Raw genomic sequence first — 72,089 nt, 5'->3', positions numbered from 1 at the left:
TCAGCTTTAGAATGAAAACCTAACGTCGATGTCGACTGCAATGATTAGGCTGACCTTTGTCCACAAGCTCAGAATCTGAGTGCGGATCTCTTTTTTTTTTAAGTCTACACAATGTCGGCGTTCTTCCATTTACAGGGTTCTTTTCGTAAATCGCTACAATAGAGCCATTGCTGAATTACCCAATCAGAAAGGATAATGCTTTTATTGTAGGTCTACTCGCCGCATCTGTTAGCGTCCGCAGTGGTAACTGCTCTAAAGCACAAAACTAAAACAAATGGCATCTTAAACGGGCGTTCGTCAACGCCTTCTTTTGCTTAATTAATTTGAATATTTCACATGGGAAAGGTGAGTACGTACTGCGTGTAAACCAATATTTTTATCATTCTCATAGCTCCTTGGGTAATTTAGCGAATTTAGCATCGAAGTGATATGCCGTTCTCGAAGGACGGATTCGGTGCGTGCTCCGAACCTTTCATCGGCTGGATGCAATTCCTGCGATGCTCTGGGGATTGTGGTTTTCGCTTTCACTGCAAGTGCATACAAATATGAGTACTTAATGAAGACTGGTTCCAGTACATACAAGTGTAAATCTTGCACAAAACGGAATGGCTCCGAGGGAGTGAGTGTTACCGGTGGGAACCGCCCCTCGGAACGTGACGACGCAGCAACGGCGAGCACTTCAAGTAGCTGCAGCGCGTGCGGCTGTGTGAACAACCTCCTTCAGGCACTGCACGACAAGTTTGATTCACTAATCAAAGAAGCGGTCTCTGTCAGGGCTGATAACGCGTCCCTGCACTTACATCTGCCCGGAATACGGAGCTACTACTTCGTTTCACCGCCCAAGCCCCCGATTACAACGCCGCTTCAAATGCCCAGCCTCGAACCGGCGAGCTTCGCGTGGGCCCTTGGCAGAGGCTTTCAGACCGACGGCGGCCAGGCGACACCTGGAAGCACTCGTTCTACCATCCAGAGGTCTTCGTCATATCTTGCCGTGATTGTGGTTTCCTCCGCACTGGCAGTCCAGGTGACGGGCGAGGTAGCGCCTAAAGACGCCGATAGATTTACTCTCGTCTAACGGAAAAAAAACACGTCAAGCCGTCATCTGGAACCTGTGCAAGCAGTAAGTTGTCGTCAGTCCCTCGACCACCAAGGCTTAAGGCACTTTTTTCCCCCGCTTTAGTTCGGACACCTCGTACGATGATGAAGGAGCAGCTCCCACTGTCTTTCTGCAAAAGAAACCTTTCACCTGCATCAAGTTGAAAACCAAACATGATAGCGACCTTTCTTTCCGCATAACTGTGAACGAGGAAGACTTCAACAAAATTAATGTGGCGGACGTCTGGCCAATGGTCTTTCTTTTCAGAACATTTTTGGAGTGGTACGGAATAATGATGATTGCGAAACAATTACGACAAATTAGATCACAGCATGAATTGTTCCTGGATGAAGAAAGAATAAACAATTAAAACAGGGACAACACTACCACAGATGTGGTAGTGTTGTCCCTGTTTTAATTGTTTATTCTTTCTTCATCCATGATCTAAACCAACACGCTCTTCTACCAAGCATGAATTGTTCACTCTTTTACCAAAATGTACGCAGGTTGCGCACAAGAAATAATATATTTTTTACCAAAGTCATTTTAAGTGCTTTTGATATTGTTTCACTAACCAAACATGATTGAACAGCTCCTTCGTAACAAATGATTACTTCCCCCCGAATACACAGCCTTCCGCCGGGAGAGAGAATCTGAAAATTTGACTGTAAACTTCGCTGGCGCCAGTCCTCATTGCAGTTAAAAATTACTTGGATGCGGTTCGCAGGTTTGGTCTTGAGTCAGAGTGCGAATACGTTTGGATTAAAATAACTCTCCGTGATAAAACTAGCCTTCTAATCGGCACGTTTTATTTTCCTCCTAACTTTAATGCATCTATACTTTCTGATCGGTTACACATAGTGGGAGATAAGTTAGATGTAAAACGACACAGTATACTCATACTTGGCAACCTCAACATTCCTGATATAAATTGGAGTCAAGAACACTCAGCTCTGCTCACTCGTAATGCCTCACACAAGGCAAATATCATTTTGTCTCTTGTTAACTTTTAGGGACTTATCCAATGGAATAGTCTTCAAAACCATGCAGAAAATGTCCTAGATCTTGCTCTATCTAACTTTCTCATCGACAGCCTAGTGTGTGTCCTTAACCCGTTGGTATCCCAAGATGTTTCGACCGTTCTATTTCTTGTCTTCCTTAAGCTTTTCGGTGGGAACGTGAAGCAAAAAAAAACAAATCCTGACTTGTTCTCTTTTTCAAAATTCGATTACTTTGGTCTATTTCAATATTTAGATAACGTAAACTGGGCAAATATATAAACATGACTGATGTAAACTGTGCGGTAGGAGCGTTTACTAAACATATTATAACTGCACTTGAGCGCTTCATTCCTAAGAAACGTCCTCAAACAACTCGTTATCCTCACTGGTATTCTTTCGAGCTGAGATAAGCTTTGAGATACAAATTGCATTATCATAGGAAATACAAGGCTTCTAACTCAGCGTTCGGGTCGTCAAATTTTTCGAATCACGTGCGCAGGCAAAGTTGTTGTTGCAGCACGATAAGAAAGAGCACCATGAGTCAGCAGAGCGCAGTTTATATCATGACCCATTGCAGTCATGGAGTTACGTCAAGAACCGTGCAGCCACAACTTTATCGACAGTAAACATCGCTAACTCCTCTGGAACTCCGATGAATGAACCCGAAGATGTAGCAAACGTTTTTGCTAGCTTTTTCGCCTCTGTGTATTCTTGCAGCCGAATGGTTTATCCGCGCCCGACGTTGCTGACAGTTGCAGCGATTGCCTATCAATTCCATCCTGTTAAAACGCTGACGTTAAATTTGCAATCCAAAAGCTAAAACCTAAGTTATCGGCAGCATTTGACGGTATCCCGAGTTTTATAGTCAAAGGATGCTCATTCATTTTCACACCCTTTCTAGCGCATATTTTTAACCTTTCATTATCGGCTTGTACAGTCTCCGGCGATATGAAAGACCCACTGGGAGCGCGTGGCCGAGGCCGTGGCTGGCGGGGGCGCTACGAGCGCTCCGGGGAATTCCATTCTGCTTCGAGGGGAGGACGCTCACTCGGGGCTCAGCACAAACTGATAAGCGCGCGCTTTAGCTGAGCCCCGAGTGAGCGTCCTCCCCTCGAAGCAGAACGGAACTGCCCGGAGCGCTTGCAGCGCCCCCGCCAGCCACCGCCTCGGCCACGCGCTCCCAGTGGGTCTTTCATATCGCCGGAGACTGTACTTTTCCTTCGATTGGGAAAAACGGGATAACCGTGCCGATACATAAGAAAGGAAGAACAGATAATAAAAACAAAATATTGACGCATTTCATTATTATATCCAATTGCAAAGGTTTACGAAGTAGTACTTTCGGAACATATTTCGAGCATTGTTAAACATAAGATCCTCCCCTCACAGCATGGTTTTGTGCGCGGAAGATCAGTGGAAGCACACTTTGTGTCTTTTCTTAATTTCGTTTCGTCTATTGTGTGTCAGCGGGGTCAGGTTGATAGGGATCTTTCAGCGGGCTCCTTTCGTTGGCGTAACGGTGACGTCTGCCGGCGTGTCAGCAGTTTGGAGCCGAAAACTTTGTGACGGGGCTTTAAGTCAAAAGTCAAGTGCATACTCCCCAGACCCCGTGTTAACTTGGAGGCTTCATTACATTTTGGTCTCGGGAGCTCATTTGCAGTAAAGCCACGATATTGAGGCTTCTAAATTCCCATTGTTTAGGTTCTCGTGAAATTTGTGGAGAAAGGTCTAGGGTTACCAAACTTAATAGGCCAAGCTTTGTTCACTTGAGGACGTTCGCTTGGTTTAGAATAATATTAAAAAAGAAATGTATGAAGGTAGACTACAGAATGTTAAATTTTTGTTCGTTTGTCGGACTACTCGTGCTTGTTTTGAAGTGTTTTTGTCATCTATTGTATATTACTGTGATGACGACAATGTATTTTCTTGTAATGTAAATAAAATAAATAACAATATATGTTTGTACTATTCATTACAACGCATTTCATTAAAATTCATACATTTATCGTAACTTTTTTTTTTTGAAATAGGCGCTGTTGGATGAAACTTCTGAAGTCATAAAAGACAGAAAACAAAAACGTGGACGTGATTGACATCCCTGTTACAAACAAGGCAATATCAAGCTAAAATGTGTGATATCTATATAAAGTTTCTGCTAACGAACATTCAGAAACTGCATCGATGTCTTCCTTTCGTTCTGACATGTCAACATTTGTTCTTGAGATGCGAATTCTTTTTATTTAGACGCAATGCACCAATAAAAAGGCGTATAGCTGTTTGTGTGGCACTGTAAATAAAGCAAATGAATAAATGAATGAATACCTGAAAGTTTCTGCTAAATTACTCAAGCATGAAGAATCATACCTTGAGTACCTACAGGATCTAGATGTGTGTTGGTGTTTTCAACAAAACTAATTCTGGATAAAACATATAGAAAAATAGAAAACTTTTTATTTTTATTTGTTACGTCATATTTGAGCAATTTGCTTTGAATCTTTCACATGGGCCATCTGTGTGGTCGTTTCCTATATTTGTTTACTGTTTTCATTTTATATTAGAACCCCATCTGATCTTCGCAACTTGAGGGTGATAATGCAAATGTGTTAGGGATTCGCGTCCTTTTTCAGTTCAATATTTCGAAATATAATTTGTACTTTTATTCCGATTTTAATATTGCAGATTTGCGTGATTTAGCGCCATTTGAGTTTTTTTACATTTTGTTCTTATATGGCATATATAGGGTTCCTCGCTTTTGGTTTTTATGTTTTAAAAATTCGCCTTACTTTTTGGTGCGTTTATTTTAAAATTAAATTTTCGTTTTTTTAATTTATTCCTAAAAATATTTAGCGTTTTTCTTTTTGGTGAATATGAAAGAAACACCATCCGACACCGGATCAGCTCATCCTTGTGGCTGGTAGATTTGTTATCACTCAAAGAATAACGACACATATACATACGTGGTCTTTGCCACAACTTCCCTCAGGACACACCTCAAATCGCAGAATTCGCTGTCATAATCCTCAGCGCGCTTCTTTTTCCTTCCCATTCTCACGACGTGACCGTCTGAGGTGATGACCGCACAAAAACCGACGGAATGGCAAAAAGAAACCAAAAAGCATTGTATTTATGTTTTTAACCACAGGGAAGTTTGAGAAAGGGTGTTAAGAATGGTATTAGCGGCTTTCCCCGATGTCCCCTGAAGCGCATGAAGTGAAAAAAAAAAACGTATACTAGCTCACATCCAAATTTTTTTTTTTTTTAAGACCGCGAACTTGACACGCAAAACCTGATCCCAGAAAGGACACAGATGTCCCGTGAAGGGCAATTAAGAGCTCTTTTATTCCATCTTGAACCTTGGAAGGGGCCAATCACGAATACGTCACACAATATCGAACCTTGCAAAGCCCTCTCTCTCTGTCCCCCCCCCCCCTCCCCCACCCACCTCGACCCGACCCTAAAAAACTGACCTCTTTCAGTTAAAACTCAATTTTAGAAAACGCATTAGACAAAATTTTATCGTTTTTTATCGGTTTAAACTAAGAGTGCCGAAACTACAAACTAACTTTTTTCGGTTAATACCGCAATTCCGAAAATGGATTCGGAGTACATTATCGGTTTTTATCGGGTTAAACCGAAAAACTCCGAACTCTAGATATACATATGTACTTTACATTAGCACTTTTTGAAGGATACCAGCATTCATGCAGGCATTGATGCCCTTTGTCCCTGATGATTGTCAACCGCCTTCCCCAGAGGCCCCCAAAGAAAAACGCCCAAATTAGTAATCGTTACAATTAGATTCCGGGGTTGCTAACGTTGGTAACTTCCAACTGTTCAATGAGAGCGTGACCAGAGATGAACCGATATAGTAACATCCTGGGCAGTCCGCAATACCAGAAATATTACCCGGACAGGATCACAATTTTACTCCTATAAATATTGAATGAACGAAATCATTCGAAATTTTACAGTTTACCGCTATAAATTAATAAAAGCAACTTTGGGTAAATAATCTTAAAAATATTATCTTTCATGTTATTCATTTTACGTTATAATAACTCTGGATGACAGTGGAATAGAATTCTATAATGGTTTACCAGAAAAGACAGCACAGATGTTTACTACAATGAAGTACGTATGTGTGCCAACTTATAAAACAGGCATTTTTTCTCCGCGAATTGTTCCTCTACGTAGCCAAACGGTTATAAAAAGTGAATGCGATTAAAACATTAATTAAAAAATCGCTATGGTAGTGGATCAATTACCCAGTCACATGTAAGACAAACAAGTGGGCCCGACAGCTTCCATCCGAGCAGGATGCCTAAGTTTTTCGTCATATCGTTACAGTTGCTGTCTACCGTCCTGGCACCGTCATGGTCACCACAATCTGGGAACGGCAATACCATCATCGGAGGCTACTTCACATCAGCGACATCTACAGATACAACTAAACTGCATCCGTCATCACCGGCCTATTCTTTGTGGATCGGTCTTCAGCACGTGTTTCCTGCGGTTCTGCCCCTGCTTGACCCCAACCAGTCACCATCAGCCACCTCCGCGAGCTCAGCGCCACTGGGTAGACAAGCGGCGGCATCACTCAACATCGCCAGTGGGCCCGACAGCTTCCATCCGAGCAGGATGCCTAAGTTTTTCGTCATATCGTTACAGTTGCTGTCTACCGTCCTGGCACCGTCATGGTCACCACAATCTGGGAACGGCGATACCATCATCGGAGGCAACTTCACATCAGCGACATCTACAGATACAACTAAACTGCATCCGTCATCACCGGCCTATTCTTTGTGGATCGGTCTTCAGCACGTGTTTCCTGCGGTTCTGCCCCTGCTTGACCCCAACCAGTCACCATCAGCCACCTCCGCGAGCTCAGCGCCACTGGGTAGACAAGCGGCGGCATCACTCAGCATCGCCAGTGGGCCCGACAGCTTCCATCCGAGCAGGATGCCTAAGTTTTTCGTCATATCGTTACAGGTCAGTAGTTTTAAACACCTTGGTTTAAAGAGCAACAATGTGTGTCTTTTTTTGCTGCCGGGCCCCAAGGCATGCTCAGTGTTGTACCTTGAATGTTGTGAACTGTATCGCGTTGGTAGTGCTTGTGTGGCTGCCTACGTAGAAAGTGCTAGATATATGTCACTTTTACTCCTCGGAGGGGACATTGAGACTAACCCTTATCCTATGACGAAAGCGCAAGAGGACCTACTTAACCAAGTTTTCACCATCGTCACGTCATTGCAGACTGGCCAGACTAGCATACTTCAGGAGGTTAGAGAGTTAAAAGAAAAACAGAGTAGTACTGATGAATCGTTGAATGCCCTCACCGCACGAGTTTGCCACTTAGAAAACGAACTTTCCACAATAAAAGAAGCAAGTGCAAGTAACTGCATAATATCGGATCCCCAGATAACATCGGCGGTTTCCGAGATATCAGAACTTAGGGCGCGCTGCGATGACACAGAAAGCAGAGCGCGCAGGTCGAATCTTCTTTTTTTTGGCCTCCCCGACGGGGAAAGGGAAACTTGGGCACAATCGGAAAAAGCTGTTCTGGACGTGTGTCGCGAAAAATTGGGCATCCAACTTTCAACAGCAGCTATCGAAAGAGCGCATCGTCTTGGCAGGTTCAGTCACCAAAAGCATCGCCCCATTATTGTAAAAATGGTCTATAAAGAAAAGGAGACGGTGCTTTCAAACGCTTTCAAGCTTAAGGGCACCCCTTTTTCCGTTAGTCAGGATTATATAGCGTCTGTCCGCCTTGCTAGGCGGAAACTGATAGAGTTCGCCAGGTCGCATGGGAAGCCCATCAAATTGCGTTTCGACAAACTACTCGTTGACAACAAATGTTACATCTACGCGCCTGGCACAGACTCCGTTCGCGAACTAAACCCACCTGAGAGGAACTTGGAGCCAGACGGGACTCCCTCCGGACTTCATGACCCCGTCATGGTGCTCGGAAGAACCGGCAGTTCTAACCTAGCACCTGCTCTGTCATAGCGTTCGGATGACATTAGTGAGTCACCCCTTGTAAATATTTCTGTTATATTTACTAACATTAGAAGCGTTATACGTAACCGCGATGACTTGTCGTCCATTGTGGACTCATCAGACGCGGATGTTGTTGTTCTCACCGAGACCTGGTTGTCAAGCAAAATACGTAACGATGAAATACTAATCTGTCATAAACGTTTCAATTTTTACCGTCATGACAGAGGCGAAAAAAATGGCGGTGGCGTATTGGTCGCGGTGGCGGAAAACGTATTATCATTTCAAATCAGTATTGTTTCTGAACTGGAGCTTCTATGGGTTTGTCTTCAGTTAAAAACAAAAAAATATATTTTAGGCGTTTGTTATCGTCCTCCTTCAAAAAGTGCCACTTTTGTTACAAGCCTACACGACGCCATTAACGGAGTCATGATGCGTTTTCCCAATACGCCAATAATGCTGCTGGGTGATTTTAACTACCCCGCCATAGTATGGTCAGATATGGGTGCTAGCCTCAGTCCCTTTTCTTCAGAGAGTAGTGAGTTTTTGAACTTGTGCTTGGACTTTAGCTTTGCACAAATTGTTACGAAACCGACGCGTATTACAACTACAACTGCCTCTGTTTTAGACCTTATATTAACAACATCGCCCGAGCTTATTACTTCATTGACTTACATGCCTGGTATTAGTGATCATTCCTTGTTGCATTTTTTATTAAACATTCCCAGTTCCCGCAAATCAAAACAAATAAAGCAAATACACGATTATGCTAGAGCGGACTTTGATGTGATTAACAATGAAATGAGTCTCTTTTTAGATCGGTATATGCACTGTTTTGCCGAGCGCTCAGTCGCAGACAACTGGCGTTTATTCAAAGATAAGGTGGTATCACTGATGAAGGCACATGTACCTCTTCGCAACATAACGTCGTCACCTGAATCGCCATGGTATACCGTGACTCTGAAAAGGCTCTCAAATAAAAAGAAGCGTTTGTTTCGTGCTGCCAAGCTGAAGGATGACGAACAGCATTGGGCAGCGTACCATCTAGCTGCGGGCGTGTACAAAAATGCTGTTGTAGAGGCTAAAAGCTCATTTTTTAATATTCTGTTACCATCTATGCTAATAAACAACCCCCGTCAATTTTGGAAAGTTGTTAACCCCACTGAAAGCTCCGATGTTGCGCTTAGAATGGCTGACGGAGTAGATGTACCAAATGATCAAAATTCTTTTGTTTTAAATGATGTTTTTGTCAAAGCGTTTTCGTGCCCTGTTACCTCCAACTTTACCGCAGCTCCAGTTTGTAACTTTTTGCCAATGTATCCTGTCATTATAGAATCTGAAGGGATTGCTAACATAATCGAAAATCTTAAAACCTCTTCGGCAGCCGGCATCGACAATGTAACTGTTAAGTTTCTAAAGAACACTAAAACGTATTCAAGCATTATTCTATCTGATCTTTTTTCCCAGTCTCTCGAACAAGGAATATTACCCAGTGACTGGAAGGTGGGGAAGGTGATTCCAATTCATAAAGGCGGCGATAAACATAATCCTAGTAATTTCCGCCCGATCTCTCTAACGAGCATCCCTTGCAAAATTCTTGAACACGTAATATATTCACATCTTGTTAATTTTCTTGACTCTAACTCTTTTTTCAACACAGCTCAACACGGTTTTCGAAAGTTTTATTCCTGTGATACCCAACTGCTAACATTAACTCATCATCTTCACCTCACTCTAGACCGGGGTTCTACGACTGACTGCATATTCCTGGATTTCTCAAAAGCTTTTGACAAGGTTTCTCACCAGCTACTTCTTCATAAACTTAGTAACCTTAATATAGATCCCAATGTCCTCACATGGATAAAATCATTCCTAACGAATCGCTTCCAATTTGTTCGAACTAATGACACTAATTCTTCGCCCTCACCTGTTAACTCCGGTGTCCCTCAGGGCTCCGTACTAGGACCACTCTTATTTCTTATTTATATCAATGACCTTCCTGTGCATGTTTCTTCCTCTATTAGTTTGTTCGCTGACGATTGTGTAATTTATAAATAGATAGTTAACGACTCTGACATTTCCGCCCTTCAGGTTGATATTAACAACACCTGCAAATGGTGCAAGGAATCGCTCATGGAGCTTAACATCACTAAATGTACATCTATGAGAGTATCTCGTCATAACAACACTTGTCCTTCCTACTCTATTAACAATTCTACTTTAGTTTCTGTGTCCTCCTAGAAATATCTCGGCATTCACATAACCAACGACCTCTCCTGGAATATCCACGTCCAATATGTCACTAACAACGCAAATAGGCTTTTGGGCTATCTCAAACGTAACTTTTCGCTTGCTCCTCTTTCGTTAAAACTTCTCCTCTATAAAACCCTGGTTCGTCCTAAACTGGAATATGCAGCTTCTATCTGGAGCCCCGGTATCACCCTTGCATCAGCTGTCGAATCTATTCAGAATCGTTCTGCCCGTTTCATACTTTCGAACTATCATCGTACAGCCAGTGTAACTTCCATGAAATCGTCCCTCTCCTTACCTGATCTCTCTCTCCGAAGAAAAATATCTCGTCCATGTTTATTTCACAAGATTTATTACTCTAACCCCGCTCTCCGTCAAGCATTGTTTTTAGAACCATCGTACATATCATCACGTGTAGACCATGACCTAAAGGTAGGGATTCCCCATTGTAGCACATCCACTTTTAATGCTTCTTTTCTACCCCAAACCTCTATTGATTGGAATCGCCTTCCCGCACATATAGTCTCAATAACTAACACTGTTTATTTTAAAAATGCTATTACCAACTTTTTAACAGATGATGCGTAGCGCGTGTTTTTGCTGTGTGTGTGTGTCTGTGTGTGTGTGTTTTTTGTTTTTTTTCTATTTTTGCCTTGTTCAACTATGTTATTTTTATCTGTCGACCGCCCACTCCCCTCTGTAATGCCTTCGGGCCCTGAGGGAATAATAAATGAAAAAAATGAAAATCACTAGTCTAGAGACACGGGCACCTCTGAATTACTTGTAAACACATGAAAATAGTTCTTCTCTGATATTCTGCTTGTCAAAACAACCTTTTTAAATTTCAAGGAAGACTCAATTCGCAGTGAGCGTCAAGGATCTTCCGGAATGAGCTCGGCCTCTGATCTCCACTATAGGGGGCTGGATGGCGCTTAGCTGCTCTCCGAGCCTGGCGGGAGAGAAGCCCGCGGAATTTCGACGCTTGTCCCGGAAGTCAGGCGTATTTTGGGCTTCCTACTGCATTGAGTCAATATTTGGTCCATGTTTTTTTTTTTTTTTTTTCGACTGCGTGATAATACTCCTGGTCAAAATTAAATCCTAAGACTAAGGAATTTGGACACGGGACATACGCACACCTGATCAACTAGAATCTGAATATTTTTTTTCCGTCCAATGGATTTCCAAGAGACTTTTCAGGTCCGCATGCTTTGTTACTCCGCAACAAGCAGGCTGTTTTGGGATGACAAGAAAAAATATAGCGTCCTGGACGCTGCTCAATCCAGCACTCGGAAGAGCTGAAGATCCTGTCAAGCACTTACTTTCGGGACAAGGTGCTTACTTCCGGTCGCTTTATAACTCTCGGCTCATTGCGGCATCCAGCCCCTATAGTCGAGACCAGTGGCTCGGCCGAAGGATCCAAAGATTCGGCCAGCAGAATATTTAGCGATACCCCCCCCCCCCCCCCCCCCCCCCCCCAAACGTAGCGCCGACAAATGGAGGGCACGAGAAACAGGATTAACAAACAAGCATGTCTCCTGAAAAGTCTAAACAAAAAAAGAAAGACTGCGGTTTAAAGATGAAGCAACCTCAAAGTTTCCTACAGAATGCCGCGAAGCTTGTTACTGCGCTCCTTCGCGTTCCGCCACGCAGGGCGCGACGGCCCTTGGGCAGCCCGTGCGAAAGGCGCCGGCAGCCAAAGCGACCTGAATAAGCGCCGCAGCAAGACGCCAGAAAGAACCACAACGGAAAAGGAGTGCCCGCGGGAAGGGGTGAGAGAATATATGACGTCAATAAGTGCGAGGTGCCCCGTTCCACTGCCCGCATTGAGTTACCAAGAAAAGGAGCGACGTTCGAACTTGCCGAATTCACTCCTCCATCTGAGCTAGAATTTCTTTTTTTTTTCGCGGGTTCCCTCACCCGAGGATTGATTGTTAAAATAATTAACACCATAATAAAAACATAAAAATATGTGAACAATCGGTGTACCAGAACAATCAGGCTTTTTTATCTTTATTCGTCTAAATCAGTCTTTGTTTTAATTTATGTTGTGTTTAGTGCATGAAAACAAATGGTCGAACGAGCTGCTCTTTAAGCATAAAAAAAAGAAATAACTCCGAAGTTAATCTGCAATATACGCCCAAACCGCTGTTCATAAAAATTGTATGCGCGTCACCATAAATTTATTACATTTTAATTATCGCCGTTTTTTAGATACATTAACAATTGTTCTGCATAATGCGATGTAAATTTGACTCCCTTTTAATACATCTCCTATTTGACCCATGTATGTAAATCCACAAGCATGTACGTACGTAAACCCGCCCAGAAACGGAGTTTGCCTGCTGACCTCAAATGTACAATTATAAATGAAAAATGTCTGGGCACTTCGAAATTATTTTTCATAGTTGGATTAGTGGCAGGCTTCGGTTGTGTCTTTCAGGGGGATTTAAAACCTCACTGAGATGGGGAATACGTAAATATGAACCATTTATTTCGTTGAAATATCTGAAGCAATTGCTGCAGCACATCTGTGGAACATACCGACCAGATACGATTGTGTGCGGCCACAGTGACATCGCCACCGTTTGTTTGAAGTATATCTTACCACTACGCAACAGAAAACGCCCGACATTGTGGCGTCTTTCTACAGGACGAAAATTAACGTTACAAATTTTGTTTTGCATCTACACAAATGCTGTTACATTTTGGCCCTAAAACAGCAAAGCATATGTCTACACACTCACACACAGACACACACGTATATATATATATATATATATATATATATATATATATATATATATATATATATATATATATATATATATATATATATATATATATATATATATATATATATATATATATATATATATATCGGAGTTGAAATGTTCAACTGGACGAATTCAAAGGACGACTGTCTTCGAAGCACCTCCTCTGTCTAGTCTTTATTTCCTCTTCTCCTGTCGCCATTTTGGGCTGGCGCGTGGCCTCCTAAAAAGGCCTGCCCTGCTGTTGGGCTCACCTCAGCCTATGTCGCCCATACATATATATATATATATATATATATATATATATATATAAACAACTGGCATGGTGGCGGGAGGCCGAAAGCGTGGGTATAAAACTGAGGAGAAAAAAAACCCTTAGTGAAAACAGCAACAGCGGACGATTTATTCTTCGACGTTTCGGCCGGAGTCCGGCCTTCGTCAGGAAGACTCTTCCTGACTCCGGCCGGACTCCGGCCGAAACGTCGAAGAATAAGTCGTCCGTTGTTGCTGTTTTCACTAAGGGTTTCTTCTTCTCAGTTTTATATATATATATATATACATAAATTAAAGATTGTGGAGGGATTATTATTGTCTACATCCTGATCACATGTCACTTTTTTACGCGTGGTCAAGCAGCTGAGATACACGTCACTTTACCAGTGTACTTAAATGAAGGACCCGCTGCGGTCATCTGTGATTACTCCCCTGTTGTAGGCAACACAAAATATGAAATAGCAAATACTATGAGCCGCACTTTAATGAAAAAATATATTAAAGGTGATTTGAGCACCTTCTATAATTACTTTTATTAAAACATTCAAAGCAAAGAATGTGAAACTTTATTACAGAAAAAAAAACAAAAAAACATTTTATGCATAATTATTTCCGGTTGGCTAAGTCATCGCACCGAGGGGTCGTCAAATTTACTCTGTTGATCGGACCTAAGAACCAACAATTTTTTACCTTTGTCTATCACGGGAAAACTTTCGCGCCGTCTCTCTTCAAATAAAATTGAGCAAAACCCTGTGAAAAATTTACCTTTAAACATGTGTTTGGCCGTTTGTCATAATACAATTTATATAATGGACCTCGTGAAAAAATATTATAGCCTGTCGTTCCTATGTCTTTCTTTGAGGTACCAGGCAGTACCGCGCGATGACCAGAATCACTATTTCAAATTGATTTGAAGAAGCTTCAAATGAGAATGATATAAATATCGTCGAGACCGCCTGCAAAGAAAGCCTGCGAGTTAACAGGGCTCGAGGAAATGAAAAATGGAACAAAATAGGGTGGGGATGGATGAAACGTTAACCGCCTTTAAAAAAAAATAAAAAAAAGAACGCCAAACGGTATTGCTATTTGGAAGTTAACTTCATGTACTGCGCTGCGCTCTTTCAGACGAAAAAAAAGACTTGAACCAAACTTGCAGGTGCACTTGAGTCTAGCTCGCTGTAGTATGATCCGGAATTGCGCAGTTGGTCGAGCGCGAGACCATCATGACGGCACTTTATTTAATTGATATCAACTCCAATAGACATTTGAAAGAAAATTTAGAAAAAACTCAACCAATACAAAGAAAACTATTTAATAATGTACATGGCTCTCAGAAGGATTTCGAGCAGCGAGAAGGAATTCTTTCTAACTTCAAAAATAGGCATATCCAAATTTATAACTGGGACTTGGATACTTATATTCATTGATGGATTTCCTGACTTCCTTTAGCGGTTAAACACACGTATTGAGAATAAAACATTACCTGATTTATCGGAAGGCGAATCAGTCATTTGCACAATGCTATTTACAATACTACACCTCTGATCAACAAAAAAGTAAAAAAGAGAGGCACCAGGCGGGAGCGGCACCAACTAAAAATCGAGGAAGTGTCCTACTTGCGTTACCAATTAATAATGAAAACTACGTTAACAGTTTTTTTTTTGTTTTTTTGCTTTTTGAGCTGCAACGCGTTCCCAGCGTGTCTTTAAAGCGGGGCACCCGTGGCCTCCACCCAAAGGTTGTGTTTTTAGGTCCCCCCAGTTGTTTTTTTTTGTGTTACGCAATAATATATATGGTGCAATTACGTTTTTCTGCTGGCTGATCCGGAGTCCTGTTCCGAATTCCGTGAATTTTTCGTGCTCACTTCCGCCGCTTGGCATTGGGCGCTCGCGTGTGCACAGACCGCTTCTCGTAAAAGGTCCAGTGTGCGTCATGACCAGGGTGTAAGATAGACAGCTGGGGAAACGGCCCATAGAATCCTACCGTAGTGCCGTGACCGGATTGTGTACTCGTCTGCTTGTGGGTACCCCCGATTGGTGACAGATGGCGCTGCGGCGAGAAGAAAAAAATTGGAATCGGATTTGCATGGAACTCTATGGAAGAGTGCGAAAAATAAACGGAGGACAGTCCTCCGTTGAAAATCCACGAGAAACCATCTGCGTCAGTTTAGCCGGTCGCCACCGGTCGCCCACCCGGAGTGAGAGTTCGCGGTGATCCACATAGATGGCGCCACAGAAAAAGAGAAAACCGAGGGGACACAATCCGGTCGCTCATTTGGCTCTCATTTCCCCAACTGTCTATCTTACACCCTGGTCATGACGCTCACCATACCCAGCAATCACGGACACGGTCCACTTGCGCCATCTATCTTTGGACGCCGGTACCTTGCAAAAATTTCAATGGGAAAATTCGTTTTCTGGCCATAAAATATAAATGAGCGCCCAGTTATCAAAGTTACACCGGACATGGGTTCTTGATGAGCGTTGACACCGCCTTGACAATAAAAAAAAAGAAAGAGAGAAAAACAGAGCAAAAGGTGGTTCCAATTACGATTAAATTTCTGGTCACTTTGTGTGGGAAATCTCTCTCGAGAGGCGAACTTTTCGGTGTTAAATAAGTCTAGGCAGACCCCTGAAAAATTAACCGTCGATTAAGAAGGCCGGGACTATGCGCGACGCCTTTAGCCAAATAGGTTCACGTTGGTCCAAGGTCCAACTCAGAAAAGTTTATGAAGGCAATTTGCATGACATACTTCCGGGAGCCGCGCCGGGTGACCGTACTCAAGGTCATAAGCAAGCTTTATGCCTACGAATATTTTTAAGTTTGGGGCGCAGCGGTCATCCCGCCGGGCTTGCATTGTTGCGGAGCGGGTTATCGCGCCTGGGCTCGAACCCACCCAAGACGGAGAAAAATTGATTTTTTTTTTCATGCTTTTATTATAGATATATATCGACCCCCACTCATCTATCATGCACCACACAATTTTCGGAGCTGAAACGGTTCACATACCGCTTTTTATATTAGCTCACAAGAAACAAAACTCTTTTTCTTACAGAGCTACAGACGGCGCACTGTCAAGCCGTCAATAAATAGGTGTCTTTTTACGGGTGTCTGATATTATGATTTGATACTTGCTGCGTTATTAATGTACAGAATGGGTGATTACTGATTTCTGAGGAATTAGTAAATATGCCAAATGAACCTCAAGAATAATACAAAAAAGTGAAGAATTATTTTTAAATTGAGGAATTCTAATTGTGTTTAATTGCCACCCGTGACGCACAATCCGCTGAGCTAAGAACGAGTAAAAGAAAAACGGCGAGCTTTTCTCTGCGTTTGCTCAAAGGCCTGTGAGCTTTTTTACGCATCTGTCGGTTTGGTGGTGAGCTTTTTTCGCGGTGAGCTTTTCTCTGCCACCTCCAAGAACGATCTAAGCTTGTTTGGAAGCAAATAGACGTCGGCTGTCACCGAAAAGAGGAAATATATGTAATCTTCCTACTTGCCACACTGACACACACTAAAACTGATCCTAGAATGTCTCTTAATTTACATATTTTTAACTGGTTTTCGCCTTCCCGGAAAGTGGGTTTTCGAGGAGAAAGTAGGTTTAACCCGGTTTTTATTATACTCGTTCTGGGTGCAAAAATCGGAAATATCGCATTTTACCCGAAAACAAAGAACCTGGGTATGATTCATGGTGTTTCTGCTGCCTGTCTACGGTAATATCATTTAAGAGCTATCTTAGGCTCAACTCAAATAAAAAATGAGTCAGCATGCTCTAGAGTTAAAAAAACAAATAAATGTACAAGCGCCACATTATTTTTTTGTTCTCTCGGCAAAGTTGACATTATAAACCGATGCGCGATTAGATAGGCGTCAGCTACATGTCTATATATGGCTTGCACAGGACGTCTGCGCTGCTGGTGTCAGAAGGCTGCCAGTAATGCAGTGGGAGGTGTGGTGTCGCGCGTCAACCAGCGTCTCGGGACATTTCACAATACACTAAAGTCTACGCTGTCACGCGTCCTGGCCACATTTCAACGGGTGTAAGTCAATATGGTCCCGGACACAATGGTCCAGGATAAAATGGCCCGTTACAATTTTGTCCCTAGTATAATCCTGGACAAGATTGTCCCAAGCAAATTTTTCGAAACTTTTGACGCACTATCTGAAATGTTGCAGTTCCATCTACTAACCAGACGCCAGCTACAACCGTGGCACCAAACTCGGCCGCACCGCAATTCACTGTCCCCAGACCAACACAACGCTTAGGCAAACATACACCGAAGCGCCTTCGGCAGACCTCCTGGAGACTCAGGCGCTATGCTCCGCCATCCACCATGCCATCACCAATCCCCACAAGGGACACACCTCCATCACTGTCCTGACAGATTCCCAAAAGGCAGTTCGCACATTTCAGTACAACCAACTCCCCAACTACATGTCGCGCGAGCTTCGAGCCGCCCTCAACACCACCCCCACCCTTCGCTTCTACATCACTTGGATCCCTGGCCACGCTTTAATCAAAGGAAATGAACGAGCACATTCACTTTCCCGAGCCACTTACACTCCGGAACCTGCAATTGACTGGCCTACGTCCTATGACCCCCAGCTCCACCGCAATGAATGCCATCAACAGCGCTCCGACAAACTCCGACAACTCCCCGAATCCAGACTCGCCCTCGTACCACCGCTTCCCACACTCTCCCGAAAACAGGCCAGCACTCTACGCCGAGCACAGACCCACACGCTATTTTCGCCACACTATACTCATCTCTTCCAAGGCGCTCAGGGCACAGCTAAATGTCCCTTCTGCACTGGCTGCCCAAACAACACGCACACCTACTGGCAATGCCTCCGTGCACAACCATCCATCCGCTCTACACTTTCCAAGCTCCCTCCCGGGCTTCGGCCCAAGGGATGGAAAGAGTGGCTCTCTCCCACAAATCATCAACACGTGCCCGCCATCTTCGACGCCCTTCTTCACCACATCTCAACGATCGAAGAAAAGCTGAAGGCATCGAAAGACACCACCAATCCCCCATGATCCACCTATCCTCACCCTTCTGAATGGCGTCCTCCTGGACACCACTTCGACATCCTGAACTGAGGATCAATAGAGATGTTTCTCTCTCTCTCTCTGTAGCGATTACTTTTAAGGTGTATGTGACTAATAGAAATGGAATTCGTCACATGTCGATTCGTCATAGGGGGAATAAATGCAATTTATCCTGCAGATATCGCATGTATCGATGCAATGTTAAGAAATAACAATGGAAATAAACATGCTTTTGAACACACGACATGTTTTATTTGTTCTAACAAAAGCTCCAGAATGTTGAAGCGACGCTTGGTGTGGGAACGTGTTAATATGGCCCACGCCCTTAAAAAGGTTATTCATGGTACCGCTTGCTTATACGTACTGTGTTCAGATTGTTAGCAGTCGCTATTCCATTTCTCTGTAGACTGGTTCAAACTGAAATTAAACGCATGAAATGAAGAAAGAATGGTGAAAATTATGCGCAAAAAAAATATAAACTCTAGATTGACAAACGGTTTGCAAAATAAGTGTATTGAAAATCACAATTAATACCCGAAACCTGTGAAGACCAAGCAATAAAAAACGAACTTCGAAATGACCAACAGCTCATGCTATAAATGTTTAGCAAAATAAATACACGCAACCTACAAACCTGTAAAAAGCAAGAGAAAAAATGCCGCCAAATTGACTTGGGACAAGTTTCGCCGGCATATTACTCGGGACCATATTGTCCGGGACCATCTTGTCCCGATCCCCATTTCAACATAAAATGTAGTATTTTCTTTGTCGCTCCTATTTACCCATATATCTAAACACAAATATTAAATATTCCTTACTAAATTTGCTCGACGGTCTCAGTGCCTTCGTTTCGTTAATATTTTGATGTCGTTTTATATGTTGGAAACTCGACAGATGCACCACTATGCAGCTCTGTTCTTAATGCACTAAAGTTCTCTTAAAGTACTTAAAATAATCTCAACAATGTGTTTGTCGAGAAGAGAGGTGGTTTTCTCCAAGCATTGAGCAAATCTCGTTCGATCTCTTTGAAAGACGTAAAGTGGTCGGTGCGGTTTATACCGTCTAGTTATGCTGGTCCTTTCTGTGTGAGGGCTTGCTTTTATACCGCTATCGAATTTTAATGTGCAAGCTTGCCTTTTTTTATTTATACAGCAGCGGAGCGTTTTCATTCACGGGTCAGAAACATCCCTGGTGGTACCATTTACTTCAGAGATATACAACTTCACAATGTTTTTGTCTACCACGCATGCGTCCCATGTACATAAATGTCTTCAACCCGGTTATGCTTAATTGCTTTTTAACTAGTCCAGCGAGTTTTTACTTATTTGCTTTTCGTCATAATTCTATCTCAGACGGTAGAACACAGCTAATCGCACCTCGTGCAGTCAACCCGACGAAATAAAACATGCCTGATGGGCGTAACCAACGTACGAGGACCACAGAAAGAAACTAATGGGTACCTTCGGCAAGGGCAAGGTCGACATAAGCGCCAGCACAACACAAATACTGATGTTCTCGAAAAGTGCATGAACCATTCGGTTCGGGGCACTCTAACCGGTGCTTGACCTGATGGATGCGGCAAAACTGTCTTCTAGAAATTGAAAAACAAAATACCACCCTAATCAGTGCACATCGCAGCATGCAGAACGTCCGCATGCTGCGGGCGTTCTGCATGCTACTATGTACAATCTTCAGATTCTTTTTCCTGCAGATATATATTTTTTGAGGAATACGGTCCATCCGTCACATGGCGATTTGTCACTGGACGACTGGTAACAGGCTCGTTGGTCACAGCGGAATATTGGTCATAGGATAATTCGTCACGTTACTGAAAATTGGGATTCGTAGAATATTATATCCTTCCATGCGCTGTCAATGCGACCAACTGTCCAATGGACGAGTGGCCCTGTGACGAATTACCCTGTCACCAGTCGGCCTGCGAAAAGTGCGCATTTGACGAATCGTCCTCCTCCCGGAGATTGTTGTCGTATCAACAACATACTCTGCTCTCTCCACGCCCCAAAGTTGGGATTACAGGTCACACATATAATGTATCGTTTACAGTACTCATGCGCCTCTTCGTACATTTTATAGAACGCGCGTTTCTTTGGCCATTGCTTTCAATGAGTTGCATGCACACTTTACTTTTGTCTCGCATTTCACCAAAGATGTGATGAAAAGTTTGCCATCGAAATCAATTATTTATGATGATTAAAACAAAATCAAGGTCAACTAGTGAATTTTCTAACATCCTAAAAAATGACAGCCTTCACGATATTTGACCAAATGGTGTATATCGGTTCGATGAAATGGCGATGGCGAAGTGTGTGGCAAGAGGGCAACAATCTGCGCGCTGATGTTGGCAGTGACGTTCAGGGCACTCTGCGGACACAAGCGCGAGCTCCTGATTAGCTCGCGAGTCGGTCGAAGACTGGATTGCACGTCTTGTCCTTTTTGTGGGTGAGCAGTATGCTCCGACCCCCACACAGGTACCATCTCATTGCAAGGAAGAAATTTCCGATTCAATGTCTGGATTTGCTGTATTCAATGAAGAGTGTGTATTTTTCAGCATAAATCTGTATGCAATAAAATTAGTTACATGACGCATGAGTCTACAAAAACCAGCAGGAATAGTAGCAAGTTTTTGTTGCATGCTCTTGTAGATATTAGTTACATTATGCCTGCTATATTTGCTCCTCAACATGTGGCTATGCCTGTTTCCTCCAGCTTCGTCAATCCACAGGCTTTCATCGTTCGAATTTTAATAACTAAGCTGAAATGTCTAGTGTTTCGGAATTCGCATCTGTTTTGTAATACCGTATTTAGATGCTCAGTAAGAAATGTTGAATACGGGGGAATTAGAAACAATAAAAAAGAAGAAAAAACGGCAAAGATCAGGCAGACAATCCGAAAAATTCCACTAGGATCTTCATTTTTTTCGGGTTAGCACTTGGGGCAATCCCGTCCGGGACCAGTTTGTCCGGAACTATACTGTTAGGGACCATTATACGGCTGTAGCCTTATTTGCGATGACATGTTTTGGTGGCGCCACCTCGCGGGCGCCCTCCTGTGACGCGGCTGGTAGGATGCGAGCAGACGAAGCGCTATGTCGAAGCACAAAGCGGATATGTTAGTTCGCACCTATGCCGATAAAAAAAAAAAATAACAGCGCGTCGAAGTTGCTTTTTATTATTATAAAATATATTTAGCACGTAGATATGAGAAAAATCTTTAAAATGTTTAAAAACAAGCCTCGAGCTTCGCATTAGAGTTTGCGCGGCGTGCGTCAGGGCTATTCACGGCCTCTCTGAATCTTGTTTTTTTTTTCTGTTTTTTTATATGTGGAGGTTGTTGTGAAAAACTGTTTTGCATTCACCCGAGTAAATGACGTGCTGCTCATAGCTATCCACGCGCACCCAGTTGTGTTGCAAAACGCCGCACACTTGTTTTAACTACATTGAGCTGGCCTGTACCGACGCTTCCATCCAGGTGTGGCTCGACAATTGCTGCCGAGCAAATATTCGTCAAAAAGTAACGCTTAACTCTTCCCGAATCGAATACGTGGCAATGAAGTCGGTCACCTCGCGACATTTGCTCAAAGGAAAAGTAGAAATTATCATAAATTGCTAAATTGTCGGCCACGGCCCGGCAAAGTCAGGCGATTAATTAATTTGTTCCATCCTATATTTAGTAAGAATTGCTGACAAATTTAAAACCGCTCGCTGAGAAGCGCATAACGCATTATGCGCATATGGGTCCGCAAATATCAAACAAACGAACGGTAGTAATCCATAACAGGTGTACTCCTCATTTTTTTGAGACGTCGAACTGTCACCGACGTACTAGATTGAAGGCTTCGATCGTGAGGGGGTCTCACACGCCTCGAATCGACCGGGTGAATAAGTAGGGATTTAGTTAAAAAGACTCTGGAAGCCAGCCAGCGCTTCTTCCTGCCGGTTATTTTAAGGAAATGTTCGTTTACTCGTTTACCAGATTAAAAAAAAAGGAATTAACAAGGAACTAATAAGAGACCAGCATTCACAGAACACATTGGTACCAACAGCATACACGGAGTCGCTTTCACAGAAGTGTTCACTACACACGCAAGTGGTTCTCGAATTTCACTTTACTATTTTCAATTTGATGAGACATTCCTTTTTAGGTATATTTTGTCTGAATCATAATAAAAAAATGCACCCTACTCGCCGTAGTAAATCATGTAGTAAGATAAAGTGCGAGATATTCTATTTTCATCATCCAGCTTTTTGTACTGGGGTAAAGAACAACACAACACCTTCCAAGCGCTTTGACACCTCAGCGCCGAAATGGTTTGTTGGCTCGACTACGCGTGCCACGTGCGGTTGCAATCTTCGGTAAATTGTTTTACTGCAAATATCACTTCGCCAAATAAACGCAACGCGTGAAACCGGCTTTGCCGGTTGTTCCCCAAACAGCGCAGGAAGCGAGCTGACGAGCCGAGGAATCTAAGATCTGCGCGGTCCGTCCCAGTCTGTCCAACCCGTCACACCGCACACGATGATGATGATAGCTAGAGGAGCACCCCTTGTAGTTCGCACGCGCCACCAATAGGGTTGAAAGTCACCAAAAATGCTGCTGATTAAAAAAAAAAAAAAATAAAACGCACTTAGGAAGTTAAAGGCACCCCGCTATCGCCCAAACGTCCCGTATGCCAATGCATTCGTGCTATCGCGCACAGCGCGACGAAATTTACAAACTGCATCGTTAGTTTACGGCGCACATGACGGTGTTCTTGAGATTCCTTGGTGCCTTTTTACACGCTACTACGTAATTTTAAAACGATGCTACTGTCTGCTTCCCTATTCGATGACGGTCCGCTCTAATACCTCTCTACGACACGCTCTGCTGTTCATATCTGGCCCGCTCCGCTACCCGCCATGGCCCCTTTGCAGCTATCCTATGTTGCCCACTACGAAATCTGCTGCGTCCCGTTTAGGGGCGGCGGAGAAAAGTTCACCGCGGAAAAACTCACCGGAGAAAAGCTCACTGCAAAACCGGGTGATGCGGAGAAAAGGTCACTGGCATTTGAGCGGATGTGGAGAAAAGCTCACCAATTTTTTAAAATGTTTGTTAGCTTAGCGGAAAGTTAGTTACACGTTGAAATTAACCCACTTAGAATTAGTCAACAAAAAGTAAGGGAGCAAACGAGCTGGTGTACATTGCACATGGTTGAAAAAACCCCGAGACTGCGGGTAAACGACACAACACTAAAAAGTCTCTATAATAGAGACTTTTTTTTTTAGAACTAGTCACTTCATTGAAAAGAAGTGTCTGCTTTTCTTGTAATCTTCTTGAAGTTCATTTGGCATATTTACTACTTCCTCAGAAACTAGTGATGACTTATTTTGTATATTGTTGACGCCGCAAGGCGTCATCAATATACAAAATAAGTCATCACTGGGGTGGGGGGGGGGGGGGGGGGGGGGGTATAGCATCAGAACCTCAGACACCCATAAAAATGACAACACTTTATTGACAGCTTGATAGTGCACCGTCTGTAGCTCTGTCAGATAAAGAGGTTTGTTTTCTGCGAGGCAATATGAATGGCGGTGTGTGAACCGTTCTCATATTAGCGTTTTTCAATATTAAGATTTTAGTTGCTAGAACAACTCTGTCCTGTCATGTTTCTTGTCTTCACTACGACTTCGTCGTTTGAGCGGTTTTCATCATGTATAACGTTTACCAACTCGCACAATTCGCTACCTTACAGAAGACTAGTTCTTATATAGTCACGAGTTACAACGGTGATAGTGTGCAGCACTCAAGGTCATGGCTGGCTCGCCGTCGAAGGGCGCTATCACACAAAGGCAACGTGGGGAAGCGCCAACATGAACGGCTAGAAAACGGGCTTCTCCGTGGAAGAAATAAACATCGATATTCTGCTGACCGTTCTATCCTGTTTTCAAAGGTTAACAATATATTAAAAAAGAATTTCAGGCACGGCGTCGTTACGCGTGCACTTTCGAATTTTCGGCATTTACAGTTTTGCTTTTTAGCTTTTAGGAGACAGTATTAAGTTTTAGAACGTTTTCCTGTACTTCAAGTTATGTATAATGTTACTTGGAGAGTAAACCACAGAAAGCACCCGCCCGCAATTTTTAATTTGGGAGTAATATACCGAATAAGCTGAACAATTATTACTACGAAGGACATTTCCTTTTTTTTAGAAAGCTGGCGAATTTTTATGATAATAAATTGATATGCGTTAAGCAGAATCCAACAACCTCCATATGAAAAGAAGAAAAAGAAATCTATGAGCTTTTCTCCGCATACGCTCAATGGCCTGTGAGCTTTTGTACGCATCCGCCGGTTTCACGGTGAGGTTTTCTCCAGGATTCCTCGTTCAGCTATGCGATGTGGTCCGCTCAGCTAACCAATGTTGCCAGCTCCACTATCCGCTCCGTGACCCACTTAGATATGCGATGCCCAAGCAGTCCGCACCACTAGCCTCTACGGTCCGGTCCTCCATCCATATGCAGCCTGTTCCGCTCTCCTATGCTTCCCGGACTGCTATCCGTTGCGACCCGCTCAGCTATTTGCTGCGGTCAGCTCCACTATCAGCTATCGATGTAGTGTGCGTTGTATGCAAGGTGGCCCAGCGCTATGCGAAGAGCAAGTCGTCTGCTTCTTGCCCAGGGGTTGCTGTGACATCAGAGCGCCGCCGAGCACTGATTGACCTTGTTTCAAAAATAGGGTGTAGAGCACAATGCTAGAGGCCTTGAGGCGTACCCACTATCTTTTGTTTTGTAATTCACAAATAAGAGTTTGGCGTCGTTCTGACGTCACAGCAACTTTTGTGCAAGAAGCAGACGATTTGCTCTCCGAATATGCATTTAATGCGCTGAAGTCTAGATTATAATCACTGATTGGCTTTCTGTTTCGCCAAACCGTTTCCCAATCAACCGAAAACAACCACATAAAATTGATGTTCGTTTTTGGTTCAGGTTCATTACCGAATGTTTGATTTAAAATTTGGGTTTGTTCCGGTCGGGTCAAAATAATGATTTTGGTCCGGTTTTGGGCTCGGGTTTGAGTTCAATTGACAGCCTGGTAAAACGTCGAATTACATGTCTCTGGTATCATGAGGACTTCCCCACCATGTTCTTCCCGGTGGTATTTAACTGCTAAATAATTTTCAGAACAAGCTCAAAATGCAGCCATAGCAACGAGCAACACGACTGTTAAAATGAATAAACTAGCAACTATAACATCACACGACGCAAGGGCTGAATGCCTTTACTATGACTGGGCACCGGTAAAGGGTTCAAGAGATTACCTAAGGGACTCGGTGAGAAACTTAAATTAGGATATTATAGAACATTCAGCAGAGAAACAAGCACCCTGAAGGATGAGATACATAATAAAACAAGGCACTAGAGCCATCAACAATCAAATATAAAACTACATGATTAAAAAAAAAAAAACCGAGACGGCAGGTAACGACACACAAACTCAAAGTTTTCAAACACTGCTGAAATTTTATTTTCCAAAACCTAGCTAAATAGGAAAAAAACGAACCAACAAGGGGAAGTGAAAACCTGCAAGAACTCCTCTTTCCACGAATCCACATTGCGACAGTTACCACGACAATGACGGCCTCCCGCGACATCCTCCTCCTCTTTGATCTTTGACCCCTGTCACCTTGACCGAAAACGAACAAAGCAACTTTTCTTCCTGGAAACTTGTGGGCACCCAAGGACAGCACGTTTCACAGCCTAAAACAGTGGTTTTCAAATTGGGGTCCGCGAAGGTACTCTAGAGGTCCGCGAAGCCCTGCCTCATCAGTCAAGCCCGGCAATAAAAGTTGTCTTTTCTCAGGTCGAGAAGAAATGTTTCAGTTTTCGGGCGAGTTATGCGTTTGACAATAAGCGAGATCTACATCACTCTAGCCCTTTGTTATATCCATTTATTAAATCATTATTACATTTAACCTATATCTTTCCCCTCTCTTCACCACAAACGGGGTCCTCCATCATTTTCGCCGATCCACAATGGGTCTGCGATACATCGACGGTTGAGAACCACTGGCCTGAGAAATCGCCAAAGTTCGTGGTCCAAACCAAACCAAGGCTTATTAATAGCGTTTCCGTGGCGTAGTATTGCGAGCGATTCCTTTATCAAATGTTTGTGGCCATCTGGTTCCCTTTCTTTCATTGATGTCACACAACACAACGGTATACAAATCTTATACAGTCGGAATGTACATTTGTAGAAAGAGGATTTTGTCCCCCTTATTCGTTCGTTTTTTGTTTTTTTTTCTATTTAACCAGGTGTTGGAAAATACAATTTCAGCTGTGTTTGAGACTTCTGAGTGTGTGTGTGTCAATACCTGCCGTCTAGTTTTTTTTTTTTTCTTTTTAAAAAAAAAATTATCTTTAATGTACATAGCTCCTTTGCTCCCTTACATTTATTTTATAAAGCTACGTTGGTTCTTCCCCATATTTTATTATTTTATTCCTTCACGCCTACCATATCGGGTACGTGAATTCATTAGGCCCCTGAATATTCATTTCTGTTTTTGCTTCAAAGCACACGTAATAAACGCCGAGGAGTCAGCTGGGAGAGAGACTATGAAGGAGGATGAACAGTGAGAATTAAACAAACCGCAGTGCCAGGACAAGCCGCGCACAAAAGGCTTAGCCCTACAACTGACTACCCTTAGCGATTGATTTTGAACGTGTTTTTTCAGTACCCTTCCCACATGGTTAGACACAACAGTGAAATATACCTGAAGAATAAATCTGGCTTCTCAGCGAAGTTTTTATCTTTTCCGAGTCTTTTTTACCCTTTCTTTTTGTTCCACGATGTTAGCGCCTATTCTCCGCAAAAGATAGCGGACATTTTTTTTTCTTTTTTTTGATCGCTCCGAGGCTTGATGCATATAACGCCATGACGCGGCACGCGGCGGCAGGAGCAGTCGAAGGCGCAAGAAGGAGAGGAGGTCACCGGTGGACCGTAGCAGGATAGCGAGATTGTAATCGACGCGCGAAACTACACTTTGAAAATGCGTAAAGGTCGATACGCCACGTGTCGCTAAAATCTGGAACTAAACTGGCCGTGTTCCCGCAAGTTGGACTTGCCCACTTTGCTAGCGGACGCTACAAGAGAGAAAAAAAGAAAAGCCTGATCAACTTCATATATATATTTTTTTCTGTTTCGTCCTTTCCCTCGCTTTTTACCACCACAGCCTCTTCTACACTCACAAATCCTGGCAGTTCCACGGCAGAGCCATAGAGTTCCCGGTTGCAGATTTGGAGCACGAGAATCTGGTAGCACAGAGCATCAAAGAGCCATTTCTAGGATATCCTGCACATCAGCGCACAGCTTTTGCAGCGGCGAGGACCCTAAACACTCTTGTTTACTAGGTGAAGTGTGTTTCGGCGTCTCGCCTCAGCCAGTCAAAAAAGCTTTCCTCTCATCCTTTGTCTGTGGCTCCATTTTTTCCAACTCGGTTACCGCTTCTTGTGGCGATCTGCCGGGCTTTGTGAATATATAGGAGGCTATGTTGCCGCAGATTGGCTCACGCTAACTGACGCTTGTATTAAACCGTGGCCGTGCATGACGAGACGCAAGGGTGCCTCTTTCATGGTCACGTCTTGCAAGCGTTGCAGACGTTTTTAGACTTGGTCGGAATAGTAGCCCGACGCATATGGTTACAGACGTCGACACGCCGCTTTTATGTCCACGTCTTGCGGGTTTTTCAGACAAAAATAAACTGTGGTGGAATAATATATACTTTCTAAATGATGTAAATATATATATATATATATATATATATATATATATATATATATATATATATATATATATATATTAAATTCAGTGTTTATTTAAACTCGTTGATTTGAATAGAACTTTATGTTGCTATGAAATTGCACTGAGCAGATATTTTACCCCTTTTTATACTCGTCTTCGCCTTTCCACTGCTCCTGTTCTTCATTATTCAACAAAATAACCCATGAAGTGGCAACAGTTTTAGCATAGCCCTAAAGTCCTAGGACGATTTCAAATCACGGTTTCCTTATCGGCTGCGTTCGTGGCCAGTGGTTCTCTGACAAGTGGGTCCTGTGCTGTTCACAGCTGATCACCGCATCATGCACACATTTTGCTGTTATTACAAATAATATTAAAAGCAGCATGGCAAATTCAAGAAACAAATCACACATATAACTACGTTTCTAGCATTTTGAGGGAAAAAAAAAGACAATTTAAATTTTTCGTTTGTGAATATACCCTGCCATTATACTTCATCTCACAAACTTCTCCAGTGCTGATAAGTCTTAGGAAAAGAGCGTTTGGCCTTGCTAAAGTCTTCTGTGTGCGCGTTAAGATACAAAAAAGGACATCCAGCTGACCTAGGCTCGCGCACCTATGGCTACACCCTAAGAAATGCCTGCGCGTCTACTTACCCGCAAAACATTCAACGAACCAACCTCTGCGATCTACGAAAGCAGCTCATCGAATACCGAGGAGGAACATCAGTTTAGGCCTCAAAATGAAATGAAGTCTGCGCTGTGGCATTACCAAAAGCTTTGCATTGCGTAATGCCACAGCGCAGACTTCGTTAGACGTTTAAACGGATGTTCCGCCTCATCATTCGCTTAGCTGATTTTGTAGATCGCAGAGGTTGGTTCTTCCAGTGTTTTGCGGGTACGTAGACGCGCGGACATTTGTTAGTATGTATGCACTGAAGACTTTTTTCTGGATGAAGCATACCTGGTTTGCATGCGGTGTAATGTCAACAATGTAGTGGCAATTCCTGCTTGTTTTAGAGCGCAGCTTTCTGGCACCCGTTTCCCGGTTGAACGACGTCGCCGTCATCGTCGCCATCGGAGTAACCGCGAGTTGCATTATGGGACGTATCCCACAATGACGTCAGCTGCGACGTCACGAGCGTAAGATTTTCCCGCTAAAGTTTATGGAAAATGTTTACACTAAAATTAGCGGGGAACTTTTACCTTCGTCAGGTCACACGTGACGTCACGTGTTACGAAGCGTGAACGAATGTGGCGTCACGTGAAATTTAGAGGCAACAGTTTCCCGCTAAATTAGCGGAAATATTTTTCCGTTAAGTTTACTGGGGCAATCGACGTCACGTAACCTCAGCACACACTCAATTTTCGCTAAATTCCCCACTATATTTAGCGGGAGAATGTTTGTAAAGTTTTTGCTAAATTTAGCTGGAAAAGTTTCGCTAAATTTAGCAGGAAATAAACCGAACTTTCTCGCTAAATGGGAGGAGAGCTGGAGATAACGCGTGCAGGGTACGGAAGGGGAGGAAGGGCTTACCCTCCTTCCCAAGAGCTGCGCACTAATTCGGCATTACAGAGAATTGTAAACGTCTTTCATTTTTTTGACTGAGGAAAGATAAACAAACGGTGGCTTGAAATGTAGGCTGCAAAAAGATGTCGGCTCAGGAGCAGCGGCACCACAATAGCCGGCGAGGTGACGTGAGTGCGAGTAGTGTATACAAATAGGGCTGGCGACTTTCCTGACTGAATTCCAGTGGATTAGCGCTCTGAGTCAGAGCTGCTTTTAGAGTCCGGGACTTGATCTTATGAGTTCATTGCACAACCTATCGTGCAAACCAGACACGATATTTTCACTATAATTTGATGAGGGAAATTATACAGTTTTCTTTTGAATCGCTGTCGCAAATCGATGCTATCTCTTGGTCAAGGTTAGCTTTAACAAGTATTTATTAAGTCTCGTGACTGCGGGCTATCCATCAACCACACTAAAAGCGGCTGCAGATGTTGCACTTACGAATATATGTCGCTAAATTACTACGAAGTCAAACACGAGAAAGATTAAGATCGTTTCTGTATTGCCGTGCCTACACAAAATATCTGATAACCTACAAGAGGTAAGACGCCTGGTAGGTGCTTACGTTCGGTTCACTGCCTTAGACAGACTGCCCGCAGCCTAAGGAAAACGTGGTTTCAAAAAGCAAACCGCAGAATTTGGTCCTATGAACTCCCATTTGCTCCCCAAAGAGACAACCTAGGTAGCGCGCCAGAAAAACGCTCAACTTGTGCAGAAGTGTCGCAGATTTCAGGGCCTAACGTGGGTCCAGTTAGGTTTTGCTTCACAACGCTTTGCTACAGTACATGGCCTAACTAAAGCCCTTGTTGTGCTATACTAGGGGGTGAAAATGTTTGGCTTTTCTCTGGTCCGCGAGAGGAGCGGCAAACTAAGTGCCATAATTGAGCCATCACGGCCAAAGTAACGCCTAATTTGGAGATTTCGGACACGCCAGAGTTTGGCTTTTCTCTCGTCCGCCACAGGAGTGCTAAAGTAAATGCCATACTTGAGCCATTTTTGCAAAGTAACGCCTGTTTCGGGGGATATCGGACATTGCAAAGTTTCGCTTTTCTCTTGTCTGCCACATTAAAGCCAAGGTAAAGGCCATACTTCAGCCAGGACTGACAAAGTTAAGCTGAATTTGGAGATTCCGACGTGCCAAAATTTGGCTTTCTTTTTTTTTTTCTGGTCCTCCACAGGAATGCCGATGTAAGCTCCATACTTGAGCCGTAACTGTCAAAGTAACGTCTAATTTGGGAATTTCGCGCATGCCAAGGCTTTGCCTTTTTGTGATTCACCGTAGGAGCGCCAAATTAAGTGCAATCGTTAAAGCATAGCTGCCAAAGAAACGCGTAATGTGAAAATTTCGGACATGCCAAAGTTTGGGTTTTTTCTCGACCGCCAATGGGAGTGCCAACGTAAGTGCCATACTTGAGCCTAACGTCAATAGTAAAGACTAATTTGGGAAGTGTAGATAGGCCAATTTGTTTTTTCTGCTTCGCCACAGGAACGTCAAAATAAGTGTCATACTTGAGTCATAACTGCAAAAAAAAAATGTCTAATTTGGAGATTTCTGACATGCGTATTTTTCCGATCCGCCGCAGGAGTCCCAAAGTGAAGTGTCATTTCTGAGACAGAAGTGCAAAGGGGCATATAATTTGGGTATTCGGGGCATGCCCAAGTTTGGGTTTTTTTCTGGCTAGCCACTTCAGTTACAAGTATGGGCCAAAATTGCTTAAAACGCCTAGAGGCCTGCCGCAGTTTGGCAGTTTTCTGTTGTGCCACAAAACTGCTATGCCAGCAGCTCAAGAAAAAAGATTAAGTTAAATAATCGCTCGAAACACGATGGTTACATGTCATTATCTTCGTTTCCAAGCTACACTACTATACTTGGCAGTGTCGTGCCAAGGTCAGAGGTCCGTGATTTTGCCACTTTCCCAGCATTAGCGCGATATCGTGTGAATAACATATGGAAAACAAAATTGTATTTGATCGCTACCGTAAGTTTATTAACCACTCTCATTGCAAAAAGTTTATTTTCGAGACTTTTTCAAAAGTTATACTCCCTTCTAAAACCAAAAGTAAAATATTAAATATAATTACAACTAATTTCATGCCAAGCAAAACTCCTAAATCAAACACGAATGACTGACAGGTTTGACACTAAGCATGGCTGCTATCAGAAGCGTGATTGCAGTGTACTTAATAATTAAGGAGGGTTACCATGCAATACGTGATTGATGCATAATCCGACTCATGCAGCGCAGTGCAACAAAAACGAGGTCGAGGAAGAAGGAGGTCGCCTATATTTAACGCAAATCTGGCTGTCGCCGAAGAACTGTTTCTTATCAAAGGGCGTCGAACGATTCAAGAGGCACCGACGAGAAAAACGGCTATTGCTGAAAGGTTGACATGAACGCATTCCGGCTGTTAACGACGAAAAGACACGACCGTGACCTCACAAAAGCTGCAGAACACGTAAGAACGCTTTTCAGAGACCGTTCATAGGTCGCCCTACCTATCTCGATAATGTGGCAAACTCCGAAGACTACGGCCACAGTGATCATATCAGCACGTTAAAGCGAGTCACGTCACAAATTTTCGTCCAAACGTTTTTTTCATACGCCCCCTACGGACAGAGGTCGCGTCTTCCGCTCCACCACTCTGATTTGTTTAAAGCGATGCTGAACCATACATTTCAGTGCCTATAATAAGTGGCGCACGATATTTCTACGAGCCAGCAGCCGCCGGTATGCGCGAAACTAACGTCATCATATCCCCAATTCGCGCGTAAGCATGAATGGGGGATTCGACAGCCGTAATGGCGCTCGTGAGCTCAGCAACATCTCCCGCGTCCGCCGCCGGGGCTGGAGTCCTAGGCTCCGACAGCGTTCGGGGGCCCACTATTCCTGCTACCGGAACGCTCCTACCTGCGTCCGACACTCGTCGAGACTCGCTAGTACAAAGCGTCCCCATTTGCCGCCATGCTCGACATTGCATCGCCGGGCAACGTTGGTTTTCACAATAACGAGCGTTCAACGAGGTAGGTACACCAGTCCTCCAAAATGGTCGAGGAACGCGTTAGGTGTACCAACCAAGGGACGACCAAAGGCGACGACCAGCTGATCGGGCCTGACGTCCGAGCGCCAGATAATCTGGTTGTCACATGAGCTACCGTCATATCAGGTTGAGCCTCGATCACCCCTATAAAGATCACACAATGCAAGGTACGAAGAATCTACTGTATCACAGTTTTACAATCTGGAGGCAGCACCTTGTTCTTTACCGTAGCGTCACCCCGACCATCCGTAAACTGCCTGTCCATATTGCGCCCTCTGCCGTCCTATTTTTCTGCTCACTTAGCTCCCGCGGGCTCATTGCCGGCCCGACGGTGGCCACGATACTCAAAACGTTGAAGCACAGACTGAGCTGGCGCTTGCGGGGACCGTATCACGCAGTGCACGGTCTACTAAGACTCTAATACTGCTCTGATCCGCTGCCATGATATCGCACGCTTTGTGTGAACCATTGAAGCACTTACCGAAGCTAATTCTTATTTTAAATACATTGTGTGTCACACAATTGTCGTGTGAGTAGGTATTTGTCACTTGCAGTTTTACTAATGATTCAAATATGTCGCGAACAGGCAATAAGCTGCCTGTGCCCAAAAGAACTGTTCTTGAACCACGGCCGGTTAAAGAGACTCTGCAGAGTCTAGTCCTTGTCGACGCAAGTGTGCCATTGGGACAACTGCGTTAGCGTCGATTCTGCAGCTCAAGAAAATTGATTTGGGAATGTAATGTGAATCTACGAGGTAATGAAGCCGCGTTTGATTTGAACTGTATCTTCTTTAATTTTTTTTTCTCAGATTGCAGTTCACTGGGCAACCAGCAGGCGTGCGTGAGGCTTGTTTATTGTTTGGTGCGTGATTTGTGAGTATCACTTCTAGGCGAAAAGGACTAGCAGCAATTGTTTTAAATTTCGTGTCTCTAGGCCAAACGTAAAGGATTACGTTTCAGTCGCATGTGTTCAAGGTCAAGGGGGCAAAGTATAGTCCGTTGGATCCAACACTCAGGGATTAACGGGAGAGGCGGAAATGTTTCCCCCGTCCCCGTTATTCCCCCAGTGAAGAAATGTGGTGGTACGGGCGCCTTTTTTCCTCATAGGGAATAAGTTGCGCTGCCTTCAATATTTAAAATGCAGGATGAGCAAGGTAGTTGACTCTGAGATTAAAGAAAAGCGTGTATGAAGAAACTGTTTCGTAACTCGCACAGTGTAAGTTCTGTACTCTACACCCGTGTCATGCTGCCGCAGATTCATAGGACAAACAGGCGATGTTAAATGTGCGATTGAGACATCTTTGGAATTATATTTCTAGGTGAGTGTCAGTACACCTTGAAATATATTGCCTACGTATTATACTATGCTTGTACTCCTGCTTTTAGGCAGTGCACAGTCATTAGTAAATATAGCGATAAGCTTACGTGCCAAACTATAGAAGCAAGCGAGATTGCGAAACTACCGTATCGACTTACGCATTGCTTATAAACAATTCCACGTTTGTCCACATCGTATCTGCGCACTGGTCGTGCACAAGAAAAAGCTGATTCACATAAGGCGAAGTATAAACGTATGCACAGTTCCGACAGCAGCGCCACCGCAGTGTCATGACGTCAGAGGTTTCAGTTGGTGTATAGGGCCAGAATATGTTGGCGCCCTTCAATATCATTTCCGAAAGGGAACTGTTGTTTTGGAATCGGATAAGGGCACCACGCAAGTGATTTTACAAGAACGCGACCTCTGTCTTGTTAAGTTGTTTTTTTCTGATTTGTTTGAATATTGCACATGTAGTATTTATACTGGATGGTCGCACCGATGAAGATTTGCTGCGAGTCAGCGCGTTTGTTTGCGAGTCTTCTTTCACTCCGTCCTTGTCGTTGCGCTGCATGCAATGTTAATGAAAATACCGCGTGCTCGGGCCACTAGCTATAATAATGCTGTACACTGTACTCACTTTAGTCATATTAGTGTGCACTTAAGTCATATTAGTGTACACTTCAGTCATATTAGTGTGCGGTTTAGTGCGTGTGGACAACGAGAGTTTGGGAGATTTTATTTACGCGGTCGATACTGTTGTTTATACAAACGATAGGCGGATATACCCACAGCTCGTGCTGATGAAGGCTAGTACATTTCTCCTAACGCGATTCGTCTAGAGTTTTGATAGCACCTTTCCGGAATTTAGGGCCATTTAGTGGCGCAAAATATCAAAGCACCAAGCAACTGTAACGAGGATTGAAGAACCTCCGTAAAGACCAATGCTGGGGAATACACAGCCGAAACTAATATGTCAATAGCCTGTCCTGCTGTGGTAATAATGGAGAGCAGTCACCGAAATAATAGAAAACACCAACTGAAAGTCGGTTATGGCGGCGCCCATCCGAAGCTGCTGCAAAGCGTCTATACACTTCGGTAGAATCAGTGTATGTATAATTTCTTCAATGACAAACCACCAGAAACCGTCATTAGTCTTCGAGAGATGCCATACGCTCAGATTATAAAAATGATCAAGATTGCCATGCTGAATGCATGGAATAGTGTATTGTTTTATCTTAAAATATCACTCAACATTTCTTCGTCTTGGTTTGATAACACAAAATAGTTTTAGAAAAACTTACAAAATAGAAGTGAACACCATGGTGTATGCAATAATTGGTCAAACATTTTTATTTTATGGATCGAAGCACTAAATGCACAACGTACAAAAGAGAAAGTCCGTGCAGCTCAAATGTGCCTCTAGAGGTATAAAAAAGTATATATTATCTGTGTCATGTTAGTGCCACGGCCATTCGATCCCCCCTGTCGGTGCGGCCTGCCGATGGTTTTCCGAAAACAAAAGAGCCCGCGTGAGAGGAGAACTTCTCCCATTTTCCGTGGGGGTGCTGCACATCGGTGAGCGGTCTTGTGAGCTGAAAGTACTCTGTTTCACCTTATGTTGTACCGCAGGAAAGGCTGTAAGCGCGAGCTACTTCCTCTGGGGCAGATCTCGGCGGCACAAGCTCTCGAGCAGTAAGGGCAGCTGTCAACGCTACGAGCTCGTGCTTCCAGCCTTCGCTGCGGTACAACATAAGGTGAAACGGAGTATAGAGAAGGCGCCCAACGCGCTCTTATTCCGCTACCCAGATAAAATATCTGCCTGTCATTGGCTTCGCCGATACCGATCGGCTGCCGCGGTTGCAGAAGGCAGCAAAACTCGCTTTCCCCCCACTTATGCACCGCTGTGCTCGGCGAAAATATTGTAGTGTCACTCTGCGCTCGCGTGTGTGGTTTATGTTGGCATTTTGGAAGCTGCCGGAAATGTAACTGCGCGTTCTAGTTCTGAGTGCCAGACGGCGATGAAATGTGCCACTTGTGAAACAGGAAACCCTGCAGTTGATGAAGTACAATGAAGTATCTTCCGAACTTGAGTTCGCACCACTGACTTACATGGCTGGCTACTTGGCCTTCGTTTGCGAACAAAAGGCGACCATTTTTATTTGTAGAAATTGTCGTAATTTCAAGGTAATTAGCTGAAACATTCAACCTAGCAAAGCAATAAGAATTTCTCAGTGAACGCAAGGAAGGCTAATGCGTAGAACCCGCTAAATTTTGCAGGTGACGTGTCTTGAATGCAAGCGCAACTTAAGGGAAATGCACCACATGACGGAGCATATCAGTCCATGTTTAGCCTCGACCAAGAAGGACTCAGCTATCCACGACCTGAAGCTGTCTGGCTGTGCAAGCTCGTCTGCACAGCCAGAGGGCTCTACTGTCGGCAGAGATTCGTGGTTGTGAAAGGGTTTGCAAGCTCCTCTCGAGCGCTGTGCTTCCACACCTTATGGACTGCCCGCTGATGCGGTGTGTTAACTGCTGAGACCCCTACCACAGCAAAGAGCTCTGCGAGCTCTTTCTCAGAAAACTCCTCAGACCTTTTTTGGCAAACTGGGCTAGGGGGCTATGTTGCGCTTTTTGCACTCCAAGGATACTAGGGAGACGTCAAAAACGCAGCAAATGCAGATTGGATGTTGATTTTGTTTTCTTCTGTCAACATCCATTCTGCGTTTGCTCTAGTCGTTGACGTCACTTCCTTCTTCCATGTCTCCTGAGAGTGCAAAAAACGCAACATAGCACCCCTGGTGACCTAAACAGCCCACTAGAAAATATATCGAGGCTTTCGCGGAAGCCTCTTTCCCGAAAGGTACTCCGCTTGTGAACTATATGACTCCCTTGGGATGTTTTTTGTGAACAATGAAGTTTATATTGCTGAAGTTATGCACGCGGATTCTGATTTTATATTGTACTTCACAGATGAATAAATGGCACAGCTCGCGCGTGCTCGAGCGTCGGTTACAACAGGAAATCATACGGTCTATAGCTATATCCAACTATAGCTCGTATATTACAGTGGTAATAGAAACGGGGCAACAGTTACGGGAACAAAAAAACGACAATTCACTCATACTGCCAGCAGAATGCAGCTTTAACGCGCAGCCTGCAGCTGAGTGAGCTTTTCGCAGAAAGAATCATGTGCTTTTATTCTACACAGATTTGTTACATCATTCATGCAATCTGGCACTCGTTTCAATTGAGACTTGCGGCTTCACGAAAAAAAAAAGAAAAAAGAAAAAAATCGATATAACCACATCGGGCCGGGCCGGGCCAGAGCCGGGCGTACTGCTCCTCTCTCACTATAGTTCGTCTTACCTTAGCATGGACTAACTGCGACGCTGTGCTAGCGCGAGCGGCTAGCCTTTACTGCCTTGACTGGAGCGATCGCTGCACGAGCGCTCATGCAGCCGCCGAGGCTTCCTTCGCAGCAACTATCTCGCGCTTTTAGCACGCGCGGCTAACAAGTACATACTAACGTGAAACGAAGTATAGAGCTCCTCGATATGCTCCCCCGAAAGGAACTCTATCTCTCACTAGAGTGCCTTCATACACACGCGCTTTTGCTTGAGTGGTGACATCTCAGCCATTTTTCCGCTCAATTGTTTTTCATGCCTTTTGAAGTGCGCGCAATCCGGTGTCACTCAGCTCGAGCGCGTAGCTTTGGCTAATGCATAGACACCATTTTACCGCCCAAGTCATGCACCGAGTGCGCGAGAGCGTCACGCGCTGGCACATTCAGTGCAACAATGGATGTCTTCACCCTCAGACAGACAGACATGCAGGCACCCTATCTCTCACCGATAACGAGCGCCACGGCTGGCGCTGCGGGGTATAGTAGAACTATCGCTCTCACCGGCGGAGTGAGACATACGGCAGGCCGCTCCCAAGAAGAGTCCTAATCGAGTGGCCGTGTTAGTGCACACCACTGTGGAAGTTGCTGTCTCGAAGCTGGGGCTCGACCCAGCATCATTTGCACGCGTTCTATCGTACCGGCGTGCGGTCGTGTATCACTACTGCGTGGTGCACGTTAAAGACCCCAGGCTAGCGGTTGTACTGCACTGGCTAAATTGCTCATCTACAGCTGGGAGACTCGTCGCCCCTGTGAGGCAGACCAAGTTCCAGGCTGTATAAACATTACACACAACCCAATTTTTTTGCACGCGTTCTCGCGCGAACGAAACCATAGTAGAAGCCACGCGCTTGCACCAGTAGCATTGCTAGCGTTGCATCCTCAGTATGAAAGGGACTATTGGGAGTATTCACTGGCGGCCATAGCTTGCGCGCGAATGCTGAGCGCATGCTGATGGCGAGCTTGCACAGTTCTTTTGCAACGTGCACTCCGCACCATCAAAAGTGCCGTTCTTAGCAGCCTATTGATGTGAGCTCGTTCTGAGCATGCGATCTAAGCAGCACCCACAAATGTAGCGTCAAGCACGTGAAGCGTGCGCGTTATCATAGGTTCGGCAGGCTTGCGATTCTATCGGCTTACCCAGAGAAGCAGAGATATGGTGGCGGCCAGTCGTGCTGCTTGTGATTGTCTATTGGAGGTATTTGCTGGACGCCATATTTGAGGGCGCTGTTTAGAGAGCATGCATAGAACGAGCTCACATTATTAGGCTGCTAGGACCGGGAATCTTGACGATCTGGAATGCACGTTGCGAAACAAATGAGTAAGCTCGCCGTCAGCACGCGCTTGGAAGTCGCTCACACAGCTATGGCCGCAGTGAATACTCCCTATGCGGAGGGCAAGTTCGTCTGCTTCTTGCGCAGGGGGTAGCGGTGACGTCAGAACGCCGAGCACTGATCGGCTGATGGCTACCCCCTATCTGAGCGTTGTCTGCTCCTTTGCAACGTCGTCTGCTCGCAACGTCTTCTGCGTCTGTCTCACCTTTCCTGCGACTTCCAAACTGCAGGGGCCAGATTCACGAAACGATCTTACGCCAAAAATGTGCGTAAGACAAAACTTAAGAACAAATTCATATTCACGAAACGAAATTTTCGTAAGTTTTGCGCAGGTTACGACGAAATCCTACGACAGCCCTGAAGCTGTCTTACGCACTTCTTACGATGAAATCAGCATGGCCGACAGCGTGGCGGTCGCGGCGACCCACGGACGTTTATTTTTCTACGTGCGCTTCTGACGCGTTCCGACTTCAATCAGCAAGAAAAAAGTAAAAAGTACTTGAAACAGACCACGAGGAACAAGAACGCTGGCTCCACAAACACTCGGCAAAAGCTCCAAAGGCCATGATTCCACCGAACGCGAGCAAACGAGCTCGGCAGTTAGGCCTAGAAAGCACTCCGCGACTCAGCGGTCTGCCCACGACCGGCTATGCTGAATGAAATATGCCCGCGCGACCCTTGTGAACCCTTCCCGTATTATACTTGTTCGCTGACCTCAATTTTGGATTAAGAGGTCAATTTCTTCCTCTTGTTATCTCCTTGTTTCCCGAGGCAACGGTGACTCGCGCCGATGAAAAAGCGGTGAATCTCCGATAGACGCAGGAAAGGTAAAGCAGCCATCGCTTTGACTAGCAGATGTAAAGCACACGACGTTAACTACGCCAACCCGCCGACGCCGTTAAAGAGTGAGAGGTCTCGCCGCACACGAATGGAGGGAAAAGTATTTGGGAGGGAACTTGCGGACACTAACACGCTCACTTTTGGTTCTAAGCAAACAAACCTCGGCGCCTCGGGACACCTCGCCAGTGAGTCCTTTGACTTCCCTCCTTGATGCGCGTCTGCTAGTTGTTAGACAAAAACAACGTACCGCTCGAGTTATTTCGTCTGCCCTTTCTGAAAGGCGAAGTCGAGCTCGCTCGACTTCCGAAAGCCGCAGTAAACGTAAGACAGGCGCAGACGACGTTGCGAGCAGACGACGATGCAAAGGAGCAGACGACGCTGAGATAAGGGGTCGCGATCAGCCAATCAGGGCTCGGCGTTCTGATGTGACCGCTACTTCCTTTTTCATGCGCTGAATACGAAAATGAGCCCGCTTGCGAGGCGTATTGACCTATTTCTATATTACCCAAGCATCAAAGAGAATGCAGGGAGTGGTGTTCCACGGGCCGCACGAGCTGGTCTCGGCAGTAGTAAATTTTCTAAAGCAAATACCTAAAACAAATGGCATCTTGCACGCGCGTTCGTCAACGCTTTATTTCGGTTATTTACTTCAAATCTTTTTGACGGGGAAGGTCTGCGCGTGTGGAACGCGTGGAACACCGATCCCTGCATTCTCCTTGATGCTTGGGTAATATGCGGAGGGCAAGTTCGTCTGCTTCTTGCGCAGGGGGTAGGGTAGCGATGACTTCAGAACGCCGAGTCCTGATTGGCTGATCGCGACCCCCTATCTGAGCGTCGTCTGCTCGCAACGTCGTCTGCGTCTGTCTTACCTTTCCTGCGACTTTCGGAAGTGCAGACGCCGGATTCACGAAACGATCTTACGCCAAAAATGTGCGTAAGACAAAACTTAAGAACAAATTCACATTCACAAAACGAAATTTTTGTAAGTTTTGCGCAGGTTACGACGAAATCTTAAGGACAGCTCCGAAGCTGTTTTACGCACTTCTTACGATCAAATCAGCATGGCCGACAGCGTCGCGGTCGCGGCGACCCACGGACGTTTATTTTTCTACGTGCGCTTCTCACGCGTCCCGACTTCAAGCAGCAAGAAAAAAGTAAAAAGTATTTGAAACAGACCACGACGATAAAGAACGCTGGATCCACAAACACCCGGGAACAGCTCCGACGGCCACGATTCCACCGGACGCGACCAAGCGAGCTGCGCAGTTAGGCCTAGCAGGCACTCCGCGACTCGGCGACCACGACCCACGGCCCACGACCGGCTGGCGTGCTGAATTGAATATGCCCGCGCGACCCTTGTGAACCCTTCCCATATTATACTTTGATCGCTGATCTCAATTTTAGATTAAGAGGTATATTTCTTCCTCTTGTTATCTCCTTGTTTCCCGAGGCAACGGTGACTCTCGCCGGTGAACAAGCGGTGAATCTCCGACAGACGCAGGAAATGTAAAGCAGCCATCGCTTTGACTAGCAGATGTAAAGCAGACAACGTTAACTGCGCCGACCCGCCGACGCCGTTAAAGAATGTGGGGTCTCGCCGCACACGAAAGGAGGGAAAAGTATTTGGAAGGGAACTTGCGGACACTAACACGCTCTCGGTTCTTCGCAAACAAACCTCGGCGCCTCGGGACACCTCGCCAGTGAGTCCTTTGACTTCCCTCCTTGATACGGGTCTGCTAGTTTTTAGACAAAAACAACGTACCGCTCGAGTTATTTCGTCTGTCCTCCCTGAAAAGCGAAGTCGAGCTCGCTCGGAAAGACCTGCACTTTCGAAAGTCGCAGAAAGGTAAGACAGTCGCAGACGATGTTGCGAGCAGACGAAATTGCAAAGGAGCAGACCACGCTGAGATAGGGGATTGCGATCAGCCAATCAGGGCTGGGCGTTCTGACGTCACCACTACTTCCTTTCTCGTGCGCAGAAGACGAAAATGAGCCCACTTGCGAGGCGTATAGCAAATGGTCTATTGGTAACGTGCGCGATCGAAACAGTCGCTGTGGTTGGCCGGCCACGATTGCCCGAATGCTGACTATGACGTGTGCAAAGGATTTCTCATCCACGGAAGTTAGAGGAATGTAAAAACTTCAATTTTGATGGTGCGGGCAGCGTTGCTTTGAGAACGCAATGATTTCAAGCTTCCACCATGGTCATTACAAACACCTCCGAGCTTGTTGTTCGCAAGGCAGTAACGTCACGAGAGGCAACCATAGGAGGGCGCCACCAAAATATATCGCCGACAACAGAGCTGTCTAAGAAAAGGCTTCTGGCCGGTTCCATTTTCAGTGTTAGTGCGTATGGCGCATGATTTACTCGCTTTCCGAAGCGGCGAGCATGCGAGTGAACAAAATACTGAGGAGATCGCACGCTGGGCAGAGGACTGTAAGCATTTAAATGGTGTAATGTGAAATTATTTTTTCGATACGCAGCTTTCCCCACAATATCTTCCAAAAGCAAGAAATAAAATTAAGTATGTTCTTTTCGTATATTGCTTCGTGCGTGATTAGGTTGCAGCGCACGTGGCTTCTGCACCGAATACCTTGGTTCACATCTCGTCAGATTGTTTTTCCTTTTCGTTCCTCCCGCAGAAATTCGCAGCTTCTACTCATTAACTTTTGTTTTTACTGGTTCATAATGCTTCTTTTACCAGCACGCAGCGTACATAGGAACCGCCATATATCAGACCGCGTCGCTCCAGTCATACGTAATCTCGATCCATTCTTGTTTTACGCCAACAACAACCGCAGCTTGCTGCAATTTTTTTTTTTTTTTGTTTGGCCGGTATACATTTAGGTGTCGGTTTTTCTTTTTTTCTTTTGCATTTTTTTTTAATTTTTATAGTATGTTTATTTATGAATGTCTTTCTAATGCTAGACGGTACACTAAAGCTCCAAATGCTTTAACTTTTTTTACACTTATAAAGTCTTTAGTTAGAAGTCATTACTCATTTAGTGCTCATGAATATTCCAACCTCGCGAGGCGTACTATATCACCGGACGAATAAAAATTCTCTTCCGGACTTCCCATCAATAGAAGAAAAAAAATATTCAAGCGCTTACTTTATATAGAATTACAGACCATACAAGCACTGATAAATAAATCGCCTTCTTTTATAGCTTGATTTATACCTTTTCGGCTATTGACCCACACCGGATTTTGTAACAGAGCGGACATCTTTATGAATTTTTTTAATACATTTTATAGGTTACCCCATTATAACATACTGGTTGTTCTGGGGCACGAATCAAATAAGGCATTAGTATTACTATTATTATTATAGGCGGTACGTTGTCAATGTTTTACACTTTCGAAGATTTTTCTTCACCGTATTTTCTCATCCATATATCCACTTTCTCATCCCGGACACCTTTCTAGAGGAGCCGTGTATTTCTAGGGACACTCCGTAGAAGCCCTTAGGCGAAGAATCCAACACAATGCAATGGGGATTGCCATATGACGGCAATGGTGACTCATAAGCTCACGAGCCATTGCACGAAAGCTCCATTATGACATGTGGTTATTGCATGCGCGACAAATATACCAATCACCTTCAGGCTGCATAATACGTCTGTATTATGCAGCCTTGGCCGTCATCATGGCAACGTGGAGGGCAGTCTTCAGCTGGATTGGTTGGGTGACTTTTTTTTCTACTTTTGCCACAAACAGTTATTATAAAAAGGCAACCCAGTCTTTGTCCAGTTATATTTTGTTTGCGCGTTAAAAGTGGGCCCATGTAGCAACAATTGGGATTAAAAATGCTTTACAGCTACCTCTCGACGGAATCATACATTCAACCCTAAATTCGCTGCTGAAATTTTGCGTGATTGTTTGTCAGTATCTTTCACTTTTTCTTATTTTACAATTTTAATGTAAGGAGCGGAGACTCGTATAAATTTACGTTTGTTCAAAATTACGCGATAGTGTGTGCTCAAATTTATATCAATTTTAAAATTACATTACAAAACCATTTTTACAAAATAACTCGATGACAAGTGCTCAAATACTGATCTGCCACACAATCGTGAACCATTTGAGCTGAAACAGTCCTTCATTGCGTACCCGCCCGCTCCTTCAGAAAGCTGTCCAACGAAGTAGGAATGAAAGGCATAGTTCAGATCCTATATTTCGCAGTATTTGGCGAATTGAACTATGTTAAAGCTTCTGGGGAATGCATACAAAGAAAAAGTCCGGATCGTGTGTTTCAGCTCATTTTTTTCCGGGGTAGTACGTTGTGTTATGATGAAAATAATCCCTGGAGAAGGGGAACAAGAGGGACAAGGGACAAACATAAATCTCCAAACACAGCTAGGTGACTGGTGAGCGACCGAAAAAATCCGCCTGGTCCGGGTAACGAACCCGGGACCTCTCCATTACAAGTGGAGTGCTCTACCAACTGAGCTAACCAGGGGTTAGACGTCAGTAGAGCAAACGGGTTTTATCAGCTGCCACCAGTCTAACACCAACAAGGGTGAAGCTTGCAATGTAACGTTATAATTATAATGCAATTAAATGCAAAGGGGCATCATCATCATCATTCATCATTATCGTCCAGCTCGCTTGCCCCTTTGCATTTAATTGCATTATAATTATAACGTTGTGTTAGATTTTTAATATTGTAATTTCTTATGTAGGTTCGTCAGCTTCTCTTTCTCTTGTCGGCCTTCCCAGCACTAAGATGGATAGCGGGATGGCATTTGACATTTAACTTTGTTGCTTTTTCAGCACATTCTACATATTACTATACGAAACTAAAAAAAAAGATCCAAGTAGCAGAGCCACCATTAAACCTGGCAGCGCGCACTTAAATGATAAAAAAAAGGCCAGGCGTTAGTTCCTTTGCTCGAGTAGACGAGAGCAATGGAATAGTAAGTAGCGATTATAACTAGAGCCTCTTAATTACCTCTTGCCTAATATGCTTTCTTTTTTATGTATTGTCTATTGCGTGCGACAGCTTGCTCAATGTGTCTCGTCCGTCGAGACAACAGGCTGAGCGCCTCCCCACTTGTATGCCTTACTTTGTTTATGCTCTCGGCATTGAAGCCAAGGCCAGGTCCGATCAATATTGATGGTCTTGTTCCGCAGGAAGGGAGCCTCGCTTGTTTTCCTCTGGGACGGGACTGGCTGCTGCTTTGAGACACGGCAGCGGCATGCGGTATCGTCTATACGACAAGGTTCGAAACTCAGGCCCCAGCAAAAAGAAGGGCAAGTTTCAGGGTGTCTCCGAGAGAATCTTATTTTGTATTTTTCACTACTCTCCTCCTTTGTCCCTTGTTTCTTGGCCTCCCTCATTTTTTGTTTTGTTTTTATAGAGTACATGATTGTTTTTTGTATATGTGGCTTTTTATGTTGGTTTACTGTTGTCGGCTTCCCCTGTTGTTGGCGAGTTATCCAATGATAGATACATCGTTCACACTACCATTGGACCCGTAACAGAGACCCTCTTCTTCAAGGCAGGGCAATATGAAATGAAAAATACTATTGGCGGAAGCTCTCTTTAAGTGAGGTAGTTATTTAGTCATGCTAGGGTATATGCTATTGTATGTATGCGTGGTTTTTGATACCAAAGCGGCAAAAGCTTCATATAATTGATGACCAGAAAGTCCACGAAGATGAGAAGACTGAAACTGAATACCCAATCCGCTGGCAGCGACTGCACTCTGTAGGCTGCGAATAGTGCTTTTCAATATAAGTGTTCTATATGAAATATTGATTATGTTACTGAAAAAAAAACAAGGTAACATCGAACGAGTTGCACAAGAAATCCCTCTTACCTATTTATTAAATATTGTGCTACCTGGCAAATTGTCACAAGGACCAAGACCGAACCCGGTGAAGGTGACACTTCACCCTTTAATAAAAGTCCCGTGATTTGGGAGGTTTTTCTTTTTTTTTTCGAAGGTTTTCTTTTTTTTTTCTTGGGGGGGTTGAACGGTTCGGTGTTTTTGTGTGAATTGGGTATAACTTAACCAATCTGCACAAAAAACAACAACACTGAATCTGTAAAACAAATACATTCACGAAAAAATCAAATAACCAGTTTTTGATAACTGGAAACTTTACATATTTTATGACTCCACAGGAATGTTGATATGTAATTCTGTGTAACAAAAAGCGATAGCAGCTGGGGCTCTTTTTCGATCTTAATAATACAGGGCTTCAGTATTTAAAAGAACTTGAATATATATATATATATATATATATATATATAGGAAATTTTTGTGCCCAATAAACGCTTGGGTGATCAGATAAAATTATATCAGTGCATACCTTATAACCTTATAAGAACATATAAGAAAAATATACGATTACTTAAGAACTTGTAAGAAACGTTTCTTTAGTGTTCTTATGTGCTCTTATATTATTGAATGCTTGTATTCGATAAAAAAATTTTCTACGCTTATAAAATATTTTATTAAAATTGTCCATGTCCCCCTTCTTCTTGTGACCTCTTGATTCCCACTTACAATTTTCTTAGCTTTATGGATCCACCAGTCCCAGCCAAGATTACGAGCATAAATCGGGTGCGATTATGTGTCGTGAACGGTATAGACATAAGGGAAAAAAAGCTGCCATCCCTATTTGTTTGTGGTAAATTATATTCAGTTGATATATTTGGACACGGTGCCAAATGACTGCACACCGATTTCTATTAAAGACATATTCGTCTACGATTCAGCCTGAATTGCTTCGCCTTGATATACGCTGAATTACTCGCTTGGCGTGAACAAACAACGGGATCATTTACGCAATTTTCTCTTAAGAGACAATGATACACACCGATTGTATTAATCACCCAAATGGCGCTTTAAATAATCACGATAGAAAACAACTGTATTTTATTGCGAAAGCATTAACTCTCCCATGGAGCGAGGCCGGCGTTGTCTGTAACCGCCTGCAGCAGCGAAACGGCACCTTAATCCCCATCGAGCAAAAGCACAGCAGCGCAGCTGCTTTGTCACGGAAGCCGGCGGGGAGCTCAAGGTCAAAGAGGACGCGCCTCAGAAATAAAATACAAAGAAATGCAGAGAAACGCAGATGCATCGTCGCGGAAGCCGTAGAGCCGGCGGGGTTCGCCGCGCCTGCGCATTGGGGTAGCGTGATGTCACCGCCGGAGCGCCGCGGGCAAAACAGAAGCCGTGGCGCTCTGCTTACGGCACAGCAGTCCCCAGCGAGCCAGGGCATTCTTGGCGATGCACCGCCGCACTCCCTGCCGGCATTGCGGCTCCTTCTGCTCCTTTCGGAGCCGAGAATGCTTTCGCAATCACATCTCATAAGAAGTGCTTAGGTGTCCTTGGAAACTTTCGGCATGACATGTTTAATTTATAAGCAAAGATGCGGCAGTGATAGCTTTTCTGACAACTGTCAAGCCCTGTCACTCCGCGCATGATGTCTTCTTAGCTGTACATAAATCCATCACCGTGCCGTACATTATGGCGGTTTAGCTGTCCAACACCACCATATATAATATTTGGTGTTGCTGGGCAGCTAAACCGGCAAAATGTTATTAGTTTCATTATGGTGCCTGGAACGCGTCTCCGACTGGTGTGTTTACCGCGACCAAAAAAGTGGTCCCTCGATTTCCGCCTGATGACGTTATAAAAATGTCATGCTGTCGCCGGTCGCGATCCTGGCGGCGTCCCAACGGCTGTGGTGTATGTGGCAGATGCCTGTTCCGCTGCAGGTCGCTTTCCACTCTGACAGTTCACAGAAGCTAGATCAGCCGGAAGTTGGGACGCCTAAAGGGACTCCGTGACGACAGCGACACTCGCGTTCGCTCGTGCTTTTCGCAAGCATTTCTACGGCCAACCGCCAGGATCGCGACAGGCAACAGGATGACATTGGCGTCATTTGTTGCCACATCGGGACCACTTTTGATGTATGGGCGGGATAGGACGCTAAACATACCAGTCAAAGACGCGATCCAGGCACCATAGTTTCATCAACTCAATATTTAGATTCAAAGCTAAAACCTATAGCGCTTCGACGTTATAATGCGCAAATCACACTCATTCGGAAACTCCGCCCACATTGAAGAGTAAATAAATGTTATCTCAGACTACAACATATAAAAATACTTTTCTTACACCTCATTATTTAGGAAAATATTATATAAATGTTCTTGCTTACTTGCCCTAGCTCTGCATAATAGTAAAGGTCTATATTTTTTTAGCAGGAGGAAGAAAACCGCATTCGTTAGGGAGTCCGAACACGCGAAAGAAATCATAGGATATGTACCCTATTAGAACTCATTGGATGCCAATATAACCTTGCAAACTTTGCTTTCTAAACGACGCGCTGGTTTCGTAGATAAATTGACTCAATCGCGAGTCCTTCGGATCTGCCGCATTCGGGAAGGCCACCATGCTTGGTGGGTCAGTAACATACCCCCTCCCCCCCGTCCCTAGAGGCGCGGCGTTGCAACTGTCGACACTCCACCGCCCCTTGCACGCACTCAGAGGCTCGGCGCTCTCGGCGTTAAGGCCTTGCCTTCAGCTGCCTCAGTGCCTGGCGTTTCGAGCACGTGGAATCGATACAGGGGCATCTGCGGTGTCGCCCATTTCGTACTATTTTTTGAGTTTCGACGATGGTGGCGTATCTGACAATGAGCGCTGATGCGATGAAAGTAGCAAGTGTTATAAAAGCTGTTGGAAGCGGATCATTTGCACTTCGACCCGCTGGTGGACAGCTCTAGCGGCGAGGGCGTCAGCGCTGCGATGGAGGGATGGGGGACGACGGAGAGACCGTCGAGAACGCTGTTGAGTATGATAGGGACACTGTTTGGATTTGTTCATATTTAGGTCTGACTGTACCCTGGCCTGGAGTTGCTTGCCTCTTGATCTGGATGGGCATTGTCCCAGCGATCGGTTTTTCACATTGTGGACGCAAGGCCAGTTTTCAAACCTCACTGGGCAGATATTCTGTTTACAGTGTGTCGTATTAAAGAACCCGACGGATCTCACGCTTCTGAAAGTTTCCAGTTGAACGTAGAGGGAAAAAACCAAGGAGTGGAGAAAGAGGGACACTCACTGCTGGACTATCAATCATTTACTGAAATTCATTTTTCTTTTTCATCTACCCTCATGAATTATACTATTTATAGAAATCCTTTTTTTATCTACCCTCATGAATTATACTATTTAGTCCCCAGGGGTAACTTCTTCTTCGGCATGATATATTTGGTGGCAAGCGTTCACATGTTCCTGACTTGGTTTCTCACTTGGGGCGCTCCCAGAAGATACAGTTTTTCTTTCGAAAATAGCGTAATGGAGGCGGCACTCACGAAGTCATCCCCGTGCACCTAAATAGCGAGAGATTCTAGGATTTCCCTTGCAAGTTTTTTTTTTCTGTTTTTTGACGATGGTAATGTTTTCGAAATCAGGAGCACATTGGCATACTCGACAATGCGCCGGAAGATGGCCAGCGGACATTAGTGCGCCAAGGGAAGCTACATGCTCCCTGGTGCGGTCGTTAATACACCGCCCAGTTTGTCCAATGTAGCATTTGCGACATGACAACGGCATACTATACACAACTCCTTCCTCGCACGCGGCGTACGGTGTTCGGTGCTCGATGCTACAGGTGGACCTCTGATTATGGTCATTCCTACAATTCACCTTACGGCACATGGCATGTACACCCTGTTAGGGGCTGAGCATAGGACCTGTACGCATTGTCGGCTGGCGATCTTCTTTAGGCGATGCATTATCCCGTGGATGTATGGCATCCCCGCAAGAGGTTTGGGGACTTCTTTTTCGTTGGTTGTGTATTATTTTCCTGTTCTTGCCGTATTTGCTTGCAGATGCTCTCGCATACCGGTACTAGGAGTGTGCTTGCGTAACCAGAGTCCTGAAGCCTACAGAGCTGTTTTTGAAAGCTGCGGCCGACTCTATGGGGGCAGGATTTTTTTAATGCCGTGACAAGAGCTTTGGTAGCCAACCCTGGTTTTACAGTTTTTGAGTGTTCCGAGTTGCTTGGAAGGAATCCTTTACATAAGCGGCTTGAATACATCCAGCAAAAAAGCCATCCTAAATGCAGAAGCCTCATCCCCAAAATCAGAAGACCACAAGGTGAATTATGTGTCGTTTCCTCGGCAAAGATATAAAAACGATGTTCTTTTTTCGCGCCATCGTATCAGAGTGACAGACATGGCAAAGTAATGTGTCACAGGTATTGGCGAAGATTCTATCACAAGTTAAAGTAAACGACCCCTTCAGAATACCTAACTCAAACCGAGTGATTTTCTTTCTTCAGGAAAAAGATGTGAAAGTATTTCGGGTTTCTCTTTAGATATCACGAACATGTATTATTTGATTCCCCATGCTCCTCTCCTGATGATTCTCCGAACAACCATCGAGGAGCAGGGCAATGCTTCCAAAATGCAGCTGGTATGAGCCTCGATAGCTTCTTGGAGCTTCTAGAAATTTGCCTCACACCGACTCTGGTATCACACCAGGAACAACACTATGTACAGAAAAGTTGAGTCTGCATAGGATCCCGAGTAGCCCCATACTTGTGCGATTTGTACCTTGCAGCATGCGGTAAGGATATCTAAGAAAATCTAAAAGATCAACGCATCGAACCCATTCTCCGGTATGTAGATGACTTTCTCATACTGTGTAATTCCGATACAGACGTGCGGAGCAACGAGTGTTTAGATTGGGTCATACGCACCTTTATACACAGCTGCCCAGGACTATCTTTCACCCAGGAACTTCCGGTGAAGCAGTCTATACGGTTTCTGGAACTCTCTTTGGGGTTCAGAAATGCTCAAATGTGCCAGATGTATGAAGCCCGCTTATGTAAAGGACTCCTTCCAAGCAACCCGGAACACTCAAAAACTGCAAAACGAGAGTTGGCCACCAAAGCTCTCGTCTCAACATTACAAAAATCTTGCCCCCATAGAGTCGGCCGCACCTTTCAAAAACAGCTCTGTAGGCTTCAGGACTCTGCTTACGCAAGCACACTCCTCATACCGGTATGCGATAGCGACTTCAACAAGTGCGGCAAAAACAGGAAAACATTGCACAACCAACGAAAAAAAAGTCCCCACACCTCTTGCGGTGATGCCATACATCCATGGGATAACGCATCGCCTAAAAAAGATCGCCGGCCGACAATGCGTACAGGTCGTATGCTCAGCCACAAACAAGGTATATGCCATGTGCCGTAAGGTGAATTGTAGGAATGACCAAAATCAGAGGTCCACCTGTAGCATCGCGCACCAAACACTGTATTCCCCGTGCGAGAAAAGAGTTGTGTACAGTATTCCGTTGTCAAGTAGCAAATGCTACATTGGACAAACTGGGCCGTGTATTAAGGACCGCACCAGGGAGTATGCAGCTTCCGTTGGCGCACGAATGTCAGCTGGCCATCTTCCGGCGCATTGTCGTGTATGCCAATGTGCTCCTGATTTCGAAAACATTACCATCATCGGAAAACACAAATAACAGCTTGCAAGAGAAATCCTGTAATCTCTGGCTATTGAGGCGCACGGGGATGACTTCGTGAGTGCCGTCTCCATTGCGTTATTTCCGAAAAAAAAACTATCTTCTGGGAGCGCCCCACGTGAGAAACCAAGTCAGGAACATGTGAACGCTACCAGCCAAATATCATACCGAAGAAGAAAAAGTTACCCATGGGAACTCAATTGTATAATTAATGAGAATATATAAAAAAGAATTCCAGTGAATAGTATAATTCATGAGGGTCGATGAAAAAGAAAAAGAAAAATTTCAGTAAAGGGTTGATACTCCAGCAGTAAGTGTCTCTTTGTCTCCACTCCTTGGATTTTTTCCTCTGCGTTCAGCTGGAAACCTTCAGAATCATGTCATACCAGCCAGCTCAGCTCCAGGCAGTCACGATCTCATGACCCCTGAATACTAGCGGGTAATTTTATTTGTTCCCGTTTTTGGCAAAACTGCGTTACCCTGCTAATTTCTCTAGCTGTAATTATTAGTTAAATACCAAAAGGGAAGACAGGGTCTAGATGTGGTTATGTCTAAAGAATATGATTTCCCTGCAAAGTGGAGTACCGTGACGGTATATAATACCCTTGATTTTATGTTTATCAGCCACAAACAATGCGACACTTTCTCTAAGTTTTCTTTTTTTTACTTTGTTTTTGTTTATAGAATTGTTCACGCTTTTGTTGTGACTCTACATACTTCAAATGTATTGTAGCAGGTGCCATCCTGGGCATTGCGAAGCCTTGGTAGCAGTCTTTTGGAAATTTTGTTGTCAGAGAATAGAGGTGTGGGAAGAAATTTCACCAGCAAAAGGCTATGTAACTTCTAACCCCACATTTGGTGGGGGTTGGCAGATACAGCATGTTATTGAAATCAGCATGTTATTGAAATAGCATTTTTCTATCTGATGGAGCGCAATCAAAATAACCCCTACCGAAAAATCCGGTATAACTTTTCACTATCCGGATTATGGAACCGGAAATTTTTAACTGGAAACCCGATATCTAGATTGCAGACAAAAGAATTATTTCTGAAAACCTAAATTCCAGATAGATTCCAGACAGATCCCAGATAAATTTCCGGTTCCATAATCCGGATAGCGAATAGTTATAATGGATTTTTCGGTAGGGACACCAATGCTCCTTATCGCCATAGGTAAGAATCAGGACATTGTAGAGCAAAGTAGTGTTTGCGGTTTTCTTGAAACACAGGGTCAACATAACTGGTGCATTATTATTGTTCTTTTCGAGTACTCGGTACAGGCTGACCGCTTACAGTAAGTTTGTCCGGCTTATATGGACCCGACTTGGAAGTCACCACCGCAAGCCATTTCCAAACTGCGGAGTGAACAGGATCCGGCCAGCATATTCATTTGAATTGTAAGCGGACAGCATATATCTGGAATATTAAATATATGTCCACCCGTACACTTGGTTGAATGCCCCACTAAAAATTAACTATTCTCACTAGAAGAAGTGCTTGTAAATTTAGAAGTGCTGTAGAACGTGAGGAGCCATTTATGGAGATAGTGACAAAAACTATTGTGTAGGCTTTGTGCTTATGCAGGTATCCCGTAAATTGAATCACCTAAAAAAAAAAGATCGTAAGTCACCACCTTGGTTACAACCAAGCCAGCTTTCGCCCACCCCAGGAGTGGGCACTTCGTTTGCGCCGGGCCAACAGCAGTGGCACCGTAGCGGCGTGACGTCAAAGCCACGTGCTTGTGTATAGGCCAAGACGCTGCACACTGAAAGTTACCGCAATGTTGAGCTTGATAAAAGAACAAGCAATATTTTCTTACATAGACATCCCAATATCAAACACCTGACTTACTATCTAACTGAGGTTCTCCAACTCACTAAGAATATACTGTTGCCATTGCGATGAAAATAAAATTCTAGCTGTATGCTTTGAACCAAAATACTTGCTCAATCTGCTCAATCCTAAAAAAACAACCTTTTCCTGATGTGGAGTGCGAAAAATCCCTCTTCTATCTTACGAGTAGTTTGATGTACATCTTCAAGAAAGTTTTAACTTCTGCCGGCGCTTTCTAAAAAGGTCTTCTGTTGGGACTTGTGATTCGCTGAGGGTTTATGAGGGAGGCGAAGCAGATAAGGCTCCTGTCGAAGCCGCAGCAGCTGGTCCCACAGCCAGCTGCACGAGCCTGTCCAACAATCGGTCGACATAGTCTAAAGCAATAAACCTAACCTAATTACCTGGCGTGATGCTGAAAACAGATAGAGGTTGAGTAGCCCATCACCTTTAAAGCAACAATGAAATGACAAAGTCTGCAATTTTTAAAGCCATCTTTAGCATACGCCGGATATCTGCTATTCAGTAACCTCATAACCAAAAGCGGGAAATTTTTAAATCAAATATCTTTTGCAGCTATGGGCCGTTTCGTAATGATATAATTGTCTGTGCAGATCTTAGCTAGCTAATACTGCGAGCAAGGTGTCCACCTACATTAATAGATTGTAGAGAATGTATACAGAGATTATTCACAAAGGTATAACTGACAAGTTAAACACATTCCAAGCCAGCTCAGGAAAAGCGCCCCCATAGGGCTTGTTTCGTGAAAATCGCCTTCTAGAATCATTAGAAATCTTATGCAGCACGCTTTAAAAATCGTATAAGCAGGGCAAGAGATTCTCCGAGTTTTGTTCCAGGCGAAAATCCGGGGGTTTCGTTTTCTACCTATGAACGTTGTAATATCCACGCAACTAAAGGTAGGTTTTGGACACTCAAAACATTTGCATTTCCTTATATTTATTAAGAAATTGCTGATTCCTTGTAACTGTCCATGAAGCAATATTCGAATATTCTCGCCTCGTCTTCGTAGCCCTGTTAAGCTGCTCCATGCCCCTTACAAAAGCAACATTTATCTCGGTAAAAGATAAGTGTGATAAAGTAATCAAGAATATAAGTAAAACAAATGCAAATAAATCTTTTAGAAATAAAGTCAATTGCTGAAGCTATGCATTTTCTTCTGCAGAAGTAACGATAGGTGTAATATTGTTACTGCATGTCTGAAGTAACATAAAATGAAGAAATCGAGCTCCAAATTAATATCTTTACAGTTAATGGATGTGTGTTAATAATAACATTTATTATGCTAATTATAGCATTTTTGCCATAGAGACTATTAATGCATGATATTCGTGAGTGTTTATATTTATTTTTAAATACGACTTCATCATGTTTTGCAACTTATATATATGATGCACTATTATGTCAGATACTATATATTTATTCCTGTAACATTTTGTCTGAATAAACTACGGTGCCAGCAAAGTCTACTGGCATCCAAAATTATTTCCAAGTGGGCGCTCCGATTTATTGAAACATTCATTTTTTTATGCTATTAATGTGGTCCTGATCGATTGTTTCATACGCCCAACAGTTATTTATACAGAAAAAATTAAAAACATTTGGAAGATGTCTGAAGTGTAGCAACCGCTACTTAGGCTCATGCAACCTAGGAATGTTATGTTGTTTTCGCCAATATGCTTTTCCACGCGAAACAAACCTTTATATTCTCCCGACAAAACTACATACCATATCGTACATTGACATACATTGACCGCCCACAGTACTATTGCGATTTCGGCTTGTTTTAGCGAACCCGAAACCCACCCACCGTTCAAGTTCTGTCAGAATAAATTTCTTCAAACACATCATAACCAAAGTGGGTGAAAATGTGGAATTAATAAATAAACGAGCACTAACTCAATTTGAACTGAAGAGCTTTTGTTATCAAAGAAAGCTGGTTATTTGCCCAGGTGGGTCTACAAAACTAAATTCACTGTAGTCAAACTCTGACTAATATTTGAAGTGATGCCCTACTTTTTAGGCTTATTACTAATGTTAGCAAAAATTATGTAATGTGAAACAAATGCTGTCCTTACAAAAATGTTTTATTTGATGCTAGAGCACCGACAGACAGACTACTTTTTTGGGAAGAATAAAGAGGTCGATACGCCAACAAAAACGCACGCAAATAAATTCAGGACTGGAGTTCCACCGTGCAAACAAACCTGGCAGCGGGAAAAAGGCTGATGTCGGCCTAAACAGAGTGAATTTTGACATTATATTATTTTGCTCGATGCATATGAAAATCAGACAACACAAGCGCTCATTGATTTGAACTTGTTCGCTGAAAGTCACATCAAGGAACCCAGTAGAGAATGGTGTGCAGAGGATCCGAAATTCTTCGAAGTTCGTTCAAGGCAGAAATGTTGATGGTAAGTTAGCTACATAGGAATGCGAGTACAAAGAAATGTTGAAATATTTTCATCCTTCATGGTTGTAGTTTTAATCTAAACATAATTATAGCGCCAGCAGGTCTTGCTGAAATAGGTGGCACTGACGACATTCGTGCGATGCAATATTTGTTGAATTAGTGTTGTAACTGGGTTCAAAATCAGAGACAATAACATTTGATCTTCCAGCCGTAATATTATTTCTGGAAATATAATATAGTGAAGGGCATGTTTAAAGAAATATAAAATTCGCTTCAGGTCAAATTTATATAGTGAACTGTGAGATTCGTTTGATTTCTTCCTCGCTTGTAGACACCGACAAAGAAAGAGGCGCCGTTAAATCGCTAGAAAGTTCTCCTGGCCCACCGCTATATTGTGATATTCCAGAACCTTGCAGATGCCCTAAATTTGTCAGCTAGGAATGGCAGACAGCTTATTTTACTCCTACTAGCAATTTTTCGTGTTATGTTTGCGCTATATTTTTAATATTGTTTTACTCAAGTATACATTACCGATTTTCAAACTATTTAGAACACTTGCATGTATTATAGGGAGCAGGCAATATTTTACTCGTGGAATTCCTTCGTTTTCCACCGTATCAATATAGTGCTTCGGAAAAATGTGACATCCTAGAGACCTTTCCAGCTCTAATTACTCAGGCGGAAATTGCTGAGTCAGGGGCTATGGACGTATGCGTGGCTTTTCATATTTTGCAGAACAGAGCTTGTGCGCATGCTCAGAATTCGATCTACTGCCCAGTAGAAAAATATGGCAACGCGCAGAAGGAGATTCTCGGACAGATCTATAGGGAAATGTATATAGTCCTCTTCGATTTCGGGGGCTGTGATGCAAATTAATACATTTTTTTGCTCAGAAAAAATAATGGGACACATTTCAAACATATCTACTGCTGTTGCCACTATTATCAGTATATTTTTCAGATATTAGCGTAATCATGGCGCTACCATCAGTAATGTGCTGCTACGACATATTGACCGGTGAGTTAGCCTAGCATCGTAATGTCTTGAATACGTGCCTCAGTGTTTAGCAGTCTTGGGTAAGTTACTTTTAAAAAGTAGTTCGTTACAGTTACAGTTACTTTCAGAAAAAAGTAGCAAACTTACCGTTACAGTTACCGCAAAAAAAGAGTAACTCCTTACAGTTACAGTTACTTTTAAAAAGTAACGACGTTACTTTTCAGTTACTTTTCTATAACACAAAAAATATTAGAAAAAACTAGAAAGCGCCCGTCACAACGTTTTATTGGATAAAACTAAAAAGTACACTTTTTACTTCAGATTTTAACTTAGCAGCAGTTGCTTCTCAAAGTTAGTGTTTGAAAGTTTCCACGCCAGAGTAGTGGCGCAAATAAAAATACGACACATGCGCAGTGCGGAGTAGTGGCGCTAATCAAAATACGAGACATGCGCAGTGCCCTCCACGTGTATTGTTGTTTCACGGTTGATTCACCCGATTAAAAGCGTTTGCACAGAAAAAAGAAAAAAACACAACATAGATAGTGCATCAAGACACTAAGATGTAAGTGTTCAGTCACAAAGTACAAGCGCGTGCGTAAAGATAACTATATATTTTTCATAAAGTCTACACGCGGCTATATTCGGGTCGTGACTCGCGAGAAAGAACGTATTTAGAACTTTGTGCAAGGCCAACTTGACATTCGAAAGGTCGGAATAGACGATTTGCAAAGTGTAAGGAATGGATAAATTGCACTCGTTCAGTGATATATAATTCATAAAAGACTGGAAAGTAACCACAAAAGTAATGTCGCTACCTTCATCGTTACTTCAAAAAAATAATAGAACCACAGTTACAAGTTACATTTTTAAAAAGTAACGCGTTACAGTTACAAGTTTCCAAAAAAGTAACTAAGTTACAGAAACGCGGCGTTACAAGTAACCAGTTACTACCCAAGACTGGAGTTTAGGAACAAGGACTCGCGTTCGCTTTCTTGCCGATCAGTCGGATGGCCAATCATCGAGATTGACTGGAGGATCGCGGTGACTTTACTGGGAAAGTTTACATTTTCACAAAACAATGGAAGATGCTCAGGTCAAATTTGCTTCTAGTTTTTTGTGTTATTGCGTTGGTCATGTAAAATTCGCACAATGGACTTCAGGTCAATTTTTATTGATGGATTGTGCATCGCGTGAGCGGGTCTGAAATAGTCGAACGTGTTTTCACTCGTACTTTCCGATTTTCGATTTACGATCACGAATGAATTGATCTTAAAAGTATCTAGCATAGTAACATCTAGCATAGTAACAACAATTCTAAAACAAAAATTAAAAAAACAGAGGGCGGATTCTTGTTTTTCTACAACCAATGCTTGGTTTGCACGACTGAAGAAGGCTGCGAGAACTGTTCCCGTTTAACCCGTCGCAGGTCCCGGTACTTTTTCATGTTTGTGTCAAGAAGCTTCTTTCGAAGCTTGTTTAACACGCGCCTCGGTGATCCCTGGCACACGTCTCTCTAGATTGACCTCCTTTTGAGGAGTACTCTTAAAAGTGTGGTGGGCACGTTTAGGGCAATTAAAATGGTTTACTTAATTTAGTATGATGATATCGCAAATACGTGCTAAGAAGGTGCACAAATGGTGGTATCAAGATAACTGTATTTTAGATGATGCGTAAATTGCAGTGCCTGCATGCAACGAGATATCACGTTTTAAACGAACATGTTATTTTATGTTTGTAAATATTACTGTGTCACTAGTACGTTCATAGTTAAAACAAGAGCATTCTTAATTTTTTGGACAAACGATCATAGAGCAAACCACCGTGTTGGCCAGACACTCAAGTTTACTGCTCCTGTCGAGAAGTTGTGCTCTGCGTTTAAAGTTTCAAATGCCATGGGAGTGATTGGGGGGTGGGGTCGATCGGGGGTAGGGTGTATTATCAAAATAACCCTATGTACTTTACCTTCAGACCAATATGGAATATGATTAATGAATATATTTCATAACCAAAGCTTCTAAGTGTAAAACGATTTGTATATTTTTCTGCCATTTAATTTTGGGGTGGCAGTGACAAAAGTTGTAGTAAACACGTGAGCCAGGTCCCGTACCCTATTCCGCTTTCAGAGCAGCGCAGCTCTTACAAGGAACACACAGTATATATACGAATTAAACATAGGAACAATACAAAAACAACAAGAAATATCTACATTTGTAACATAATGATATGACTGACAGCATTTCTACACAATATTTTATATATGCTCGAAAATATATTTCCGTATTGCTTTTTTTTAATGTATCTGCAGGTCTTGATTTAGTTGCTAGATCGGGAGTTAATGGATGCACATTCAAAAGTTGTGTTAATTGCTGCTTCAATGTTTGTTCCCTATCATTAGTACGTATTTGGCCTTTATCATATCCCACACACCTCAAGTTGTATTGGGTGTCTCTTAAGGGAAATTGAGTAACATAGGACTCTTTTTTAGAGAATTAAATATTTCTTTAGCAATGTTCAAAAATACTAATTGTTCAATGTCAACATATTATTCTTCTTAAAATAGATATATATGCAATCGTTATAGCAGAAACATGCAATCTACCGAATTGCTTTTTTTTAGTTCTAAAAGTTTTGCAAGGTAGCTTTTTGGTGTCGTTCCCCAAGCCAAAGAACAGTAATGTAGATGAGAGTGCACAAGTAAACAGTATAGTTGGCGCTGAAGCCATGTTCGTACTAAAAGTTTTAAGTTTATGTAATATGCCGATCGATCATGAGAGAGTCAAGCATGGCTTAGTATATGTGTTTCCCAGTGAAACCACACGCCCAAGAACTTCGTGGAATTAAACTTATTTAATTTGTTTGAACAAAGCTTTTTATTGAAGTCTTAATTAGGTGCCTTGTTTTTTTCCTTGAAAATAATATATATAGTTTTCGTAATTTTCAATTCGATCTGGTTAGTCACTAGCTACGTGAATAGTTTATTAAACAAATCATTTGATACACTTTCAAAATGTCCGTGGTCATTGTGGATGAAAAAACTTGCAGTCGCCTGAGGTCAAAATGCGAGATATGTAGAATATCAATAATATAAACAAGAAACAATAATGGCCCGGGAATGAATCCTTGTGGGGCACCATACGCGATATGTAAAATATCAGACTTAACGCCGTCGTAGATCGCAAATTTTGACCGAGAGATAAAGTAGCTGCATATTATTTCTAGCGCTTTGCCCTTACACCATAGGTACTCAGCTTTGATAACAGTATTTTATGCTTCATTGAGTCAAAAGCTTTTGGAATATCACAAAATATTCCGATCGTATATTGCTTATTTTCCATACTGGATATATTTTATCTTTTATGTTTAGATGTACCATTTCCGTCAGTTTATTTCTTTGAAATCCGAATTGCTGTTGTAAAATTATTTTGTGTTTTGTAAAAAAAAAGATAGTTAGTTGGTTATTTATTATTTGTTCTCATATCTTAGAAAAAATGGGTAATACAAAGATTGGCTTCCAATTATTGAAAAGGTTTTGTGCACCGCCCTTGTGTATAAAGAAAACTCCCGCTACTTTCATTCGGCTTGAAAACGACCAATGATGACATTTTGCCTATATATACTAGCGGCGTGGATATTACTTGAGAAGTATGCTTAATTGGCTCCGATTTGAAACCGTCCTCCGCTGCAGCAGTACTGTCTTTAAGACCATTAGTCAGGCTAATTATTTCTTCCTCAACTGTTGGACGTAAGTAAACTGAACTGATCACGTTATGACATATGTACGAACAGGCACTCCCTTCATTGGTTTGGGGAGACGAGGGTGCCCCTGATTTCAGAAAATGTTCATTAAACATACCTGAGAGCTGTTTCCCTCCATAGCTTGTGCCATTTACTTCAAATTTAAGAGTAGGCGAATTACTAGGTTTTTAAATTAAATTTCTTTCAGTTGTCAAGATTTCCTTGGGGTCACCAATAACGCACGTAAAGGTATTATTAGAATATTCACGTCGAGCCTTATTTGAATCCGAGTTCAGTTTGTTTCGTTATTTTTGTAGTTGAACAGGATCCTTTTATCTTTTAGCTTGATACATTTATCGTATGAGGTATCTTCTTCTTTTATTCTTCTATAGAATGTAGGAGTAACCCATAATTTTCTTCCTTTCTTATGCTTTCTGATGGTATTTATTGGAAGGCTTGATGATATAAGGATATGATCTTGTTCAATAAACGGTTTACGATATGTCAGGATCGCTTTCATTACACACAAAATCCCAATTTAAATTTGACACCAAACAGTAAAATGCAAGAATATTTGTTCTGTAACAGGATAGCTTGCTCGGCTGTAGGTAGAATGACATATTACAAAACAGCTAAAAAAATTTACATGTTCTGCAGTGATGGGTCGGTATGTTACAGTGCGAGCCGGCACAAACCTATTTAAATTTCTGGAAAAAGCAAAAAGTTCGCAAGTGGCCACTTAGGTTTCTTTTAACATACCCATGTACTTTTACTGGGATCACAGCTTGTAATGCGTAAATCTTCTGCAGTAGCAGTTTCTATAGTAACTCTCGCAGGTATATCAACAACATTTAAAAGCACGTAACTTTCTACAATCTTTATTAGTATTGTAAATGATTGGTTCGAGGAGTTCATATCAGTATTGAAATCCCTAATTAAAGTCAGATTTAGACGTGAAGACGAAGCATAATAAAAAAAAAAGATTGCCCATAAATTAAAAAAAAAAATTGCTATACAGCCTGATGGCGGTCTATAAACAACAGTTATAATCATCTGCCCGCATTTAACAACATGAGTCTCATAGTTGCAGCAGATTAAGGAATATTCAGTGACAACATCCTGCTGTAGGCTGTGTCGAATATACAAGGAAACCCCTTCTCCTCTTTTATCGTTTCGGCAAACACTTTTAACTTTGTATCCTGCAAATGAAACAGCATAATCTTTGCTGGTAAACGAAGTTTCAGTAAACGCTAAAATATCAAACTTAACATTCAGGTGTTGTAAAGAGATGTCTAATTCATCTTGTTTTTTTTTTCTTAGGCTTCTCGCGCCTAAGTGGGAAAGAGCTAGTCCTCTTCCATTGGAGGAAGCATTCCCCAGGAGGTGATTAAAAGAGGCAGAGTCATTGTAGGAACAAATTGTGGTGTTACCCGTCATTCTGAAATATGGCATCTACTATACTCGGCAATCTTGTCTCTTGTTTATATTCTCTAGATCGCTCACACTTTCAGTCTTGATGGCTTGATCACCCGCCCTCCTACGAACGAACACATTTCCATGCTTGTGCCAAGTGTACTGATAGCCATGTTCTTCCGCCTTTACCTTTCCCAGCCACAGTAACGTTTTGCTTACCGCTGTTCGATTGTGAAACATCCGGATGATGGGCTGACGTTCCCGCAAGTTAATGCTGTTGTTGATCCATTTCTGTTGAGTTGCTCGCGTGCGAATTCTTCTTAGCACCGCAGTGATCTTGCCAACGCGCGCTACCAGGCGGTTCAAGCCCTCGATGTCACTTTCGCTAAGCTTTGGAAGTTCAAGTTCTGTCGCGAGTGCGTATACGGTTTGCAAAAGGTTTTCTTGATATTTTAGTGTTTAGCCATGTATTTCAAGATTCTGGCGACGGCTATATTGCTTTAAGTTGTTTATGCTTTGCCGGTGTTGTTCAACCTCTAGACCTCCACTTTTCATAACCTTTTGAAGTCTTCATTTTTTTCAGCTACATCTTTTTTCTGTTCATTAATTTGCTTAAAGGCTTCATCGTAATGGTCTGAGATGTGCTGAACTAATTACTTAATACCAGAAACGGTCCCTTCATTGCAGAGTAGCATGGCAACTTTTGCGGTATTCCTAACAAAACCTGCAAGTTTTCCGTTGATTTTAGTTAATAGCGACATGATGTTAATTTCCAGCGCTTTCGTGGCCTGCTCTAGCTCATGGGCGTCCTTGTAGTTTCCTGCAAGGCATGCCGGACACTTCCATCTTTTTGCCTTGTAAGCCTTTTCAGCCACATTCGCACACTCCGCGAAATGGTAACCATGCCCGATTTTCGAACATGGTGCGTATACACCAATCTCTGGCAAAGGTTTGTGACATGCCAGACAAAGGCTGTCGTCGACCGTGACCACAAACACAACGAACTCTTTCAGCAGCGGCAGGCAGGGTTTTTAGAGAGGTTGTGCCAGAATTTACACCATCCTGTAACGTTGAATTCGCCCGGCTTAGCGTGTTCCGACAACTGCTCTGCTGCTACCGCTGAACGACAGTGAGGTTGATCTTTCTCGTCCGCTTCTTTTGAAGGTGCTCTTCCAGTCGTAGATGACGTGCCGGTCAGTAGCACCCAATAATCACACTGATTCCAGCTGTTAATAACAGATGTCAGCGCCTCGCTGGCAGAATCAGACGACCGTGAAGGGCCCAGTTGACATATGTAGCGATGAAATCGCCGGCCTAGGGAGTTGCCCCTACAGTGCTGCTGCCACCGCTGAACGCCTGTCGCTTGTTCCAACCTACCGCAGTTGCATTTATTTTCTGAGTCATTTACTCTCATGATCTGTGCTTGAAACTCTTGAACTAAAATCGCACCACACTCTCGGAGCAATCCTTTTTTTTTTCAGTGTCGTCGTTTAAAGTTAGGAAATTATTTTACGTTTTTTTCTCTATGAACTGGAGATTCGTCCTTAACGCTTGTAACTAGCCCCCGACTACTAGGTTCTACGCCTCATGTGCCTTTGAACGCTTACAACGTAGACGCTGTTTTGTTGTACTCTTTCTGCAGTCGCACAGGCGGAAACATAAATACCACCCAATAATAAAAAAAATATATATATATATATATATATATATATATATATATATTGTAGCGTCTAGCCGCAGAAAAACGCGTGCAGCATAACTTGGCTCTAATGTATAGACCCCCCCCCCCCCGTCCCCCAAGTAAATAAAAATTACGGAATTTGAAAAATGCGGGTGTTTACGCAGCATAGAAGGCCCTTATAACATGAATTCCGCCTTAAAATCGAGGTTCTCGGCATGACCACGCAGAACGTTAGTTAGAAAGTAATATCGTGAAGTTCGCGGTAAACTCCAGAGCCACGTTTAACTCGTTGAATAGATAGTGTATGTAAATCGTGCAGAATAAAACAGTGTAGCTATAAATAATCGCATTGGATTTGCAAGCAACACGGCGAAGAAAAAAGCCGAAATGAATTATAGCAAATACATTATTTTGTTTGATAGAGTTACATGACTTTCATTCTCCGATGAATATCGACTCTTTTCCGTTTTCTGCCATTCGATTTATTGAGGATACACTGGCATGAAATGTAAAAAAAAAAAATAAGTTACCAAACGACAGGGAGCACCTTCTTCGTGAGTGTTCCCTGTTCGCGTGGTATTATTTGCGTGCTCTCTTATTTTATACATGAAGACCAGTGACCTTAGCGGTTCTCATTTTGCTCTCTTGTTGCTCCCAAGTCGCACTAGGTATTGTCAATTTCTGCGTTCACTTAGATGCGTATGCATCACTTTATTGAAAGGCACATATGCGTCATTCAATAAGAAATTCGTATGTCAAAAATAAATTGCATTGACTGGGCTTTGTTACTGACCCGCCGACTACGGGGAACTGTTTTATTATTTGAGTTTGTCTAATTTCTGCAATGTTCGATTAATTGGCACGTAATTCTTTTTCTAACTGAATAAAAATGGCACTAACGACTTGGAGGAAAACAGCTCATAAGCAGCATAACTTTTTACGTGTGTAAAGGGTGACATAAAGTAACCTTCGGCATCTTCAATATTGACCCTAGATTAACAGTGGCATATGTGCATTGAAGAAAAGAAACGGTGAATCTTTGATGTATCGTTGTAAAAGGCGGCGAAAACGTCGCGCTTCGTTGGGTAAACGTCGCTGGAATATGAATCCTTAAACGTTGAAATGGTGTATATACAAAAACAGCAATAATGCAAGGCATCGTGCGGTTCTATTTGCAGTACTTACGTTAGATTCTAGTCTATACTTATGTAAGAAACACTACTTTCTAACAGCACCGTTTACAAACTCAGAACTTTGAATTTCAAGGATTTCAAAGCATGTAGAAAAAAATTTCAATTTTCAAATCCTTATTACTTTGGGAAGCTGGAATAATACTGCACTCTCGAAGAACGTCAAAGTATATATTGTCAAACATGGCTTGTGCTAGGGAATGGAAGCAAATATTTTGGATAATGAAATAATCCTGAATTCGTACTATTTGAATATATTGTAATTCACACACCACGCACCTAATACACAGTAAGTACAGTATGTTACGATATAAAATCCTTCAAAACATTTCTAAAGAAAAAGCAAAATAGCGATAAAAAAACGCGATGGCACATCCAGACAAAATGCAAACCGCATATTAAACACCTTTATCCATCAGATAAAAGAAACAAATGTCAACTTGCAAAGCGAACCGCTCAGTTTTATAGCAATTTAAATTGGTTTGGCCACATTCTTCGAAGCATCCTAATAAAAACCTCCCCGAAATTTTAAAGATATACTCCAATATTATGGTGTTTAATTCTCCCACCATGGCTGTCACTTAACATACATTATACTTATAGTAAGGAGTAATCAAATTTCGGGGACTTTTAACTTACAAGTAATTATATTTCATTATCATCTAGAAATGCGCCGAAAACATCAAAGTGGTCAGATTCTTTTTTATTAATGACCAGCGCTATAAAGGTAATATTTAATAATTATACTTACTCGATTATGTTATACTAATGAACTGTCGTAGAATTATTCTCACTCGTGAATGTAACAAAATGTGACCAAATCAAGTAGCCCTTGTATGTTTATTACTTAGACGTGTTAGGACACCACTTTGTGATTATAAACAGAAACAAACAGTATTAGTATAGTGTGATAGTGCTAAAAATGACTGCCCCAGCACCCCAGATACTGACCGTTCATGCTTTGTTAGCAGCTCTCTAGTGCACTTTCCAAAGTTAAAACAATGCAAACCAAAAACAAAAACACTCTTAATCGCGGTAACGGTAAAATATACGAGACATGTGGACACTCCAGAGCTGAGAGGACAAATATCGGGATTCTCATTAAGAATTATCGTTTGAGCAGAAACACAAACACAGGACGCCTTCCCTGTTTGCGGCGTGCGAAACGGTGTTGCTCAGCACTCTTCGAAAGTCTGGCGATTATGCTCGCTATCTGTTGTTCAGGAATTGGAAACATTTTGCTGACGCAACGCAGGAGTCTCACCAAGCGCGTGTTATTAATAAAATTGCGCGAAACGGGAATCTGCGCACTCAGACTATTTTTCTCTTGTAGCTGAATGTGTTTATTTTTGTTCACACATTTTCTCTTCATTCTTTTTCTTGTCTTGCGAACTGGGTAATGTGGCATAATGAAATATCGGATCGCAACTTCCCGGGTACGTAAATACTGCATTCTATGGGTAATATTTTTTTTCAAAAGCTGATTCAGTAGGAATCGCTGTGCCGATATCTGCTAAAGTTGTATTTTTCTTTCAACTAGTACACGTGTACCGTGTCTCTGTCACTACCCATACAAAAATGATCTATGGACGTCTATAGAAAATCCTATGGTGAGCTATCACCTCTTATGGCCCTCTATGGTCAGCCATTAGAAACCATAAAACACGCTATAGCCACCTATAGGAAAATGTATGTCTTCAAAGCTTTAGAATCTCGACCATTCCGATTTCTATACCTGGCTATAGAATAATTTATGACTACGCAGCTATAGACTTGCGACTATTCAATATTCTTTAGCGAGCTATAGAAATATGTATGTCCTTGATGCTATAGATTCGCGACTATTGAATGTGCTTTAGCCGGCTATAGAGTGGAGTATGTCCCTAAATCTATAGAATCGCGACCATTGAATTTTCTTTAGCCTACTCTATAGCGTTTTATGTAACCAAAGCTATAGGCCTTCGACCTTTCAATGTTCTTTAGCCGGCTATAGAGTGGTGTATGTCCTTAAATCTATAGACTCGCGACCATCGAACTTTCTTTAGCCGTCTCTATAGCGTTTTATGTCACCAAAGCTATAGGCCTCCGACCATTCAATGTGCTTTAGCCGACTATAGAGAGGTGTATGTCCCTAAATCTATAGAATCGCGACCATTGAATTTTCTTTAGCCGACTCAAAAGTGTTCTATGTCACCAATGCTATAGCCTCCGACCTTACAATGTACTTTAGCCGGCTATAGAGGGATATATGTCTCCCGAGCTATAGACTCGCGACCATCCAAATTTTTTAGTCGGCTCACTGGTTTGCTTAGGCTATAGGCCCGCAACCTTCTTTTTTTTTTTTTACTGCAGATGTACGAAAGTGGAAGAGAACGTCATTCATGCGCTCGATCGGGGCGAGAATTTTCTTCAGCCAGGTTAACAGGTTATACGGCCGCGATCACAAAAGCATCCATAGCTGCCTATAGGGCTATTGCAGTTTTGCCGGCTGCTTTCCCCTGCACATTGCCTTATTTCGGCGTTGACGTCATCTCAATCTTCCGTTTTTTAGCTCTAATTATCTGTCGTTTCCACTGTATTTTGTAAGTATATGTATTTCGTAGCGCGCCTTCAACGTTGTCCGTGTCCCTGCCATATGTTTGTATTTCTTTCTGCCTGCTGTGTTAAATATATTTAATGTTTTTTTTTTTTTTTTTGTGTATATTTCGTCGTTCTTGACGCGACGTCAAGAACGCTGCTTACGCCACTACAGAGGTGAGCTTTACTCTTGTCACGACGGTTTATCGCGCTATAAAGCCGTCTATTGGACTCGTATAAAGTCTCGAGAGGGCGGTTTCGAATGCCGGTGCACATGTCATCGGTGTAGGCAGAGCAACGACGTAGCAATCGCGACGCGAGTGCTGACTGCGCCTCGATCTGGTCGGCCGCGCTCGCTCTGTGGAAATGTAAGCTTGGGACTCTCGAGCCCCGTTAGCTTACTGAAGATGCAAGACACTACTTGGTCGTCGCGAATCCTTTGCCCATCGAATGGCTTCGAAGCCGTTCCAGCGCCCGGCGTATACCCTACGCAGCGTCCTCCAACAACCGTTCGCACAGCATCGGAACCCTCCGTCTGCGAGCGCCGGCGGTTCGCCGACGCGGGGATTATGTTCGCGGGAGTTCATGTTCGCGGTGTGTCATGTTCACCGCAGGAGTTCATAAAATGCTTCCATTCAAGTCGCAACGATAAATCGTCGGCGCTCGCAGACTGCCAGTAGGCTCCAGAAAGGTTGCGATGCTGCGCGGGCGGTCGCTGACAGGCGCTGCTGCCAAGGGTACGCCGAGCACTGGAACGTTTTCGCCGGCGTTCGCAGGACAAAGAATCTCAACGACAAAGCAGCGCCATGCATCATCAGCAAGTTAACACTGCTCGAGAGTCCCACGCTCGAGAGTCCCACGCAGTCGTCTCTCATTTCGCGATTGCTGCGTCGTTGCTCTGACTAAACAATCGACAGTTCTCTCGAGACTTCATGAACGTTAAATCGACGCGTCTATAGCGCGATAGAGTTTCGTGACAACAATAAAGCTTACCCCGGCAGGGGCGTAAGCAGCGGTGCAATGTCCGTCAACGCCCATGTCGAGAACGGCGAAATATACAAAAATAACAGCCGAAAAAAAAACTAATATCATTAGGCACGCGATACCCTAGGTGCGTCCTATTATCTTTCTGTTCTGCGAATTCAACAAATCAGCGAGCGCTGTGGCTAATTTTTCTTCTTTTTCTTTAAATTATGAGACATTAAACTCATTGGAGCTTCTTGGAGCACACATTCCCACCATGAGTCATCATGGTGCTCAGAGATTGTAATGGTTGGCAGTGATATAGACTGAACTCACGGATGAAAAACGTATTACGGCACAAATTTCTTAAACCACTCAATCATAGATGCCACAACGATGCAAAGATTCCCAAAATTGACGTTTAAAAATGCGAACCTAACAGTGTACACATAATTCAAAAGTGTTTGGTAAAAAAAAAAATATATATATATATATATATATATATTTATTTATTTATTTATTTGTTTGTGGACATCCTGCACAAAGAGAAAGTATTCGCCATTAATTATTCTTTTTGAATTAGAATGTGGGCTAAAAGGCGTAAAATATGATATCTTCAAACATGCCTCGTTTTGGGTCACTTCTGGGAAGTGCAGCTTTAGAAAGAGGTCCAAAAGCTGGGGGGCCTTCATGGAGCTGTCCTGTTCACTCGGTAGTGACAGCAGAGTAGACGCTATGCGTGTTTAAGGCCAATCATGTCTCCGGTTAGGGTCCCGTGACAACTGTCTCGAAGCTGGTGATAACGCTGGACACGGCACCTGCCTTAAGCCCAAGGCCACACATAGCATCCACTGCACTATCAACCTTGGCTCGAACTGTCAACAGGATATAAGTGACACATTCTCTCGCTGTGTTCATTGTTGGTATGCCCCTGAGGATTAGTCTTTGTGATCGCACCCCCGTTCTGGCCTTGGAGCTCTGCTTTTCAATTTTTCAGTTTTCTCTCTCTCCCTAAGCTAAAAGCATTGCAGAAGGTGCGTACTCGGCAAACCAATCAACCGTAGACTTTCTATGGCTTCACTCCGCTCTCTGTGCGCATGTAACGGAAAGAGCGTGATCACGTGGTTTCACGGATGACGTAATAGCCGCTGCCAATCCCGGAATGAGGCTGCTTGCGGACCTAGTTTCGCGTGTCGTGCGGTCCGCGGGGCTGCTGTGGATTTCGCTTCTATGCTAAAAGGTATCCCGATCGAAAAGTCCTACCCGTATGTCGGCAACAAGCGATTTCTTCAAAGAAGCCCAAGACATTCTTGTGATGCGTTCAGTGTTCGGTTCGGCAAATGACAGCTTGTGCTACATCGTGGTGAATCTTCACGGATCCCTTCCTTCTCGGTTTTGTGTTTGAGTGGTTGGTCTGCAGTGCCCGTGTTGACGTATATTTCGGATTACATCTTTCAAGTCCGGTATTTTGAACGTAAGTGCGCTGCAACCTACTCGGCGACAATTGACCGTTCTGTAGTGTGTATCTCCTGGCAGTGTCTATCTTCTGACAGCTGGGAGAATGATTTCCCCGTAATTCTACCGCAGTCGCCTGCCATTAGCTCTCTGAAATCATGTGAAAATTGTAGTTAGAATACTGACATTCTTATTCTCTCTGCGTTTTGTGAAAAGACGTTTTATGGACACCTTTTCGTGGATAGACGCTTCATGGACACACGTTTAGTCGGCACTCGTTACGCGAATTGCACGCTGCAGGGACATTTCGTCGCGCCTGTATTCCTGAGGCGCGCGCTCACCGACTCAGCCCACCCGTTCACGCCACTTCTTGGCAAATCATTACAAAAAAACAAACAAACAAAAAACATTTTTTGAGTTGTTTATAAACGTCACGTGTTGATGAAACGATCTCGATGAAACGTCTTTTGATAAACTGATTGCAGCGCCAAAGAGTGGCGACTGGCATTAGAATTTCGGGGGGAAAGGGGGGGGGGGGATTCGGCCGGCTGCCGGGGGGCTAGACACTACCCAGGAATTGCCTTTGGTTCTTGTTTGTTTTACAATATTCTCAGTTGTATAACAGCTCAGTAGTACCTCTTCACATAGTAGAGATTGCTTAGTGTGTGCTTGTCTACAGAATGGGCTGTGTGTAATAAACTTCTAGGAGATTTGAAAACAATACCTTGTGTCTGTTTACCTGTGCTTTTGCAAACACCTGAGTGAGTGCATTTGTTTTTTTGTTGTTGTTTTGTTGAAATGTTAGCTCTTTGTTTTAAATGGGGCTACGAAGTTCGGCACGTCTCACAAGGTGTTTTTTAAAGATGTCCAGTGACAACAAATAATTTGTTTCACATTTCATACGATTGCGGTAAAAAGAAAAACTACAGGCAGCTATGGCACGATGGTAAAGAGACTCATAAGACGAGATATAGAAGAAGCTATAGTAAACTATACAGAGAGCAATAGGCAGCTAAAGAAACCATAGGAAAAGCCATAGGCAGCTATAGCACGGTGTCTAAAAAGATCCATAGAGTAAGCCATAGAGATCTCTATAGCAAACCATACAATATGCTATAGGCGGCTAAAGGGACCATATGAAATGCTATAGAAAGCTGTAGCACGATGGGTATAGAGAACCATAAGGCGAGCTATAGAATGAGCTATAGCGGACCATACAAAGGGCAATAGACGGCTAAAGAAACCGTAGGAAAAGCCATAGGCAGCTATAGCACGGTGTCTAAAAAGATCCATAGAGTAAGCCATAGAGATCTCTATAGCAAACCATACAATATGCTATAGGCGGCTAAAGGGACCATATGAAATGCTATAGAAAGCTGTAGCACGATGGGTATAGAGAACCATAAGGCGAGCTATAGAATGAGCTATAGCGGACCATACAAAGGGAAATAGACGGCTAAAGAAACCGTAGGAAAAGCCATAGGCAGCTATAGCACGGTGTCTAAAAAGATCCATAGAGTAAGCCATAGAGATCTCTATAGCAAACCATACAATATGCTATAGGCGGCTAAAGGGACCATATGAAATGCTATAGAAAGCTGTAGCACGATGGGTATTGAGAACCATAAGGCGAGCTATAGAATGAGCTATAGCGGACCATACAAAGGGAAATAGACGGCTAAAGAAACCGTAGGAAAAGCCATAGGCAGCTATAGCACGGTGTCTAAAAAGACCCATAGAGTAAGCCATAGAGATCTCTATAGCAAACCATACAATATGCTATAGGCGGCTAAAGGGACCATATGAAATGCTATAGAAAGCTGTAGCACGATGGGTATAGAGAACCATAAGACGAGCTATAGAATGAGCTATAGCGGACCATACAAAGGGCAATAGACGGCTAAAGACACCGTAGGAAGAGCCATAGGCAGCTATAGCACAATGTCTAAAAAAAATCCATAGAGTAAGCCATAGAGATCTCTATAGCAGACCATACAAAATGCTGTAGGCGGCTAAAGGAACCAAAAGAAAAGCCATAGGCGGCTATAGCATCCTTTCTAAAGAGACCCATAGACTAAACCATACCGAATTCGATAGCGAAATTTCCATTGAAAAAGCTATAGACAACTATAGGGAGACCATAGGGAAAGCTATAGACAGCCATAGAAACGGCTATAGCTAATTGGGCCAATTTGCTATAGCCGGCCATACAAAGGATTTTCTATAGCCGACCATAGACCATTTTTGTATGGGTAAATATTGCGAAAGACAACAAAAAACGAAATCTTTACTTTGCTTTTTCATTATTGTGATTCACCGCTTAAAAAAGGCAGGGCGTTCTGAGTCCCGAGATTATATACATCTTCCTAAAAGTCCCAAACACGCATATATGAATACAAAATATGTAGAATAAAAAGGTCGTATTTTTTCTATATAACATGAGCCTACACCAATTATTAGAGAAGCTGATGTGTTGTTTGATATAAAATCTAACACGTTTGTGAGGACGGGTCTTTCGATTGTTTTAATACATGTAATTGTCCTATTTTTGTGAAAGAACAAAACTGCGTTTCAGAAC

Source organism: Ixodes scapularis, unplaced genomic scaffold, assembly GCF_016920785.2.
Source record: "Ixodes scapularis isolate PalLabHiFi unplaced genomic scaffold, ASM1692078v2 PGA_scaffold0__279_contigs__length_252992795, whole genome shotgun sequence".
Classification (NCBI taxonomy): Eukaryota; Metazoa; Arthropoda; class Arachnida; order Ixodida; family Ixodidae; genus Ixodes; species Ixodes scapularis.
Note: the sequence above shows the minus strand (reverse complement) of the source record.